At 43.1% G+C, this 61,325-nt stretch overlaps 6 protein-coding genes across 9 annotated transcripts; 2 read left to right on the top strand and 4 right to left on the bottom strand.

Annotated features, from left to right (window-relative positions):
• Positions 1 to 16,829: 16,829 nt before the first annotated feature.
• mgarpa (mitochondria localized glutamic acid rich protein a) lies at positions 16,830 to 29,990 on the bottom strand. Of its 2 annotated transcripts, XM_044015165.1 has the most exons (11): positions 29,816 to 29,990; positions 26,811 to 26,911; positions 26,610 to 26,706; positions 26,270 to 26,287; positions 23,169 to 23,447; positions 20,514 to 20,773; positions 19,911 to 19,991; positions 19,861 to 19,868; positions 19,337 to 19,682; positions 18,289 to 18,335; positions 16,830 to 17,840 (listed from the first exon to the last, which is right to left on the bottom strand). In XM_044015165.1, the coding sequence occupies exons 1-10, from the start codon at positions 29,889 to 29,891 to the stop codon at positions 18,300 to 18,302; spliced, it is 1,302 nt and encodes a 433-aa protein (XP_043871100.1). In that variant the 5' UTR covers positions 29,892 to 29,990; the 3' UTR covers positions 16,830 to 17,840; positions 18,289 to 18,299. The 2 variants fall into 2 exon arrangements, with proteins under 2 accessions (XP_043871100.1, XP_043871098.1); XM_044015163.1 differs by lacking the exon at positions 19,861 to 19,868 and having other exon boundaries at positions 19,337 to 19,775; positions 19,945 to 19,991.
• A 1,218-nt stretch (positions 29,991 to 31,208) lies between these two features.
• Positions 31,209 to 32,617, bottom strand: ndufc1 (NADH:ubiquinone oxidoreductase subunit C1). The gene is made up of 4 exons (XM_044015169.1): positions 32,495 to 32,617; positions 31,718 to 31,821; positions 31,396 to 31,468; positions 31,209 to 31,295 (listed from the first exon to the last, which is right to left on the bottom strand). The coding sequence occupies exons 1-3, from the start codon at positions 32,538 to 32,540 to the stop codon at positions 31,409 to 31,411; spliced, it is 210 nt and encodes a 69-aa protein (XP_043871104.1). The 5' UTR covers positions 32,541 to 32,617; the 3' UTR covers positions 31,209 to 31,295; positions 31,396 to 31,408.
• A 37-nt stretch (positions 32,618 to 32,654) lies between these two features.
• On the top strand, positions 32,655 to 44,342 carry naa15a (N-alpha-acetyltransferase 15, NatA auxiliary subunit a). 2 transcript variants are annotated; one of them, XM_044015166.1, is made up of 21 exons: positions 32,655 to 32,721; positions 33,136 to 33,345; positions 35,227 to 35,311; positions 35,972 to 36,076; positions 36,205 to 36,362; positions 36,559 to 36,693; positions 37,473 to 37,626; positions 37,733 to 37,852; positions 38,298 to 38,393; positions 38,891 to 38,997; positions 39,078 to 39,150; positions 39,451 to 39,620; positions 39,716 to 39,868; positions 40,766 to 40,894; positions 40,987 to 41,200; positions 41,488 to 41,681; positions 41,765 to 41,873; positions 41,962 to 42,060; positions 42,634 to 42,777; positions 43,656 to 43,753; positions 44,039 to 44,342. In XM_044015166.1, the coding sequence occupies exons 2-21, from the start codon at positions 33,292 to 33,294 to the stop codon at positions 44,246 to 44,248; spliced, it is 2,607 nt and encodes an 868-aa protein (XP_043871101.1). In that variant the 5' UTR covers positions 32,655 to 32,721; positions 33,136 to 33,291; the 3' UTR covers positions 44,249 to 44,342. The 2 variants fall into 2 exon arrangements, with proteins under 2 accessions (XP_043871101.1, XP_043871102.1); XM_044015167.1 differs by having other exon boundaries at positions 32,674 to 32,743.
• Positions 44,343 to 45,260: 918 nt separating this feature from the next.
• On the bottom strand, positions 45,261 to 50,147 carry mlsl (malate synthase-like). The gene is made up of 15 exons (XM_044015168.1): positions 50,070 to 50,147; positions 49,756 to 49,884; positions 49,464 to 49,682; positions 49,304 to 49,394; positions 49,141 to 49,217; positions 48,910 to 49,020; positions 48,700 to 48,759; positions 48,352 to 48,508; positions 47,956 to 48,154; positions 47,591 to 47,669; positions 47,158 to 47,250; positions 46,607 to 46,679; positions 46,445 to 46,512; positions 46,020 to 46,144; positions 45,261 to 45,594 (listed from the first exon to the last, which is right to left on the bottom strand). Exons 1-15 carry the CDS (start codon positions 50,073 to 50,075, stop codon positions 45,438 to 45,440), a joined length of 1,644 nt encoding a protein of 547 aa, XP_043871103.1. The 5' UTR covers positions 50,076 to 50,147; the 3' UTR covers positions 45,261 to 45,437.
• A 655-nt stretch (positions 50,148 to 50,802) lies between these two features.
• hars (histidyl-tRNA synthetase) lies at positions 50,803 to 58,386 on the top strand. Of its 2 annotated transcripts, XM_044015170.1 has the most exons (14): positions 50,803 to 50,994; positions 51,702 to 52,091; positions 52,227 to 52,316; positions 52,394 to 52,513; positions 52,611 to 52,706; positions 52,871 to 52,996; positions 53,383 to 53,490; positions 53,580 to 53,678; positions 54,297 to 54,390; positions 55,304 to 55,431; positions 55,531 to 55,803; positions 56,356 to 56,472; positions 57,071 to 57,217; positions 57,631 to 58,386. In XM_044015170.1, the coding sequence occupies exons 2-14, from the start codon at positions 51,981 to 51,983 to the stop codon at positions 57,688 to 57,690; spliced, it is 1,569 nt and encodes a 522-aa protein (XP_043871105.1). In that variant the 5' UTR covers positions 50,803 to 50,994; positions 51,702 to 51,980; the 3' UTR covers positions 57,691 to 58,386. The 2 variants fall into 2 exon arrangements, with proteins under 2 accessions (XP_043871105.1, XP_043871106.1); XM_044015171.1 differs by lacking the exon at positions 51,702 to 52,091.
• Positions 58,387 to 58,391: 5 nt separating this feature from the next.
• On the bottom strand, positions 58,392 to 60,667 carry dnd1 (DND microRNA-mediated repression inhibitor 1; the record flags this gene model as incomplete). The annotated part of the gene is made up of 4 exons (XM_044015172.1): positions 58,392 to 59,117; positions 59,471 to 59,603; positions 59,722 to 60,047; positions 60,562 to 60,667. Coding segments are annotated over 4 exons (1,092 nt in total), but the record flags the coding sequence as incomplete, so codon positions are not given.
• Between the last annotated feature and the right edge of the window lie 658 nt (positions 60,668 to 61,325).

Below are 61,325 nucleotides of genomic sequence, written 5' to 3' on the forward strand. Positions count from 1 at the left end.
AACTAGTTAGGTTAAACTAAAGGACAATCTATCACGTTGTCACTAACGAGCACGTTGGACGTCCTCGGTTCCCAGTTGTCGTCCAACACATCAAACATGTGACACAACAGTGTGTAGCATCTGTGCGCTCGGTCAACAACGCAGAGTGAAGAGCGCTCCGGTAACTAACTGCTGCTGACAGCTCGGTGAAACACAGAGCAGCAGCTTTCACCAGCCTGTTGTCAGCTCCTCAATACTGTTGCACTGCTGATGACCTCAATGACACCAAATTACACACACACACACACACACACACACACACAGAGTCCCTGTGCAAACACACACTGTACACACAGACTGTCAGGCACATGTTTCTCGGCCTAAAAACGTGTGATGTCTGGATTTGTCCATCGTGTGAGTCGACGGCCGTGTTTCTGTCCAGTGGAACGCTTCGGTATCATAGAACCAAATTAACCAGCGTTTTTCACAGTAAAATGGTATGGTAAGGTCGACAGGCTCCACCCACGACCGGCAACTACACAAAAACAGCCACAAAAAAGAGCTGCTCTATGTCGTCCATTGTTGTACCGCTACTGTTTTCAGTGGAAATGCAAACCTGAACCAGGATTTTACCGTTCCAGACTGTACCGTACTGTACCAAACCAAACTTTATGCTTCAGTACAGCATGATGCTACTGTTGTTTTCAGTGTAACTGAATCGTTAGAATCAGTTCATTAAAAGATTTGTTCACAGAACATTTGATCTACAGTTCAGTTTCTAGAATTCAGTTTGATTCTTTTGTCAGACGTCGCACTCACGACTCTTCCAGTGACGACACTCTCGGACCAATCAGTGGCCGACAAATCTGTTGACGTCACATTTTGGTATCGTCTCAGCTCGCTTGGAACCTCGCCAGAGCAGGAAGTAAAAAAAACAAAAACACCAGGTACTATCACTGATGGAAAAGCAGAAAAGAGTCGAGTCGATTCGAGCCGAGTCGTGCCGAGTCGTGCTCGATCTGTGTAATGGAAAAGTGCCGTTAAATCACAGCATGTGTTGGGGTGTGTGCGATGTGTGAGTGACAGCTTGTACCATCTGATCGGTCCATGATTGCAGGTGTGGGTGGACTCGCGGCGGATGACGCCGGCCAAGATACGACAGTCAAGGTTTCCAAACGCCTGACACTTTTCCAACTTTATGTCAAGCTGCGTAGACACACAACTGGAATGTAAGCAAATCTCACATCACAAAAGTGATTTGCAAAGAACAAACGTGCAGAACGTTAATTAAGGAAGAAACTTAACTAAACGCTAATATAAGACGACAGCGTGTGTGTGTGTGTGTGTGTGTGTGTGTGTGTAACAACACAAACAAAGAGCTGATTCCTCTCAAGTGGAGCGATCGAGCTCATTGTCTCATAAATATCAGGTGTCAGAATCTATTATGGATATTTTAAGCTTTCCAACTTTACAGCTCTGAATCAGGGCCTGTGGCATTTGGCTCCGCCTGTGAAAAAAGGTGCATGAAAATAAATTGCCTGCTGCACCTGTGATTCACCATGTCGTGCAGGTTTCCAGCAGCTGTAGCCTAAAATGCTGCGGCTTCAAAATATGAATGCACTGTCAGAAACAGACTAATAAACTGTATTTAACGGCGCTTTTACCTCGAGTTTTCTCAGCGTCGACACTTTTTCATTCACATTCACAGATTGAATTGAACAATATTCCAGTTGAGCTGTAAATCCACTCTCCACTATTTGTCCTCCTCGAGTGCAATATTTCCTACATTCATGTGCACTCGCCTTCCCTCTCCATCTGGGAACTCCTCATTCATCCTCAGCGTCTGTGACACAATGAAAACAGCGACATGCGGCGCGGTCTTACCACACACAGTAAGAGCGCCCGGCCGGTTTATTGGGAAAGGTGTTCTATTTAATTAACCGGCCACTTTTGTTCCTAAACCAATATTACAAGACTATAGAAGGGGCTCGGGTGACGGGAGGCGCACACCAGAGCTCTGTGGAGGTGGAAGGGCCTGCGGGCAGCGCTCCGTGAAAGCAGAGTTTGGTTTAGGTCAAAAGAAAACTCCTGATCTGGAAATAACAGAACATTCCAGGAGAACACAGCTGTCCCACCCAGCCTCCCAGCTGCTCTCACTCTCGTCTGTCTCTCTCTGACTGCCTGTCTGTCTCTCTTTGTCTTGGTTTTGAAGTGTTTATTTTACATCACGCGGCCTTGCGCTGTCTCTCTGTCCATATATGAAGCGACTGTATCTACTTAGGGATTGATTGACAGGAGTTTATGAAGACTCGTACCCGTACAGTAAGTCACGGTAGTTCTTAAAAATAGATGAATGAAAGCAAAGGCCTCCATTTATTGAAGCCATCAAGTGAAAATTCTTCATTTAGTGAAGCATGTTGTCACTCAGGCTTGTTGCCAGCAGTTCTGCTTTAATCACATAATTGTGGAAAAACACCCAGTGAGCACGCACACTCTGCTTCACTGCTGCTGCTGCTTCACTGCTGCTGCTGCTGCTGCTGCTGCTGCTCTGAGCTGATCACGTCTCAGCCTTTACAAAAACACATTCTGTGGCCTGATTTTATCCAGTTTATTATTATTATTATTATTATTATTGTTGTTATTTAGCCAGTTCATAACAAAAGCCTGAAACACATCTACAGCCGCGTCATTCGTGCAGCACGCGCGCCGCGGGATCACGTTAGTGCATTTGTGTCATTTGTGGCGTTTTGGTGGTAAGAGAAGACAGAACGGGTTTTTCTTCTTGTTTTCTTGTTTTCTTGTTTTCTTGTTGTCTTAAGTCTTACAGTTAATGGATTTCCTTTTAACACCTTTGCTTCGATCTTTTCTTATACTTTAATTACTTGAACTTTTTCTACCGTTTTCCCGTAGGTGGCATTTTTGGACATGAAGTTGATATGATTGAGAGGAACACCCGGCAGGTCCGGACAGGCTTTGGCATGTACATGTGTCCCATGAACTTTCTATGTACGTTATGCAAGAGCCAAAGTGATGAGATCCCAACAAAGTGAGGGATAGTCTCTCCACTTAGAGGTTTTGATAAAAGCCAAATGTGAGCCGTGATTTCACATGTCTGTGCTTCCCCGGTGCACGACTGCACAAACACAACAAACACAAAGAGCTCTTATCAGACTCTCTCTACCAACCACGGTGTAGAAATTCTCCCGCCATACACCGCCAACAAAGGGAGGTTAATTAATGATTTGATCTCAGTGATGGTCCCACATCACACGGCTGAAGATAAGTGTAGAGACGGAAGGCCCGAGGGCACAACATGTGGGTTTCCCCCTCGTTCAGCACCGTCAGACGAGGAAAAGCATCAAAGCGTCAGAGTCACGCCGTTATCTCAGCCTCTCCGAGGAGCTGCTGGAGATAAAGGAGGAAGTGGTTAAAGTGGCGATCCACCACACACACGGCTACAGCCGGCGTGCACGCGTGAACACACGCAGCGATGTGCTGATGGTCTATCTTTAGAACATTGGCTTTAGATTCCAGGCTGTGCAGATTCTTGTGCGTGCAAAGATCTTCAGCCTCATTTCCTTTTGCTCACAACAACCACCTGCTTCCGCCCGCAGAGGTGGATATCATCGTCGACGATAACAATACCTGCACAATTCTGAAAGCAATAAACACCTAAGGGGAACATAACAAGAGGAAATAAGACTTTAATTTGTCGTGTTTTTAAAGTAAGGAAAATCCAAACTTCTCAAAGTGGCCGACACAGAGCATGAACTCATGAACATATGGAAGCATCATTTCTGTGATAAAATAACCCGAGTTAGCAGCTAAACCAAGGAGAGACGTTAAAGTCATGATGCAGTGGCGATCCTGGGGAAAGCTGAAGCTCCGCCTCCAGAGCACAGGAACACACGATCAACCCGAAGCCTTTTTCAGTGCCGCTAACTTTTTGGATGCTGATGCCGAAAACAACAAATAGTTAAAACTATTTAGTTTGTGCCGTTAACTTTAATCTGTTAATTTTACAGCATTTAAAGAAAAGAAAGAAACTCTCCAGACAGCAGATTACGTGCATGGCTTGAGTTCCATTCAAACTAGATTGAGGATCCACATTAGTCTGACGCTCCATGCAGGCATATTTCATCTCACACTCCAGAAATCATCTGGTTTTTTTGTCCCTGTATTATTTGGGGACACGTGTGTGTGTGTGTGTGTGTGTGTGTGAGACCTCCAGCAAGTTTCCATGGTCATCGTTTCATTTGTAGTCTCTGACCAAAGCGAGTGCGCCACACACTGGAGCTTACAGGCGGCACATGATGGTGAGCTCGCATGAGCATGGACGGAGAACTCGCCGAAGTGTTAGCAGCATTTTTAATCACTGTTTAAACACGAGTCGTGACTCATCAGAACCAATCAGTGAATGAATGCAGGAAACAGTGTCATCCTTCTCACGCCCGTCCGTACTAATAAATGGCCCTGGACGCTAAACTGCACGTTTAATAAATCCCTCCTCCCAAAGATAAATGTATCATCTCCAAGGATTTTTAACTTCTCCAAATCTCCAAAAGATCAAGTAATCAGATTAAACGTGCTGAGCCATAATCGTTAATTGATTAAAAAGGGAAAAGCCGAGGGCATCAAAAGTATCCGGGATTAATTGCGAGGTACCTCGGCATTATGGTAAGCCGGCTGCCGAGGCTGCGTCCCTGAAGAGGGAGAATGGAATAAGAGGATTTATCCACAGACACTAATCATTCCCAACTTAGCGCATTGGCACAAAAAAGAAAGAATGTGTAAAGATCCCGGGACAGAAAGGATTGTGGGTGATCAAAAGGAGAATTAAGGGTGACTTCTTCCACTGAGCCATTGTCCGTGTGTTTCATGAAGTATCACTCTCTGTGGGAGGGATGTGGGGGCATCAAGGATTTCTTGAATAAAAGAGCATCTGCGCTTTTTTTTTCCTCCACTCACCGTTTAATCCACCACCTTGCTCTGACCATCTTTTCTTCATCTCTGCCTCCGCTACGCTGCGAGGTCGGCGTGATGCACACATTTGTGTGGATGGAGGAGATTTCTACATTTAAAATAAGCTCAGGAGACGAGGAGTGCTGGGTGGGCTTGGTGCAGATGTGTGCGCATGTTTGAAGACTTGTTTCATGTGTATGGTGGTGGTGGTGGTGGGCAGCAGCGATTCAGAGCCACCAGGATAATGACCATGACAGCCACCCAACAGTCTCGCCCCCCGCTGTCCTTTTAAGACCTTGTTTAAGGTTTGGCTTCGGCACCCGCTTTGAACCACCACAGTGGTTCCAGATCACAGCGGAACTCCCAGGATTCTTCATCCTTTGGGACGGGGGATCTGCAGGACCAAGAGGCTTCTGGTTACACACAGTCTTGTCCTTCAGACCAGTGGACAAAAAGATTCTATTCTCTCTCTCAACTCGATTAACCAGATCTCACACCTGCTTCTTGATCAGTTCATTTGTTTTTATCCATGGAATCATGTATGGTATGAGTTTTGAATATGAAGTTTCAATTAGGAATAGAAACAAAATAATCAGCCTCATTTTTGGCATCCTTCCCTCGGGGTAACAGAGTAAAATGGTATGGTCCAGTCAGGGTGGAGTCGTGGTCACACTGGTACGACACCACGTTACGCCGCCATGGGGCACGATCCACACCCTGACTGTTCTGTGAGGCTTTACCCTTCCAAACTGTGCCACACTGTCATAAACTGAACTGTACACTGATGGAAACACAGCATGAAGCTATTTTTTTGGCACTTTCCTTCTATAAAACATATTTGCTGCTGCAGTTTGGCTTCATAGAAACATAGGGAGCCTTCGGGAGACACGATCATGAATCGACAGCATTGCTTTTGTTTCGTGGAGCCTCTCTGAAGTCATTGTCTGTCGTGGAAGTGTGGATTTATTTTTCCTGTGTGATTCTTGCCTCTGTATGCATCTGTGGCTTATTGTAAAGTATTTGGATAGTGACAAACAGCTTCACCAGCCATTTTCTTCCTGTGTTTTTAAAACAAGTGTTTTAATGAATCAACTTTCTTGAGTTACTGTAGTAAAGTGGATGAACATCTAGGCCTGATGGTATTTGTTATGTTTCCATGTCTAGATTCTTGCTCTCCACACTCACACGACCAAAACAGAAAATCTGATTTTCTGTTTGAGTGCATCCATCCCATTCTCTGTGACCACTCCCACTCCATGAGAAAGTGTTAGTGGTCAACATTTCAGGTCAACTAAAGTTTCATCAACAAACTCACTCAGGATATATCTTGCACATGCTAATGTTGCACAAGTGTTGTTTTAGTGTGCTTACAAAAGCCATATGCTCAACACTGGACGTCTGACAACAATATGTAGTGAAAGCGCAGTGATCTCATACTGGCTTATCATTTCCCAGATGCTCCTTCACGACGGCCAAATATGTTAGCATAACAGTTTTTTCAAAGCAGAGCAGCTTGAGCATATTCGCCTGCAACAGGCCGTCAAATCCAGAGGAGACGTTTGGTTAAAAAGTGACGGTAACGTTAGCAGCAGTTCAACCAAATGTCCGATCACCTGTTTGAGCGAGTATGCTAGCAATGCCAAAGCTAACAAGCCATTAAGTAAATGGCCTGCTAGCTTTAGCATAGCATACTAATGGCTTCAACTTCATGTGTTAAATGAATGAATTAACCTCCGCATTTGCATTAGCGTTACAGTAGTTTTTCATGAACTTTAGCAACTAAGCGTATCTGTGAGGAGTAATCGGACTATGAATCACATTGTCCAGGTATGTTAGTCTGACTAAGACTAGCTCGATTTTAGTCAGATTTAGTCAGAAGTGTTTACATGACGTAAAGAAAACTAGAATACTTCTTGTTACATACATACACTTTTTTTTAAATGATCTTTAGCCTTTGAATGAGTTGGTCATTAGTCTGACTAAGACTTGCTCGATTTTAGTCAGACTAACATGTGTACATGACATAAAGAAAATCAAACTACTAATGGTCTTAGTTTGGCTCATGTTTGCATTGAATACAGTAGAGAAGCCTTCTAAAGACTGTTTTTCCTAAAAGTTTAACACTTTTTAAGATATTTATGGGGCATTTTGCCTGTAGTTGATAGAACAGAGGGTCCCTGGCCACGACAGAAAGCAGCAAACCCTGTTACTATTATAAAATAATTAGTAGTTGCAACTAAACAGCAGCTCATTAGCTGTATTTGATTAAACGTGAAAACAATTTAAACACATGTGTGCCACTTTGAGGCAGCAGAACAACGTAAATTCACCCACTCATCACTTACTCTGTCTTTAAAAGGGTTTTCAAGGTCAAGGGTACAGCTTCAGTCGCCAAGACCCTGCTATAGCATTGCTGTTATGCATCCGCCTTACCTTCGTCAGCTGTGACGTAAAACTAATCACTGTGTGTGCAGCGCGGGAACGCTGCCACGCACATGAGAACACAACACTGCCATACTGAAACACATGAGAGGCTTGAGTGGAACTGATTGGCTTAATCAGCAACTCATTTGTCAATGATTTGAACGTAATGGACACTAAAACAAAAGTTACATGCTGCAGCTTTTTTTTCATTTTGATTCTGGACTGAAAACAGATGCTTTCTGCAACTATAAATAAGGCCGACGTCGACCGTGTGAACGGACCAAAGCAGTCAAATTGTGGGCTTTGCAAAGAAAACACTGATCATGTTCTTTAGAGTTGAAGAAGACGCCAAACCAACGATGGTTGAACACAAACTCTCCTCATGTGACATATAATCATTGATTTTGCTAAAAAGAAATCGGTTCTATTTTCAATGGAAATCTAAAAAAGAATCAAGAATACAAAGAAAACAACAAACCTCCATCACAACAAATAACACAGACTCGCTCACCAGCATTTGTGTTGTAGTGTCTCACATAATGGTGACTCATAGTGTAATCATTTGTGAGTAGAGATGTAGGAAATCCCCCACATTGCTGCTTCTAGTCATGTAACAAATTGGCGTAATTGCCATTGTGGTTGAATAGAAATTGTGGTTAAGCAAACAACTTTTTTTTTTTTTTTATCTGTGCCAGTGCCATGCCTTTAAAACAAACACTTGTCTCTGTGGTGAGTTTTCTTCTGCAGGAAGATTTCATTCAGAGTGTCCCACACAACAAAGCTCCAGGGCACGGTGAAGAATGTTCAGTGTTAAACATGAGGATGCAATGCTTGTAATGTAATATCTCACCACCACCTACAGTATGTATAATGAGTGGAAATGGATAGAGCCCAGGTGGCTATGAACGGGAAAAGCAGCATGTGCAGACTTGCACGAGCAAATACACAAACACACCGAGACTGAGCTGTGATTCACTTACAGTCAGAGGATCAGTGTGTGTGTGATTTAGCGGCATCTAGAGGTGCAGTGGCACATAGCAATCAAATGCCCCCCCAGTATCATTGTAATCTGTGGTTTGCACAGATTTTCATTTACTTTTTTACTTAGATTTTGAGCTACTGCTATAGTGCAACATTGAGCGTAAGCCCTGACTTATTTTATTCAGCGTGTTTATTCACTCATGAGAACATGGTTTGACTATTATGTTCAATTTCTACAAATAGATCCCCCATAATTCCTTTGCACTGGACCTTTAATCTTTGCTGATTTCAACAAAGCAGCAGAGGAATTTGTTCCTGCAGGCCTCTGGCCCCACAAATCACTTCCAGCTTCAGACGGAGACATTTCCTGCCTGTTTTCAACACAAACATGTACACAACGGGATTGAGCTGCGAGGGGAGGAGCCTGGTCCAACCGGAGCGACACAGAGCAAAAAAATCTAAATCAAAATGAAGCTGATTTAGAGGCTTCGATATGAATGGAAACAGTGGCCAAACCAGAGCAGGATGCCGATGCTGTCGAGGGGTTGATGGTGGGTTTAGCCGCGGATTGCCACTGGATTATAGCTGCCACTATCAATCAAAGGCAGCTGAAGGGGGGAGTCTCCAGCACGGTAGACATAGCCAGGGTTGCATTGAGTAATATATTGCAGGTGTGGTTTAACTTGTATGAATATAGTCTTTCAAAGAGCGATGCAGTCGTATGACTGTGCTACTTTAGTCTAACCCAGCGACTGGGTCGTCGTAAACTGTCAGGAACTGGACTTTCCTGGGGTGGAGAAGGGGGACCTGCTGCATGGGCAACAGCCAGCTCTCCTTGCACCCTGGAGAGAGTAGACCTCCCGAGACTTAGCCTTAAAAGGGTACTTTTTTATTTCCCACACTGCTGTGGTGCTCACATCAATTTAATCAATCATTTAATCCAAACTAAGATATCCTGAGTATGACGTGGAGGTCTTCATTGATCCACCAAAAACATTTGGACCACAGACCTGACTTGGGACACATGCAGGTTCGGATTCATATGTTTTTGAGGTTCTAGTTGGGGTCAGGTCCCAGGTCCCAGGTCTGTATATCATTCTTTGTAATAATGGTGAGGCCGTGTCAGATGGACCTGAACATCTCACTGACGGGTGAAGATGATAGCAACGATAGAGTATGATGATGGAGGCGGCTAACAGAGGTTAGCAGAACAGTGGCTGACTTTGTAGCAAAAGACGCTAATGTTGCTAAAGTGATGGCGATGCAATGTCGGCCATTGTTGGGTAGAAAAAACATGAGCAACAGGCTAGTTTTAGCTCTTGCCTCAGGTTTCATTTGCATAATGTGTAATTCCACTTTTTCTCACCTAATGCAGCAAGCGATGCTAGCAAAGTGAAGAATGAATTGACCCAGTGCTCAACGCCGTCCAACATATTATTATCAGCTGGTAAAAGTCACATTTTTCATCTGTTACAGAAATTTTAAATCTGAAATCTCAAGTGGATTAAGTTAGCAATGCCGCTACTTCAATTAGCAAGAGAGGAATAACAGAAAACCTTTTCTTTTCCAGAGTTTTCCAGAGTTTCCTCCCAGTTTGAGTGCAACACCTTGTGAAATAATGTTATCAGATATGCAGACGACGCTGTGTCCTCTGGCCCAGTTCAGGTCAAAATGATGGATGGGTTCAGTTCAGGAAGATCATTACTCAGACTTGAGTTATTGAAGAACTCTGATTTAAGTCAAACATTGGAGCTTATATTTCCCATAATTCTACCAACTTTGTGTCAGAGCTGTTGCTTCTCCAGTGAGAGGCTTGTAAAAGTTTTTTAAGAACATAAATGAGTGAAACGTTGTGTTTCCTGCAGGTAAGAAGCAGGTTGTAACTTGCTCAGCCTGTGGTCCTGACACTTTGAAGGGTTAACCTTCACTCCTTCCAGATCCCATCTTCTGAAGAATTCCCAACCTCCTGCACTTTTCTTTTGGACGTCTATTAGATTACATTAGCCTGAGCTTTTCCTCTCAGCCAGTCACTTCCTGCCCTCAGGAGAAGTGAGGAGATAAGAGCAGACGCTCTCTCAAACAAACTTCTGTCGACACAAAATCAACAAATTTCCCTTCTGAGCATCGTCTGAAAAACAAAATCTACAACCAACAAAAGATAGCGGCTCCAAAAACAAACAGTGGTGGCGGCTCGCGGCAGCGTGTGGAGGAGCTTTGTGACCAAACAGTGCAGGGAAGTGAAGATAAACAAAGCAGAACATTTCTGGTTATCTCCCAAAAAACTCCATGAAACAAAACAATCCCCCTCCGTCGACATGCCCTTGAAAAGATTTGGAAAGATGTCCTGAGGAAACGCGGTTTCCTTCGCTCCATCAGCGCGGCCTGCTCCGGTTCACAATACAAGGAAAGAACACTGAGGAGGACACAGTGTCTGTCCTTACATCCTGTAAGAGACAAAGACGATGAGATGTGCCACTTCAAAGTCTACTGTACACACAGCTCCAGTCTATTAATAATGTCGTGCCAGTTTGTTCAGTTCACAGCTTTAGATGCTACAGATGAAGATTAACGTGTAAAACACCGACTGTGAGTTATTCAGACAAAACAATAGAGCCACGAGCTGCACTTATATAAAATACTGTAAACATGCACTTTAATGACAAACACCATCATTCTTATCCACGTGACGTCAACACCAGCGCTGCACCCACGGGTGTCCTCTGTACGTCACGTGTCGACCAAACAATTGCACAGTTATGAGATTAACGGACAGACAGACAGACATTCCTTGCATTTATAGACAGATGTACTTCTTACTCAGATTCCAAACAAACATATTGTTGCCTGTTGTTTTCCAACGTTGACGTCGTTCCACAGTTATTTGACCTTTGACCTCTGATGGGGTCACAAAGGAACGGGAATGAGCTTTTGCTGACAAGTTCCTTCACAGTCACACCTGTGGTCGGTTTAGGGTTCATAAGATAAGTGTTACAGCAGCCAACAGTCACAAAGTACAACTAAGAAGCAAAAACTACATGTAAACAAGATAAAGGGAGCGAGGCAGGAGGGAAAGACCTCCGTCATCTTCATGTAGAACATCAGAACATGCTCCATGTGTGTTCTAATCTAAAATAATCATGATGTGTGATGCGTCCACGCTCTGTGTCTGTGACGGTTCTCAGTCAAACCAGGTCATGGTCGTCTTTAAGTTCTAAAAACAAAGGTAGGTGAACTCCTTCCTCAGGTTCTTGAAGATGTTTTTGCCTCTGATCCAAAAGGCTTCTTCAGTTCAGTTCTCAGGGTTTTAAACCTTCTGGATTCAAAGAAAAACGTCTACAAGAACCCACTTTAAACTTTTACCACATTCATGTTGTCATGAGTAAAATCAACACTTTTACACATAATGAACGACTGAAACACAGGGAAGTGTGAGTCTGTGCAGAGTGAGTCTTCTGCAGCTCTTTCTCTCCTGCCTGTAGTTTGATAAAAACACCATTAGAGGGCGCCACGCACGCCGCCCTCCTGTGTGAACTGACTGGATGATGGAGAGAGTGTGTGTGTGTCTGTGCATGTGTGTGTGTGTGTGTGTGCATGTGTGTCTGTGTGTCTGTGTGTGTGCGTCTGTGTGTCTGTGCATGTGTGTGTGTGTGCGTGTGTGTGTCTGTGCATGTGTGTCTGTGTCTGTGTGTGTGTGTCTGTGTGTGTGCTGGCATGTGTGTGTGTCTGTGCATGTGTGTGTGTGTGTGTCTGTGTATGTGTGGTGTGTCTGTGCATGTGTGTGTGTGCAGGTCTGTGCATGTGTGTGGTGTGTGTCTGTGCAGTGCAGGTGTGTGTGGGTTCAGCATGCGCAGGTGTGTGTGCGTGTGTCTGTGTGTGTGTGTGTGTGTGTGCGTGTGTGTGTGTGTGTGTGTGCGCGGTGTGTGTGCGTGTGTGTGTGTGTGTGTGTGTGTGTGCGTGCAAGTGTGTGCGTGTGTGTGTGTGTGTGTGCGTGTGTGTGCCAGGCATTAAGCCCTATCTATTTACAGAGTGGTATGTTTGGCCAATACTTCCTGACTTCCTGGCTCTTGGCAAACAGACAGACAGCCACAGTCTGTGTATTGTTTCAGTCCGGTGCAGATTGTAGGTACTTGAAAGAGATTTGGGGGCTGCTCGTGTTTGATTTATGCGCCGTGTCTGTTTGATATCGATCATAAACGATAACACAGCTGAAGGAAGGAAAATGCATCTCCTGTCGAAGCTGTGCACTTTGAAGTCCAAACCTTTAAGAGAACAATGTCAAAGCTAAGGTGCCGAGGCCTTTTCTGCACGACACGCACATTCAGAATGAAAGAATCCTAGAGTAACTCTTTGTTCATCATTTATTTCAGTATAAGACGTGTTTTAAATCTTTCCAAGCTCCAGTTTCTCTAAAAGTACAAATGATTTCCTTTGATTTCGTCCATAAAAACATAAACTTGTGGAATATCTGACATAAACATTCTCTCTTCTGTTTTTGCTGAAGCTAATTTAACTGTTGATTCTGACACGTGATCAGCATTTCTGTCAATGGGCACATGTTTGCATTTACTGGCACCACACTGACCTCTGCTGGACCAACATGGAAAATTATAACTGGACATTTTAGTGAATATTTATTTGTGTATATTTAATCTGTATTTTGTGTTCACCCCCTCCCCATCCAGCGTTTGTGCGTCATGTCACTGATCACATGAACATTAACATGTTCACACTCTCCCAAACAAACAAGCTGATTATGCAACAGCCTCTGCTTCAAAATGCAAAAACACACAAACTTTTACAGAAAACACAAGATGGCCGCCTCAATAAACACCTGACACCTTGTATTCGTGCAAACGTCTACAAAACCAAACTATTCTTCTTTTTAAGTCATTCCACACGTACATACACACAGGTAGCAAATTCAAATTCTGCCAAAGCAAATGTTTCACATTGTGCAGTTAAATTTATGATGTGTTGTGTTATGAGTCCGTTCTGGAGGCTTGCTCGATTCCACTGGAGTGGAAGTGAGCATGTGCGTGTGTGTGTGTGTGTGTGCGGGTGTGTGTGTGCGTTGCGAGTGTGTGTGTGTGTAAATTTCCATATAGGGACTTGATTTTTAAACTGAATGGAGAGGATATCTGAGGAGTGTTAAAGTTACGAGCCGTCTCATGCTGCTTATGAAGAAGCTGTTGCCGAGGACGGACTTGTGTTTACATTTGAAATGATGAGTAAATGATGAATTTCAGGGGCGGAGAAAGTTTTTTTCTTTACTTTTTCTCCCAAAAAAGGCCACAGAGTCTTCCTGTCGTTCCTGTGGACTTCTGTTTTTTCATCAGCCGCTCGACACAGACACGGTTGAGACAACTTGTGTTTTATGGAGCAGGAGACGGAGCCAGAGAAGCTTCTGTAGAAGCTGCACAGCGTCACATTCTTCTGTGCACCGCACTGTTCAGCTCGGCTCTCTAGTCGCAGTTATCACTCTCAGAAATCCCACCAAAAATCTGAGGAATTTCTCCAAGGGGTCTGTGTGTGTGTGTGTGTGTGTGTGTGTGTGTGTGCGTGTGTGTGTGTGCATGTGCGTGTGCACGCTTCATCACACCCTCTAACCTCACTGTGCCTCAACCTCCTTGTTCTCCAGAGCAGCTGAAGCTTTGACTTTGGCTCATTTGGTTCATGGTAGACATCCAATTACAGGAAATGTGTATTAAACTCCAACATGTAGCAAGGAAATGTCTAAAACCTCTATTTTAACCTTCTCTGAAACCTCTGAGACCTTCTCTGAGACCTTCTCTGAGACCTTCTGAGACCTTCTCTGAGACCTTGTCTGAGACCTCTCTGAGACCTTGTCTGAGACCTTCTTTGAGACCTTCTCTGAAACCTTCTCTGAGACCTTGTCTGAGACCTTCTCTGAGACCTTCTCTGAAACCTCTGAGACCTTCTCTGAGACCTTGTCTGAGACCTTCTCTGAAACCTTCTCTGAAACCTTCTGTGAGACCTTCTCACACTGGGTTTCACTCCTGACACTTTATTATATCCTGTTTCCCTAATTAAATTTCTCACTTCTGGTTCTCGTTCCTTTGAGCACTTGATCACAGACTGTGTGATTGGGAAATGAAGGCTGCATTCATTTGACTGTAGGGATTAAGTGTCAGGACAGTTGTTGGGATCGACTGTGTTTGCTTTCACAAAGCTTGTTCTGTGAGTTTGTGATGAAGTGCTGCAGAGCGTCGCTGCGTGCCAGTTTTAATAAAAGATCGTTGATCGCTGATGTGTTCTTGGGCTGAGCCTGCAGTAATAACCTCGTACTGTTTGTGTTCCTGATTACTTTGGTTTGGGTCCAACGAGGCCAGATGACAGACTTATGAAGAATCACATGTCAGGATCAGCCTGTCGGTTATATATCGCTACCTGAAGATCAAATCTGCAGTTGTAAAAACCACAAAGCCACTTTAAATTCCTTTCTGCTTTCAGCTATCTCACCTTCATGTTCTTCTCCTTCTGTGCAGACGTTTGGAAGTTTGGAAACATTAGGCCTTTCAGACTCTTCTGGAAACCTGCAGGTGCTATGTGCTGCGTTGTTGGGTGGTTGGCGGTGGGTGGCACGACAGGCCAGAACACACACACACACACACACACACACACACAATATAAATAGTTTTGTGGGCAGGAAGAACTCTATTATTATTACCCTACTATTTTATGACAATAAATATACAATAAATGTATATTCAACTCAGATTTGAACTATAGAGCACATTTAAAAACAACCAAGCTTCACCAAAGCGTCGTCCACTGAATGACGTCGATAAAGTTCAGTGAATTAGAAAACAGTGTGCAATAAAAGCACATGAAAACAAACAAACAAACAAACAAACAAACAAACAGGAGTCCAAGGTGATGAAATATGGAATACATGGAATAGCCCGTTCACAGTGTTTAGCCTTTGACCTTTACTCAAAGTCTAAATGAAAAACCTTTCTTTAGCACAGAATGTTCTTGTTTATCACATTTAAAAGTGACAGCAAAGATGTTGGGGAAATGACATAATCTACCACTGATCTGTGGTAAACTCCTGGTAAACTGCTGTGTAACGGTCACAACTTCTCACGTGTTGTTGAGTCAAAGTATTTAAAAACAGGTAGTGATAATTGTGCATAAGTCACAAAATGAGACCGCGTTAGACCATTTTTGCAAACTTTGGAATATGATGCATTTCCAAATTTCACAAATTCAATCGGATTTGACAGTTTTTTTGTACTTTTTTGCTCCGGTGTGTTTATAGTTGTTGAAAAATGGAAAGCGTCCTTGATTGTCTGCAGAGTAATACTTTTATACAACATATAACATACACACCGTGTTGATATGTGTGTTATTTGACAGTGATGAAAACCCGTGAAACAGTCAGTGAATGAATTTCCTGATGTTTTTCAGCCTCGAGACAAAAGTGAGACGAGGACGAGGCTCCTGTTGACTGATGTGTGCCTCACATTCCTCCACAGAGGTTCATTTCAGGCTTCCATCAGCTGGCCGTCCTTACTCACTCGTGAATACTTATTATACATAATAATCATTGTTCAGCATTGTTAGGCCTTTATTTATCTAAAGGAAAACTCAAATAACATGGTAATAACATGTGGAAGTGGGGAGAAAAGAGTACATTTCATGTCATTTTCCTGCTGTTTAAGCTCAGTAAAAGCAAACATGTATCAACACTTGGATTGAAAATAACAAAATAAGTATGGATTCATGTAAAAACCTATTTAAACGCCACTGTGTGTCTTATGTCAGAGGAAAAACAAGAAAACCCTTGAAAATACTTGTACCTGAAGGCAAAGACGTGTGTGTGTGTGTGTGTGTGTGTATGAGGAGGCCCTGTAACATGCCTGGGATTATTTGCTGTGTCTGAGGTGTTGAGCTGTTGTCAGGGGCCCACAGATCACAGATCACAGATCACAGTGAGGGCCTTTTCCTCCTCCACTAAAAATCCAAACATTCTTCTGTCTCCTGCTTGCAAACTGAACGACAGATCTATGACTTCAAACAACAAATAATACAATTCAATATATAGATATATATGTATGTATATATACATATATATATATACGTATATATATATATATATATATATATATATGAGTTATTGAGGCTTGGTTTCCTTTAAATCCTTTTTCACAGATTTCTTAAAGCCTAAATTGCTGCTGTGTTTGTTTAAAAAATAACTAACTCTGAACTGTTAATGCTCTTTTAGACATTTGCATCCAAGCACCAAACTGTCTTCTTTTAAATCTGTGTCAAAAACCACAAATAAAAGAATTGCTGTTACAGCTACAGTCATAGAATGTGTTGAGGAGAATCCTCTGCACTCATAAACTGATGGTCTGCTCTGATTCTTCCTGTAGGGGGCAGTAGCATGTTCAGTCCAGTCCAAAGTTATTAAGAAAACAGAGTTCAGTCTCTGTGGAAAAATGACAAGGAACCATTGGTAAATATTTAATAATTCCCTTTATTCTGTGAAACAACAAAACCAGTGCTCACAGCTGATCACAGAACCCTGTCAGACAACATTACATCAGGGACAGATCGTGTGCCACCACCTAAAACCAATTTCCCAGTTTTTTTGTGTACATTTACACTCAACCCTGTTTCACACACTCAAGCCAGACAAGAGATGTCAATCATTTCACACTGGACACTTTCCTTCACACATGCACAGTTATATCAGCAGCACGGACGCTAACACTCGCTGTGGGCAACAAGAAAATGACAGAAAAATAAAAGACGTTCATCTTTCCCACCGAATAGAGGAACATTCAGAGTATCATCCTCAATATCTATCAAAAAAGTATAGTTCAGGTTTTTGAAGACGACCCATCAAATATTTTCAAATATGTTATTTTAATACTGAATCACGCGCCCATCACGTGTCCCTCTCAGTGGAAGTAATCAAACTTTGGTTTGGACACATTTTTTTATTTATCTTTGACTTCTTTGACTAGATTTTTTTTACAAAAACAAAAACAAAGATACTTAAACAACCTGAACTGTCCCAGTCTGAGGTGTCACTGAAACAAGTGAGGGATAAAAGTGAGGTAACAAGTGATTGAGAGGAGTTTGCAGCTGTTTCACTTTGACAGCAGAGGGCAGCAGAGGGCAGCGCTGAGGTCAGACATTGTAGACTTGTAAGATTGCTGGTGACGCCTCACTTTCAGAGGTAACACTGGATTAATGAGGGCAAGTGGAGGCAGTGAACTCTTCACAGTGACAAACATGGCTCAGGTAAACGGACTGGAGGTCACAGAGGTCACAGAGACAGTGGTCAGTGTGGAGTGTCATAGTAACGGAAGACAGTTTCACAGAGTAGATATTGATCTAAATACTGTGTCACGTGTGTGTGCTTTACACTGAAACTGTACAGTCAATGCATGGAATTGTGGGTAAAAGGACGACAGGAACGTGTTGGAGAAGGCACGTCTTCATCATTCAGGAGACAATCACTGTGGTGGAGACAGACATGAGTCAGCAGTGTTTCCCAGATATCATGACATGAATCAAGTATAATAGGGCTGGTCAACATGGCTTATAAATAATATCAATATTCTGAGGCTAAGCTGCGCACACGTCGTTTCTCTGAGATGTTTCTCAAAGTAAATCCACTACTGTTAAAATTCACTTACCTAGTTTTTTCATGATAAATGAATTAAATTGTACATAAATATGATCAACTTCTTCAATAACAACTATACTTACTTAATGTGTTGTAATTTTTCAGCATATTTCTGGATTTATTTGTCGATGTTGTCATTTGAAAGTTTTGGAACATTTTACTGGACCAAACAAACTAATCTACTAACGGAGAGAAAATAATCAACAGATGAATTGATGGTAAAACACCAACACAAACACAGTGTTGTACCACAGCAGAAACAGTCAAAGGCTCAGTACCTTCACTGGAACTACTGCATTTGCATCTTTAGAAGACGTCGCGTTCCCTGAGTAACAAGATTTAAAAATTAGTTTTGACAAGTTTTAACTCAACAAAAAAGAAAACAGCACAACTAAGTCTGGGAAATGTAAGAGCAGCGTCATTTGTGGTCCTGTTGTTAATCATTTCATATTTATGGTGTGACCTTATGTGAAAAAATAAAAATAAAAACTTACAATGCATAATAAGAATAGCAGCAAAGATCATTGCCTCCTCTCTCTGACATTTCTAGCATTTCAAGCTCACGATGCCTCTGCAGAGACTTGAATATTAAGAAAGTCCATCTCTGTTCACTCTACTTCCCACTGGGGGGCAGTACAGGAGCACTGACAGCAACATCCATTCTGTGCAACAATCCAGTATTTTATAGTTTTGTTTTATTTTCAGTCTCATATTTATAATTCTGTCTTTTCAGAAGTGATTCATACAACTTATTGCACTACACAATAAAGTCACTTTCTATTCTATAACACAGCAGAGCTGTGTAAAGTCTGAAATATCTGCAAATCAAAAAAACTGGACTTATTATTACAGATTTAATGAATTATATCTGACACATTGCTATAAAAGAGGATCTGTATATTGACTGTAAACAACCTCACATCTATTTTTCGTCCCCAATCATCTGAGTGTCACCATCAGTCCAGATGAGGATGGGATGATAAACAATATGATATAAAAATAACTACTGAATTTCCATTATAAGGTTCTAAAGATTTATTTTGAATCGCCACAAGGGGGGGCCTGCATCTTTTCAGGCTTCCCAGGACCTGTTCATTAAAAACACTGGATGCATCACATCTGCTAACCCTAACCCTTTCTAAGCACAGATTTATAATTATTGTGATATAATGACAAATATTTTGGTCAAGACATCATGAAGTTAAAGTTTTTTGAGTCACATTGTGGGACCTTTATATGTCTACTGAGATTAGTTTATCACTCCAACAGGGAGGAAAAATGTTATCAATATTAGCAGAATTACAGTTAACGTAATATAAATGGTACCTCAGAAGTAGGAGCCTCTTCATCATCTGGAGCTGGGATGATTCTACCAGTCATGGGCCCCACCCCTAGCACCCTGGGCCTCTTTTCTGCTTTAGGTGCTCCTTCCAGAACAACAACTATGTACTCTTTCTTGGGATCTTCAGCCAGAGACGCCACTGGAGCTGGAGCTGCATCAATATCTTCTTCAGTGGCTGTAGTAGTGACTGGCTCTTCAGCTAGTGCCTCCTCAAAAACTTGTGCGGGTGCTTCCTCTACAACTGGTGCAGGGGCCTCCTCAACAACTGGGGCCTCCTCCACAACTGGTGCAAGGGCCACCTCAACAACGGGTGCAGGGGCCTCCTCAACAACGGGTGCCAGCTCAATAACTGGGGTGGCCTCCACTGGTGCAGGGGCCTCCTCAACAACTGGGGCAACCTCAACAACTGGTGCAGGGGCTTCCTCAGCTTGCAGGTGCCTCCTCAACAACTGGCAGTGCCTCCACAACTGGGGCAACCTCAACAACTGGTGCAGGGGCTTCCTCCACGGCTTGCGCAGAAGCCTCCTCCACAGCTGTCTCAGGTGCCTCCTCCACAACTGGGGCAACCTCAACAACTGGCGCAGGGGCCTCTTCAACAGCTTGCGCAGGTGCCTCCTCAACAACTGGCGCAGGTGCCTCCTCCACAACTGGGGCAACTCCACAACTGGTGCAGGGGCTTCCTCAACAGCTTGTGCAGGGCCTCCACAACTGGGGCAACCTCAACTGGTGGAGGGCTTCCTCCACAGCCAGAGGCCCCTCCACAGCTGTCTCATGTGCCTCCTCCACAACTGGGGCAACCTCAACAACTGGTGCAGGGGCTTCCTCAACAGCTTGAGCAGGTGCCTCCTCCCACAACTGGGGCAACCTGGCAGGGGCCTCCTAACTGGGGCAACCTCAACAACTGCAGGGTTTCCTCAACAGCTTGGGGGCAACCTCAACAACTGGGCGAGGGCTTCAACAGCTGGTCAGCTGGCGAGGTGCCTCCACAACTGGCAGGGCTTCCTCAACAGCTTGCAGGGCTCCTCCTGCAGGGGCTCCCTCCACAGCTAGGGCCTCCTCCAGAGGGCCTCCTCCACAACTGGCAGCCTCCTCCCACAACTGGTTCCTCCTCCACAACTGGCAGATTCCTCCTCCATAACTGAGGTGCCTCCTGGCCTCCTCCTCCACAACTGGCGCAGGTTCCTCCTCCACAACTGGCGCAGGTGCCTCCTCCACAACTGGCGCAGGTTCCTCCACAGACGTAACTTCAACTGGTGCCTCTTCTGTTGGTGCAGATGCTTCTTCTGTTGTTGTAACCTCTACCGGTACAGGAGCCTCTTCTTGTTTAGTAACATCTTCAACTAGAGAAGTTACTTCAATGGGCTGTGCTTCTGCTTCGGCCATCTTCAGTTCTGATACACTAGCGGCAGCTACCGGAAACACTGCAACAACAAAAAAATCCAGCCATCCAAACATCACTGATGCTCAAGTTATACTTTCTCACATTTAGCTCACAACTGAGGGAGATAGCAAAGAGAAATTGTTGGGCATTTGTAAAACCAGTCTATTTACAGGGTGAGAAAATCTATTTGGGATATTGTGACTACATGCAGGTGTAGAGTCAACCCCAAGAAGACAGTGAGGAGAAAGTGTTACGAGGAAGGCGGTGATAGCCACCAAGACCCAACAGTGCAACAAATTTGAGTGTTGTACAAATACTAAGGAAAGTTACCAATCTCCCCAGAGAAAAAGTGAACAAATGAAAGCAAAATTCAAATGTTTTGATACGTGTGTTACAGCATGAACCGCTTTGGACTTCTTACAGTAATTAAGTTCCTCAGTCTAACAAATACCGACCGGTGTCAAGTTTTTGTCACTGTTGTCTTATTCATCGGTGTGCTGGCTTCTGATTTTACTCTAGGTTCAAGCTGACGGGTGGGAATTGTGGTAAATCAACTAGCTTGGCTCCCAACTTGATTCTCATTGTGTGTTAGTCCAACTTTAAGAAATTAAATTTTGTACCATTTCAGTCCAGTTTTGTTATTGGTATATTTAGTATATCATACTAAATATACACACCAAGGAAATTGCATTTCTACTCGACTCCCTCGTGCTTTTAGCAGAAGAAAAACTATTTAACAGTCTTTCATGAAACTTTTAAGAAGGGGCCAGGGAAGAACCCATTACGGTTTGGTGCAGATCTACTTAAGCGATGGTTATGGATCAAGCAGTTGGCTAATCAAAAGAAATTGACTGAACTTCGAACCGTCTCAAACTCAATGAGCATCTAGTCTCGTCTGGAATTTCATAATAAAGATTTAAACAAAAAGTAAAACATAAATGACAAAAGTAACTCATAACATTAATTGGCAGACCGCATGAAATAGATTTAGGGGCCGCAAGTTTGACATGTCTGATTTCGGGTCAGGAGCAGTTCCTACTTGGTCACTGTGATAAAAACATGATGCTGCCATTAACATGGGAACAAGTGTTGTGTTGCAATAGTGTCATATTTCTAGTTTATTTCAGTTTCTATATCAGTTTGAAAATCATAACGACAAAATATTGTCCATTTCCGAGCCTTGGTGGGGGTATGCTATCCACTGAGTGCCGAGTTCTTTAAGTTCATTTCCTGACATTGATTAAACCTCTAAAAACTCATTTCTGCGACTGAAGATTTACTTTGCTCGTGTTTCTCCCAGTGTAGGTGAGATTTGTCACTGGTTTCAGACTGAAGCAGGTATTGTAGTTGACAGTGTGTTACTCGATTAAGACTGAGGCCTTAGTATTTGCAGATCTATGAATATGTAAGTTAGGCTTTAAAGAAGCACCTCCCCCCACAAGTGACAAGATTTGTTCCATTTGAGACCATCAGAGGTTCGGTGTGAGAAAACTTCCAGGAAAAGCTAGAAATGTCCTCCCTCAACAGCACCGTTAACTTTTAAAGTAGAAAGACCAAGTGAGACAAATTAAAGACGGCAGTAAACCTTTCCAGTTTGATCAAAGCTTTATTGTATGGTTGGGTGTATTAATTACTGTTAACCCTTTACAGTGCTCATTATTCTCCAGTTATAAGCAAAATAAAAGTATGATCGCTATGATTTAAATAACGTGGTGAACTGATGAGTAAAGTTTAGCTGTGACCTTGTGATTTTTACATTTTACAGTTACGAAAAAAAGAAAAACACTACAGCACTTACAGTTTGTATACAACCTCAGGGCTCTCAGGTGTTAGCATGTTAGCATGATAGAACAGGTGTGGACCTGTCAGTGTTTGAAGTGATGACGTCACATTTAAAGGGCATTTTCCTGCTTGTTATTTAGGGTTAAGTGTGAGCTGAGAGAAGGCGTTTAGTCCTGTTTACAATATCAGGGCCAGTCTGCATGAATTTGTGATCACATTTATTTCACCCATAACTGCAAATGAGCCTGTTGACACTGTTGAAGATGGGACATGTTAGGAGGGTTTTTACAGACGCCATGCAATGACCTACACACCACATCAACTTCTCCTTTCCCTGAAGAAACTATCTGCCCTTTATACGCCACACTCCAATAAATACAAGAAAATAGACAAACTCTTTAGGACAAAATAGAATTATCAGTAAGAGGTGAATGTGGGCACCTGAGGAGAAGCAGCTAACCTCTAGTGGTTCTGGAGACAGTGAGTGGAAATTACCCGTTTTGTTCACAGTGTCGCAAGAGGAACAGATCTTACATATTTAGTGGTTTTCGATAGGTAAGTGTCTGATCGTGTGCGTCTCTCCCTGTGGTGAATGTGCAGAGCATCAAGACTTTAGGAGGCAGCTGCCTCCTCCTCAGATGAGGAAGTCGTACCGTTGCTTTCAGGCTCCTCGGCAGTGATGGAGGCAGGTTCTGCGACGGCCTCGGCAGCCTCCTCAATATTTTCTGCCACTTGGGCCACTTCTTCCGCGACTTGCTCCACCTCCTGTGCAGCCTCAGCGACTTCCTCCGCTGCCTCCACGACCACTTCAGCGGCCTCCGCTACTGCCTCAGCAACAGCCTCCACCACAGTGTCTGCCTCAGCATCAGCAGGTGCAGCAGCCTCCTCTTCCTCAGCCTCAGCTGCCTCCTCCTCCTCCTCCTCCTCTGCAGCTGAAATGCAAAGAACAGAGGAGTGTTAGTACGGCCCTGCTGCCGACAAGCTGACGCAGTCAGTGTGCGACAGACGCGGTTTAACATGCTGCAGGTACAAAAGTAAAGAAAAAAGATAAGCAAAATGTTACCATGTAAATTAGACCTTGATTGATAGATTATTATGGCTCCTGTTACTAAGCTTTTTTTTAATGCTTACAAAGTATCTTGAAACTTGGTATAAATTATCTGGACTTCAAACCAAAAACATTGATGTCCATTTTATCTTAAAGCTGCGGCCAGTGAAATCCTTCATTTAAAGCAGAACTATACAGGATATTTAGCCTAATTTAACAGCTGTGGTGTCACTGTGGGAGGCCGGGGCCGTCGCCAATGCCCCTACGGTCTGTGAGTGGGGCCGCTGTCCGCGAGTCCTCAGAATCAGTCGGTCTTGCAAAGTCTTGGCTCCGTTGAAAACAAATGAACAAGGCCAGGAGAGGGGAAGGGAGGGGGAGCTTCAGTGAGGATGGATGAACGGTGCTGGCGTCATAAAAATATGGATTCTGAAACTGTAGGGGGAGCTCAATGAGAAAAAGGCAAAAAAGAAAAAGGGCAGCCAGATGCCTGAGCAAAGTTCTGCTTGAAAACAGGAGTTGAATATTTTGGACAGTCATGACTGATATAGACTCAGCCAGGGTTTCAGTGTGCATTTGTTCAGGAGGAGCCAGAACTCTTCAGTCCATGTGTTAGTGAGGTGATGTAAAGAGGGCGGAGGGGAAATACCAACAGCAACACACAGGAGGTTACATCACTGACTGCAGCTTTAATCATTCACAGGAAATAACATTCTGCAAACAGCTTTTCATCTTTCTGAGGTTTGATGTTGATTTTTAGTCATTGCATGTTCCATTTGCTATAATATACTATCACTAAGGGTTTTTTGAAGTGGGGTGTATGAGGTATGCATAATCTGTACGTTACATACAGCTGACAAACGGCAGAAGTAAAGGGCTGAGCTGTCGCATCACCACAACAAAGTGCATGCAAACTGAAAGACAATGACAGGAGGGAGGCAGGGGACGGAGGAGGAGGAGGAGGAGGAGTGTAGGGGGAGGGGCTTGAAGGTGAATCTTGGGTCTTACCATCCAGTTAATAAGTTATCTGACGTCAGACAGTGAGACAACTGTGCGAGGTCATGCATCTTTAACCGACACGTCCATCAACATTTGTTCCACATTCAAAGAAAAATCTATCCTCACGACACAGAGAGAGGCCACACCTCTTCAGCTCAGGTCTAATTCACATCACTTTCAGTTCAGTAATCACTGCGATACCAACAAGTACAATATCCACAACACAAAAGATAAACACGGACTGCAAACACCAACTGAACTGCAATAAATAGACTTTGTTCCTTATGGTATGTTCTACTAAGAATGTACAGTTGCAAGAAAAAGTATGTGAACCCTTTGGAATGATGATATATTTCCATGTTTATATTGAACACACAATGTAAACATTCACAGACTCGGGGTTCAAACGATAAAAACATGGAAGCATATCATTGTTTGTGAGGTATCAGTTTAAGAAGACTGTGTTTGAAGATCAGATCACATTTCATGACCGATGTGTGTAGAAATCCAGATCATTCAAAGGGTTCACATATAAACTGTAGTTTGTCTAACATGACACATGCTAACACCATGGTTCTACTCTACTTTACTCTAATTACATAGGATGCTAATGTGTTGGCATGTTTTTCAAAATATTAACCACAGTGGTGTCAAAAATGATATATATACATATATATATAAAAACAAAAGACAAAGTGCTTTGTGGTAACTTTCCAGTCCATTTCTTTCTTCACAGATTTATATGCAATTTAGCAGCAGCAGGAGAACAAGTGAAGAGTCAATGTCCAGGAGAAAACTTTGTTTCTTAGCAGTACAGGAGGAGAGGAAAAGGAGAGAGGGATTCTGGAGATGAAAATCCTTTGCGGCCACAGAGGACCTTAGCTTTAGTATTACACTGAAAAGAGTAAAGACAGAGGAGAGTTAGAGGAGGAGGAAGAAAACAAACGACACATTTCCAGTCAATCTGAAGTCAAACACAGAGGCCGAGAATGTTAATGCATGGAAATGAATGTTAAGCTGTTAATGAAAATCACTGGATGTCAAATAGTGAGAGGAAACAAAGTTAAAGCCAAATTCAAGAGAAGTTTAGATTGAGACAAAAGAACAAAATGGACGACAGATTCAGTAAATATGTATATAAAAACTAAACATCTTACATCTTATTATCGCACGGGCATTATCGGGAGTTATTAGTTAAGAAGCTCTTCTAAAACCATTTCATTTACGGCAGGGAAACCCCAGCATCAAACATTAAATAAACCACAGAGAAGCTACGTAAGTAACATAAATCCAGTACAGACCAGGCAGATTCTGAAAACTGAATCTTCTGAACACGCCAGCTACGCGTGATCCAGTCCACTCATTATACACTGCGTTCCATTTACATCGGAACTGGGAGTTACCCACGTTTACCACATTCTAGGAGAGCAGTTAGAAAAAAGCATGGACTTAAACATATCTGGGGCTAGTTATTGTTAGCTAAACTTAGAGCACATTACATTTTGCTTGAAAGTGTAGTTCTGTATGTAAACGTTCTCTCCTGGAAATCTGAAATAAGACAGGGACGAGTATGATGGTGAGGTCTGAGTGTTATGAGAGGAACAATGGAGGCCATGCTGTCCTTTACATCAATAACATGTGAGTGAGCATTCACAGTGTGGTCAGGCAGTGGTGCTGATGGATAAAAGCAGAGGAACTGGTGGAACTTACCCTCTTCATCGCCTGCACCTGCAAGCAAACACACAACAGTGTCAGAGAAGCCACGCAGTTTTATTCACATCGTTTAAAAACACACCAGGTCAGTTGATGGGTGATGGGTCACAACTCTGCAAATCCTTGATTTGATTTTCAGTTTGAAAGTTGACGATTCCATTCTCCCTCGCCACTTTTAGACACGTCTGGTTAAGTCTAGGAACACTGGTTTTATGTCATGTTAACGGCCTCTAAATGGCGTCCGTTTAAAAATACCCCACACTGTGAACAAATTTCCCTCGAGAAAGATTCTCTTTATTCTCATACACTGTCGGCAGCTTGGTTGAAAATGACTTACTCTTAGGTGGCCATGGCTTTGGTGTCCACTCCTTGGGTCTGGCATTCATTTGTGCGATGCGGTCGTTGTACCGGTCAGAATTTGTCATGGCGTACGCCTGTGGAGAGAGGACAACTTCTCAATCACACCATTTGTCTCATGACTTTGAAAGATTTCAGATGGAATTTCACGAGTTACAGTCTGTTATCAAACAGAACTCACACATGCTAAAGCGCCGACAAAGGCTCCACTGCACGCTACAGTGTAGCCTATGGCTTGCTTGGTACTACCAGTCTGTGAGGACATCGGCCGCCGTGGCACAACTGGAAGAGATTAGAAACAAGTCACGTGTGAGATGCTTTCATTCTTCGGTAACATATCTGTATATTCTCCAGGACTTCTGTACATATATTCTGTTCAGAATACTACGTCTGTATATCATCTACTTCATGTTATTATATCCCCACGACGTCTATTCTGCTCCCACCTTATCTATAACATTTAATTACACTGCTGTACATAACTGTATATACTGCACATGCTGCTCTTTGCACTTGTGATTGGCTGCTAAACTGCATTTCGTTACCCCGAAATTAGGATTAGAGTTGAATCTAATCCTAAAGCTTGGATTAGTAGGTGTAAACAGCACTTTAACTAAAAGCAACGTATATATCTCACCCCCTCGATCTTCTGACCCAGACAATGGCTTCTCTTTGATTCTGGACATAAATTACAGACCATAACTATTAAGATGGTCAGAAGATCAGACTGAAGTAGTAAATTGAGTTTGATAAAAATGCAGGACCAAGACCACGGAGCTTGGTGAAAAAGGGCTGACAGTTCATTCACACCCCTCCAATGATGACCCTGGACCTCATCACTTACAAAAAAGTAGGATCATTAGCTGCAGACTAGGCTGCGATCAACCATTATTTTCATAATCATTTCATCTTTTGATTATTTTCTCAATTGAAGGTTTTACCAAACCTGGAAATGATGTTCTCAAATGTTTTGTTTTGTCCACAAACTAAAAATGATTATTCAGTTTTAATGGTTTATTTGTTATATGGAGCAAACAAACCAGAACATATTGACATTTATGAAGCAGAAACGCACTCAAACCGATTTATCGATGATCAAAATAGTTGAATAATTCAGTCATCGGTTAAGAATCAGATAATCGAATAATCCTTGCAGCTCTACGGCACACGCCCACCAAGCTCCAACTGTCCCAGTGTTAAAGTCATACTCCACACCCGTAAACTGAAAGGTACAGCTGGTTTTGGCCAGTTATTCCAACCAACAGCCATATTTAACACATGTTGAAAGGAGCTTTGATACTGTAGTAAGGTTTAATCAATCAATTTTGGTCGATACTAGCAAACACAATGATCGCCAGATAGGACTAATGCCTTAAACCAGTGGTTCTCAAACTTTTTAGTTCACTCACTCTTCTTCTACAGCTTTGGGGGGTCCCGGGGACATGGAGTGAAAACATTGAGCTTTTGAAGTATTTAGATAATCGGTTTGAAGGTTTTTTCATTATTAAAACCTAAAGATTTCTGAGTGTTTTAGCTTCTTAAAGTGTGAATATTTATATCTGGTTTCTTTGCTTCATAAAACAAATCATATTCATTTGTGGACAATCCAAGAACTTTGAGAAATATTTCAACTGATAATATTTTTCTACACTTTTTGAAATTATATGGACCAAACGTTGACTCGATTAATCGAGAAAATACTCGACAGATTAATTGATTATGAAAGTTATAATAATTTTTTCATTTTCTCCTGTCTGCTGAGCTCTGAGCTCATACCCTGGTATATACAGTAGAACAGTGAACCACTAATGGTACATGTGCCACAGTTTGAGAACCATGGACTTAAACAGTAAACAGTAGGCTGAATAAGATGCTATCTCCTTGACTTGCTCTCCAACTAGTGTTTTTTTAGTAGGAGGTTTCTGCAGTTAGACACAGGGGAAACACACACACACACACATTGAGGACGTTACACTTGCGTGCAGGTCTCTGACACGGTTTCCATCACTGATATTTATAAATGCTAATCAGCTCAGCGTCAAAGCACAAGTTGAGAGGATAAAGAGCAGGTGCACATTTAGACTGTTCGATGTGGACTCAGGTCAGGAAGTCACAGGATTAGCCCCATGATACCCTCCTCTGGTTAAGTGGAACCACTGGAGGAGGAGGAGGAGAAGGAGGAGGAGGAGGGCATTGGCCTCTAGGTGATTCTACTGTCCACCATGTTTTTCCTCAACACAGGATGGATTTGGATCATGAGAGGATTAAAGTGTGATCTAATCTCTTCAGAGGTTCACAGCTGAGCCTGACAGGAAGACAATGAGCAGGCGAAGGTCGTGTGAGGAACACACACATCAGTGTGTTTAGCTTAGCATGAATGCAACTAAACTGAGTGGGAAACGTCTGTTTTTATCCAGCAAACAAATATGACCTTGAAAACTCAACGTCCAGTCGCTGTCTCCTCATAAAAACCGCTTCTCTAATGTGACCTTTCATATTTGTCAGTCAACATTCCTCCGCACCATTTTCTAACCGTTATGCAACGTCACGTCAGCGCTGTTGGCTAACAGCTGCGACCACCGGCCAGCACGTGGCGCAAGCGCGCGCGCACACACACACACACACACACGCCTCTTCTGTACCGCTCTCACAGACGAACACCACGTGACTGTCACCAGGCTACCGACACACTAATGAAGGTCACATACATACACGCTATACATGAGTGTTTAAGGCAACAAGGACACGAGTGAGTGTCCTTGACCTTCATCACCCGTGTCTCCGGACTACACAGGTGTTCACAGGGCATTAATGCAGTGTAGTGAACAGCTGCCCCAGGGTAAAACACGTTTTACTGGTTTGCTGTGTTGCAGCGTTAAACACACACAACAATAACCTGCGTATATTTAAATAAAGACACAACACTGACGCATTTCTGTCGAAAAGCCACAAATGAAGCCCGTGTAACACACACACACACACACACACACACACGAGCGGTTCAGTGTGTTCCAACCACGCGGGACAAAATGTACTTTTCCTTGGCTAACAGTTCAGAGGGGGGCGGGCGCGCTGAGCAGAGAGAGGACGCTGTGTTCAAGTACACGTTATGGCAACATTAATGTATTCATTCATTCATCACCACTGTGAAGCTGTGAATGCCGTGAGCCGGCTCCTAACACTCACCATCCCGGGGCAACCTGTGGGCTACTCTCCGTGCCAAAGGTCCGCACTTCTGCCAGGCCGCTCTGCACGAATACATCGCTGTGCTGCACGTGAAGCAGACGCTGATACAGAAGCTGGCGAAGACGTTCTCGCAGCTCTGTACTTGGCTCACACGCGCGCACACGCGGAATCTGACGTCACAGCCAGGGGGCGGTGAATGGGACGAACTTGCCCTCTGTTGCGCAACACATGCAAGTCATGTGACGTCGCTGTGACGTCGCTGTGCCTTTGTGTGGAGGGTATTTCATGCCTTTGGTCAATATGGATTTAACATGTTTGACGGGTGTCTAACACCAGTTCCTCACAGGCTGTATGTGGAAGAAGAATCAATACCAAGTCATACTTAGAAGGAGGTGATTAATCATTGTTGTGACAGGTCATCATCCCACAATTATGAGACTGCATCTTAAAAAGTTAGATACTATTTAAAAATGATGACTTGTGTCTCATAAATTACTAAATGCTATGTCATGTTTATGTTAAACTAATTCATAAGTATCTCATAATTTTGAGATTGTACATAGTATCTTGTAATTCTGAGATACTAAGCCATAACTTTATGTTGAGATAGTATTTATTTCATTATGACTTAGCATCTCAAAAGTATGAGATACTACCTCAAAATCATGACTTAGTGTCTCATACTTTTGAGACACTAGTTCAAAATCATGACTTAATATTTCATAATTATGACTTGAGTGTGTCCTTTTTTCAAAGTGGTGGAAACTGACTTTCATACTGGTTGTGCACCTGTTGCCCTGAATGAAATATTTACGTTATATTTGCTGACTCATTACAAAAACACCCTGAAGAACATGTTCATTAGGAGTGTAGCAATGAACAGATACACACTGGTTACTGATAAGTCAGTAGAAGATACAAATATGGCCCAAACCAGTTTAACAAAGTTGCTGCAATGTTGTAAATTCCCCACTGCATTTTCAAACTCTTGCTATGCTCACAAGACTGACTACCTGACCTCACTTTTCAAACACAAACGATTGAGCTTCAGCACTTTAAAAGGTCCAGTGTGTAAACATTAGTGACATCTAGAGGCGAGGATGTAATCATTCTTTAACAATTCTCCCCACGTTCCCTCAGTCAAAGTTGGTTCTTCCTCTCCTTCCTTGGTTAATAGATCAGGTTTATGTGGTTTCAGCCATTCTTCCTCATTTGCATACTAAGCTTTATGTTGTCACTGCTGGAGAAACATGTAGGTGCAAGATGGCGTCATTCATTTCAAATTCAAATATTTGATCCATTACATACATACATTAAATACAGATCTGACACGTCTGTGGTAATATACCAGCAACTGTGAGTTTATGTGGAGAGAATGATGACGACTCACGACTTATTTCACATCACATGTTTAATTTACACAGAACACAATTGTGAGGAATTAGAGAAACGGGTGCATCAGTTAAGACCCGTCAACCTCCTGCAAAAGACAAAAAATAATAACAACATTTTATGTATTAATGCATTATAGTTATAAGATTATAAGTAAATCATTTTAGTTTCATGAGAATGACACTCACCGGTGGTGTGGGGTTACTCCAGGCCATTTCTAAGTTTATACTCATGTACATCTGCGCTGTGCTGCTTGAATAGCTGCAGGTGGAAGATGTGATATTCATAAGAAACTGGGGGTTATACGTCTACGTTCTAATGTCATAATAATAGCAATGGATGCAGCACATGTTCAAAAATCAAGATCGGACACTGTTGTGTGTTCAACCTGTATCTGCATCTTACAATTCAGACGAAAAAAAAGCTTTTAATTTTAATTAATTGGACAAAATAAAAGTAAAATCATACATGTAAATACAATTATCTGCATTGAATCATGTGAGCATTTACCAGGCCCCAAATGAAAGCTGACGTTCCAAAGGCAAGTCCAACTCGCAGCCAGTTGGGGTTAGTGAAGTCTGTCTTTGAACTCGTGAAAGCAGACCTTGATCCAACTGAGAGAGAGGGGAAAAGTCGAGGAAGCATGAAGAACCAGACAGTTAACATGTATAAACTAGTAAACAGTAACAGTGTAAACAGTAAAGGAAAATAAAACACAGGAAATAGGAAAACAACTGCAGCTACAAAGATTCCAAATGCGCAATATGACAGTTCATAAATTGTACATTAATATAAATAACTATTATTTTCAAAGCTTGCTTCCAGAGTGTAATTAATCCTGTTTAATCTGACTGCAGCCTTGTACCCCGCCAGGGGAGGTCACTCTTTGGTGTTAGGCTGGTGAGTTTTGATGTACAGGCCAGGGTTTACTCACGTCCCTTTATTTACCCTGTATCCCCTAAAGTCGCTTGAAACACCTCTAAACCGCTATGAGCAACGAGTTAGTGCAGCAACTTTGACGTAAATACGTTACAGAGAGGGATTACATTGGTGAAATATGGCGCACAACCCTAAACCAAATACACAATATCAGGATACATGAACAAACAACACACAAAAACCGTACGAGGAGAAATATCGCATGTGTGACGGATTACACACTGCTCCGGGAATGCTAAGCTAAGGTCAGGCTTAACAATAACAACGTCGTCCACGCTGTTTTCGTCAGCATGATGAAACGCACACCCTTAAGAAGTTTTCAGTAAGAAGCATTTGTGTCATATTTACCTCTGCTATTGAGCGCAGCTCTGAATAAAAGGCGGTTGAAAGTCATTTTAGCTCAGGAACAACTCCTGTGTCCGACTTTCGCTCCTGTCGCTCCGCGGTCGATTACTTTTCCTGACAGGGGTACTACATCCTCCACAGATCGCAGATAAGTCGAACGACTCCTCAGTTTTGTCTTTTTAATGACAGTCGTAATAGAAAATGCTTGTGTAAATAAACCACATTTTCAAGTGAGTATATCTGCGTAACACGGTTAGTATCAGTCATATTACATTATGAAACCTGTGAATTAGCTTTGTGCTAAAGTAGTTGATAACAAATGAGCCACGTTTTATTCATTCATTCATTGTTTGCACATGTATACAAAGGTATATAAGGCACCAATCATTCATTGTGACGAACTGTTCGGCTGTAACTCGGTTCTTGAAATTACTCTAGTTAAGTTGACACGGACCACATATCCACGCAAACGTGTTTTAATAAGAAGGGAAACAAGATGGTGTATGTTTTATTAATGCGACACAAGCAGTTGGAGCGTGCTGACATATTAACTGAAGGGGGATTTGATGATGTGTATGATGTGTAGACCTGTGTTTAAACACCATGCACTCGCTTCGCGTGTTTCTTTTCCCTGACACACGCAGACTCAGAAAACTGACTTCGGCCATTTTGCTCGGAAGGGGGGCCTCTGCTTCAACACGTGAGACAGGAGCCCGAAGAGCCTGAAACACACTGACATCTCTGACTCCGAGAGGATATTATCCATGTTCCACCCGACAGAGGCATAGGAAGCCAGCACGATGCCCTCTATCAGCCTGCCGCCGAAAGAGAACGCTCTCTTCAAGAGAATTTTGGTAGGCTGACTGCCTGACACTACCTATTAGCTAGCAAGCTAACGCTAGTTTGCCAAGTAGCCGCCAGTTGTGACCCGTAGCTAGGGAGTTGCTAAATATCCAGTGCACCAAACGCACTGCAGTTATCACGTCTCTGTTGTTAAGTGTAATTATCACGGTGCTGTGTGGGAAAAGCTGCCATAGAAGGCTGCGAGGCCGTGACATGAGTCCGAGCTGTGCACGCGGAGCTGTGCAGCGTGAGTGACACATGACAGCTACACACAAGTTAGCCGGACACCTGTAATAGTTCTGTGTTTACGCGTTTAACGCAGGAGTCTTTGGTTTTTTTTGACGACAGCGACCGTTGATGTTACTCATAAATGACTTGTTCTTATTATTGTGACGTGTGTGTGAGCCGACGTCTGACTCCAGCTGCTGCTCGTCCAACCAAACTTCATTCACTCATTTTCAAATGTTAGGGTGAACATAAGAAGTGAGTTATAGTCGCTGTTAAAGGTTTAAATATCGAACGTGTAGTGTTTTTATGAATAGTAAACACTGCTGACCATTGTTTTTCAAACCTCAAAATGATTATTCAGATGATCTGTGATATGAAGCCCCCCCACTCTCACATTCACTTTAAGAAGCTGCAAAATGTAAGAAGATGTAGTTATTATTAGTTATATCAAACTCATACATTTATTTTATGGTTAATTTAGTAATTGATTAATCAATCAGTCGTTGCAGTCAGTAGTAAGGCTGAAATGATGAATCGATTACTAAATTGATGGTCAACTATTTTGACAATCGATTAATCGGTTTGGGTGTTTTTAGGGAAAGTTTTCTGATTTTTCAGCTTTCTAAATGTGAACTTTTCTCTGGTGTCTTTGCTCCATATAACAAAGAAATCATTAAACAGAGTAGTTTTTGGACAAAACAAGACATTTGAGAACATCGTCCCATCTTTTTATGCTTATATTCACTCAGTTTGCAGTGTTTACTGATAACTATAATTAAGGAAATGTTTAAATTGTTAAAAGCTTCCAATACTTCGACACAAGTTCTGAATAGAAAATATGTGAAGAATGTGACACTCCTAGTCGTAGATGGCAGGAGTGCACTTTTTTCCCTGGTCAATTATGGAAAATGTCTACTTGTTTTTCAGTTATTGCAATTGCAATTTGATTTGCAGGTTTTAAACAGACACTGCATAGGATATGAGACACTTGAAGGAGCACAGTGGATACATGGACACATGGATCCCATTAAGATACTAACATATGAAGTTATATTGTGAAGTGCAGCATTTATGATTTGCTAATTGCGTTGTGTGCATTCTGCAGACAGACTGTTCTGCAGAATGTAATGAAGTATTTTTAATTTATTTAATGTTTTGCTCATGTTCCTGTCCATGGCATTCACATATTATTACTGTGTCAAAACCTGTTTCCCCAGTGAAATGTGTTTCCAGTCTTAGTCTGAGCTGAACCACTGAGGGAGGTGTCAGGAAACACACCTCGGTGGAGTAACAGAATTTAGCACCCCTCACTGCTGTCACTGTGGTATTCTAACATTAGTATGAGTTGGCAGTAAACTCCTTGTGTCTGCTCTAAACCAGGCTTCTCCATCTGACTGCCTGTCTGACATCACCAGCCCTCATCATCATGATTCATGTCCTGCTGCTCTCTTCAGTCAGTGTCGCTGTTCCAGCCTCTCATTGACTGTCCTGTCAAGGAGGCAGCCTTTGCTCCTGCCTGTAGCTGGAATGACCAGTTACCACTATATTTGCATGCAGCACACTTTCAGTGTCCCTTTCCTTCAGTCTGAACCGACCTCAGCAAAGAACAGCAGGCTCCTGGCCTCAAGTACCCTGTTAAAAATCTGCGCTGTCTGTCTTTGCAGAGGTGTTATGAGCACAAGCAGTACAGGAATGGACTGAAGTTCTGCAAACAGATCCTGGGCAACCCAAAGTTTGCTGAGCATGGAGGTAAGGAGCTGCATGACACGGTGTGAAACATCACATGTCATTGACTAAAATGCACAGCAATATTCTCAGATTAGATTAAACAATTGTCTGGATTAATAGCACCTGTTTGTATCTAACATGATTTAACTAAGACATTATGTCGTTTGTCATAACTAAGTACCCATTTGTTTTAGATGAAGCCACCGCTCCACCTTTCACATTCATAATGTTTCAGTCCAGGTGACTGAGGCTTTTTGTGGAAGTGGAAAACAAAAAGAGGAACGTTTAATAGCTACTATCATTGATTTGTGTAGTGTAGCTTTGTACAAGCAACAGTTTCTGTCGTCATGAACTATTGTAAATGCAAGTAAATCCAAGATAAAAATGAAGCGTAACTTGCACAGATATCCTGGGCATAACCTGAACAATGAATGTGAGGGTATGACATACTGTTGTATGTTGTCATAAAAGAGAAGCTGGGGTGTTCTAGGACATAGCAGGTCATTTGAAATCAAACGGGCTTTGCCAATCAAAAAAGAAAAAAAGAACCCAATTTGAACCAATTTAGAATCTTTGAGGATAAGAATAATTTGTTTTGGCACCTCTAGTAACCATGGCATTCTTAATGAACTTTGATTTTCTTTCATGTTACGTTATCTCCCTGTCTGCTCTGTGTTCCAGAGACGCTGGCCATGAAGGGTTTAACCCTCAACTGTCTGGGTAAGAAGGAAGAGGCCTACGACCTGGTGAGACGAGGCCTGCGCAATGACCTCAAGAGTCACGTCTGTATCCTTTCATCAGTCCTTCAGTACTCCCTGCGTTTCCTGTTAGACACGTGCAGTTTGTCTCTGTCTGCTGCAAAGAAAGGTAGAATCTCAGATGTTTATTTTTCCTGAACTCACTCACCCTCTCAGGCTGGCATGTTTATGGTCTGCTGCAGCGCTCGGACAAAAAGTACGACGAGGCCATCAAGTGTTACCGCAACGCTCTGAAGTGGGACAAGGACAACCTGCAGATTCTGCGAGACCTGTCCCTGCTGCAGATCCAGATGAGAGACCTGGAGGGATACAGGGTGAGAACAGCCTCAGACAGATGTAGATGGAAGGCCTCAGGACAAGATGCTTACTCCTTCTACTGCATCAGATGAAAAGTTAGATGGTGAAGACAGACAGTGGGAGTGGCTGACAGATTGGTACAACTGGAAGATGGTCTTAACAGCCAACTCAAATAAGCACTAACAGTTGGTCGCCACGCTTGTCTCTTTTCAGGAGACTCGCTACCAGCTGCTGCAGCTCCGTCCAGCCCAGCGGGCTTCGTGGATCGGATATGCCGTGGCCTATCACCTGTTGGAGGACTTTGAGATGGCTGCGAAGATTGTTGAGGAATTCCGCAAAACGCAACAGGTAGGTCAGCCGGTCGACGGCTCTGCCAAACTGTCGGGATTTCTGCAAACGTTTCTCAAGGCAAATCACACTCAAGTTAAAATAATTGAACTCGATCTAAAAATATGGATTATGAGAATTCACGAAAACGGATTATGAGAATTTTTTCAGCCTGGACATTGTAACAGAGAAGATTGTTCTTTGCAAATACAGTCCTGTCAAAGTGGCCCTGAAACATGACATACAAGTTTGAGACCTGAGCTGTGTGACAACACGGTGCCAACAATCCCTCACTACTGAGACTGTGTAGCATTTTACTGACACAAGTCGTGATACTGTTAGTGATGATGTCAATGTGACTGTGATTCATGTCCATGTTTCGTTTCACTGTCCATTTATTTATTGTCTCTTATATAAGTAGCAGTGAAGTTTATTTTTGAAAAAGGAGGTTGTGCTTTAATAATAGGCTTTTATGTTGAGTGCTACGCTCCAAAAATAGTGGTTGCATTATGAAATAACGAATGGTACTGGACCAAGTGCTCTCATTAGACTTAGGCTGTTGATTGGCTCGTGTCAGGCCGTTTAACTCTCTGATGTGAGCCATTGATTTAATGAATTCAGTGGTAAACATTGTTGAAGAGTCTTCTGCCTCCTAATGGACTAAAGTGGAATGACATGTCTAATCTGTCACGAGCAAGAACCTCTTAGTTCCTTGAAAAGAGTTCCTTGGACGTGAAGTTTCACATAGTTTTGGTCAATACACGTATAGTCACCAACTTCACGCTCTCTCTGTCTGGCAGACATCTCCAGACAAGGTGGACTACGAGTACAGTGAGCTGTTGCTGTATCAGAACCAGGTCCTGAGGGAGGCCAGTCTGCACAAGGAGGCCCTCGATCACCTCAACAACTATGAAAAACAGATCTGTGACAAACTCGCTGTGGAGGAGACTAGAGGTGAGCTGAGTGACTGCATTCTCACCTGCTGCAGTTTGTGAAGATGACTGTGATTGGTTTGTGTTGATAGTGAACAACTTGTCACTGTGTGTGTGTGTGTGTGTAGGAGAGTTGCTGCTAAGGCTGGAGAGACCACAGGAAGCTTCAGAGGTCTACAAGAAACTCCAGGAGAGGAATCCTGAGAACTGGGCCTACTACCAGGGCCTGGAGAAAGCCTTAATGCCAGGTGAACAATATTCTCAGGCTCCACCTAACTTTTTTTATTTTCTATTAAGGTTTCAGTTCTTTGTCATTTGTTCGTATTGATGAGCTTATGGTGATGAGTTGGTATCAAACTGCTGTGACAAAGAATTTCACTGAGGTTGATATTTCAGAGGAGTTGCCATTATTATTGACATTTAATATTCAACTGTGTTCATTTTATAACAAGAACAAATGGACCCATCATGATGTAAAGAGATAAATGAAACAATTAACCCAGGAACACATTAGATTATGTCCATTGTGCTGTAATCTCCATGGATTTTCTTTGCTTAATTGTTTTGATAAAATCATTTGACTCTCAGACTTGGTGTCCACTATGATGCCAACCTCTGTTGCTCTATGTCCACATGTCCCACTGTGTCTTATCATTGTCTTGGTTTGTGGATCTCTCTTGTGCATTTCTTCAGAGAGTATAGAGGAGCGTCACAAGATTTACGAGGAGTCCCTGGTGAAGTTTCCTAAAGGCCTTGTTTCACGAAGGCTGCCTCTTAGTTTCCTCACAGGTAAACACAGAACAACCAGCGACACCTGGTGCATAGAAGTCTTTATAAAAAAGTTGTTATATTGTAGTTTTTAATGTTGTATTTTCTACTGCTGCTAAAGAAAGTGTATAATTCACTCAAATACCATCTGGAGTCAAATGTCAGAGTTCATATGAGTGCTTAAAATCCTTGAAAAAGCTTGACTTTTAATCATGACTGTATTTCTTTAAAAATAGCTTATTGACTGAACAGTTTACTTTAGTTTAGTTGTTTTATAGAAATTCCATTGCTGTGAATGTGATGGAAAGAGAGAAATATGAGTATAATTTACTATAGCTGCAATGTGCTGGAAAAGCCTCAAAAATAACTTTAAAAGTGCTTGAATTTGACCTTGGTAAAGGTTGATGAACCACATATCGAAACTTTGCATTTTGAATCTCATGATAAGCCCTAATGTCTAACACATCGTCATAGATTCTAAATCTCACTGTTTTAACTCTGTGTGTTGCATCGGACAGGGGAGAAGTTCCGTGAGTGTCTGGACAGCTACTTAAGGATGAACTTCAGTAAAGGCTGTCCACCCGTCTTCACCACCCTCAAATCCCTCTACACTGATAAAACCAAGGTATGTGGGCTTTAAATGTCACGTTTACATCCATATTTGACCGGTCAGAATCTTAAACGTGTTTTCTTCTCATGTCACAGGTCACTGTCATCGAGGTGTTAGTCGTTGGCTATGAAACGTGTTTAAAAAGCTGTCGAATGTTTAGTGAAAACGGTGAGTGATTTATTTATTTGTCATTATTTAAATCACACATTTGAGCCGTGTCTTCGTCGAGGTGAACACTTTGGTTTGGTACAAGATGCATTATTTTGTGTTTCCATTAGAAATAGCACCAAAATAACCAAGATCCTACAGGGGTATCACAGTAAAATGGCCAGCTCCACCCACAACAGTCAGCTGATTGGGCTAAAAGGAAAACGCCTGACCGTTCCAAACTGTACTGTACTGTACCATGATGAAAACACAGCGTTATGTAACTGCAGCTGGTGTGTGTGTGTGTGTGTGTGTGTGCAGATAATGGGAAGGAGGAGCCTCCCACCACCCTGTTGTGGGTACAGTATTTCCTGGCACAGCATTTTGACTTCATCGGCCAGTCCGTCCTCTCTCTGGAGTACATCAACACCGCCATCGACAGCACGCCCACACTCATCGAGCTCTTCCTCATCAAGGCCAAGATCTACAAGGTGTCGTACAAATGCACACGTGTGTGTTTTATTTACTGTGTCTCTACTCTGTGAAACCTTCCCCGTCCCTCACACCTGTACCCTCCATCCGGCAGCATGCAGGTAACATAAAGGAGGCGGTTCGATGGATGGACGAGGCTCAGGCCCTGGACACCGCCGACCGCTTTGTCAACTCCAAGTGTGCCAAGTACATGCTGAAGGCTGGCCTCGTCAAAGAAGCCGAGGAGATGTGCTCCAAGTTCACTCGGGTGAGAGAAGCAATGTCCTTTTTTGTGTGATTCGGTGTCTCGCCCAGTGAATACAGCACAGTAAATGATAAATACAGCTGTTACCCAGTTAATAATCCTCAACATTTGTTGTTGAATTATTGTAATTGTAAGTTTTTAATTTCAAAAAAAGGCAGGAAACAAATATACAAAACATACAAGCATATAAAAAATCCCATCAACCTTTCATTACATGTTTGAAAGCACTATATTAACTAATTCAATAGAAGCATAGTTAGAGCTATTTTCTGCAATGTGTTTCTTAGACTCCTTGTGTTATATTCTCTTTACATCCAGATAAAGTTGTTGGGACAATAAATGATAATCGGTGTCTGTAGCCTTCACAATACTGATAAAAACATCACCAGGGTGGATGTCATGTGATTTATGTGCCGCTAACCTTTTGTTAACGATTAACTGACCTGCTCAACTACCTGTCAGACCAGGTGGACACCTAAATTCATTCAGACAAGGAAGTGAGGATCTGGGTTTAGGATCAGAATGTGTCAGTGGTCCACTGTGTAGGAAACGGGTAAAAACATACTTATTATTATTTTTAACAGTCATTTTCATAACTGATTCATCTGTCGATTTTCTTGATTAGTCGCGTGGTCAGAAAAATGTTGATCGCTTGTTTCCCAAACCTTGAAATGATGATGTTCTCAAATGTCTTGTTTTGTCCACAAAACAAAATGATTCAGTTTCAATGATGTCTTTGTTATTTGGACCAAAGAAACCAGGAAATATTCACATTTAAGAAGCTAAAAACACTCAAAATAGTGTAATCGATTATCAGAATAGTTGGTGATGAATTAACTAATGGATTATTAGTCGAACAGGTCATTAGTCTCTCCTGTCCCTCGTGTGTGTGTGTTGTAGGAGGGGACCTCTGCTGTCGAGAACATGAACGAGATGCAGTGCATGTGGTTCCAGACCGAGTGTGCCCTGGCCTACAAGGCCATGAACAAGTTTGGAGAGGCCCTGAAGAAGTGCCATGAGATTGAGAGAGTGAGCAGCTACATACAGACCAGACTCCAGATAAACATCTTTATCTCATCTCAAAAATGATATTCATGTCATCTTCTTTCCCTCCTCATCAGCACTTTGTGGAGATCACAGACGACCAGTTTGACTTCCACACTTACTGTATGAGGAAGATGACGCTGCGATCCTACGTGGACCTGCTGAAGCTGGAGGACATCCTGCGGCAGCACCCGTTCTTCTTCAAAGCCGCTCGAACCGCCATCCAGATCTACTTAGGTCTGCACGACAAGCCTCTGACTGACGACAACAAGGAAAACCAGGCAAACGCTGGTCAGTGTGTGTGTGTATGTGTGTGTATTCCCTCCATTCTGATGTGAACACTGACCTTGGCAGGACCAGTAGTCCTCATGGGGGCCAAAGTCCAGTCCTAATGATGAAGAATCATGTGTTCATGTAATTCTTCTGATATTCTTCTCATGCTGTTGCTGACTTGTATTTACATTCAAATGTGCATAGTGAAGCATGAGGATTTTTGGATCGTGTATCTTTTACCAGTGCTGAGTATTCTGTCGCCTCATCCCAAGTAACCACCCTTTCTTACTTTCTTCTCCTTGTAGAGAACCTGACGGACAAGGAGATGAAAAAGCTGCGCAATAAGCAGCGCAGAGCCCAGAAGAAGGCGCAGCTGGAAGAGGAGAAGAAGAACGCTGAGAAGGAGAAGCAGCTGAAGAACCAGAAGAAGAAGAAGGAGGATGATGACGAGGAGATAGGAGGCCCAAAAGAAGAGCTAATACCAGACAAACTGGCCAAGGTGGGCTCACCTGTTGGAGCATGTTGATGTAATGATGTGTGATACAGTGATCCTGACAGTGCATGGTTTACTTGTTTCACCAGCCGGAACATCCTCTGGAGGAGGCAGTGAAGTTCCTCATCCCTCTGAAGAACTTGGTGCGCAATAAGCTTGAGACTCACCTCCTGGCCTTCGAGATCTACTTCAGGAAAGGTCAGACGGTTAGAGTGAGCAAAAAGAAACCGTGATTTCACTCATAGTTGTTGGAACTAATGTCATATTTAACTCTTTCCTCCTGCAGAGAAGTATCTGCTGATGCTGCAGTCCATAAAGAGAGCTGTAACCATAGAGCCTTCCAACCCGTGGCTGCACCAGTGTCTAGTGCGCTTCTTCAGAGGAGGTGAATATCACACTGTTGATGTTTTATTTGCTGTGTCTACGAGGGACACGTAACAAAGTTGCATGAAGGACAGTGTGACTTTGAATCTAACAATGTGACCTTTACCTGGCTCTCATAAATACCAGGAATGTGCTGTAAATATTAGGGATGCACCGATATGACTATTTCCACCGATACCCGATATTAATATTGCTGCTATGCCGATAAGCGATATCTACCGATATCGATATATGTTTTTAAAAAAAATTCTGAGATGGTAAAAGTTTGTACAGAATGAAAATCATGCAAGCTGAATTTATGAATGTCTTCCTTTATTTTCAAAACATGTTTTACCTCCAAATAACAAGGTCACATAAGACACAAGTAACCAACTACAAGTAAAGGTTTTTAGAAACCTAGATAATAATAGTAGAACAGAAGCTGTGTCTACATGTGATCACCGTCTTTTAAAAACTGAACTTCTGAACTCATCGCTTATTCATTTTGATGCGAAGTCTGTGGTTTTCTGTAACATCTTTTGTTTTTGTTGTCGTGTGTGTGTGTGTGCGCGTGCGTGTGTGCGCGTGCGTGCAGTGAGTGAAGGTCCAGACTTGGCTGAGCCAGTGAAGACCGTGTTGAAGCAGGAGATCATCAGACTGTTTGGCGAGAGCAACCCTCAGAGCTTCAACAAGAGCTACCTGAGCCAACACTCCAACTCAATCCCACACCGATTGGCTGGTACACACAAACACACACACACACACACACTAATAAAGGCTGAGAGGAATTACTTGCACCAATTATTATTCTCGGTGCTTGTTCTGGAGATATCTACCAGGGATGACAAGCACTCTAATTATTCATTTGATTACAAAAATTGCATGTGACGTTTCGTAATTTAGTTTAAAAAATGCCAAAAAGAGGTGGCAGTGTGTGTGTTTGCTGACGTGATGAAACTGAACAGGTTTCTTGAATGCTTTCCCAGGGTCCTTGAATGCATCGAATTAGTTGCTCCTCTTCTCTAAAGTTAAGTTAATTTTTATAAATCCCCCTTAGGGAAAGTATTCCTCTGCACTTTGACCCATCCTAGAATTAGGAGCAGTGTGCTGCCACACTGAGTAGCGCCCGGGGAGCATTGGGGGTTGGGTACCTTGCTCAGGGGTACCCCAGCCCTTTTTTGGCCAGGTGGGGATTTGAACCGGCGACCTTCTGATTACAAGTCAAGTTCCCTTTTCCACTTGGCCACGGGCTGCCCTCTCAACATACTGTGACTACTGCATTATTTTCACTAGCTCTCATGCACTGGAGTTTAGAATATTTGATCTTTGAATAGGATTAAAAATGAAAATTACAGCATGATTTGTTGTTTTTTTATGTTAAGTTATTGTTTATTAAACTTCTGAAGCTCTTTATTTAGCACTTTAGTGAAGGTTTCAGGATTTGCAAATGAAAAAGACTTTTGTGTCCTCTGCAAATAAAATCGTGGAAGGCTTTTTCCATAATATGAATGTATATTATAAACAATTAAGGTCCAAGGAGATATTTAGTCCCATTGAAGGATGCAACCTTTTATCCAGATTAAGTGTGTGTGTGTGTGTGTCTCTTTTGTCGCTCAGCTGCTAAGATGATGTTCTACCTGGAACCCTCCTCTGATAAGATGGCCTGTGAGATCGCTACAGCCCTGGATGAGTCACTGTCTGGTAGAAGCATCCAGGTAACTTCTCTGCCACACATCACACAGCAGGCGCCTGTGTTTCCATCATGGTGCACTTCTCTTTAGAACAGTACGGTTCTTTTTGGAACAGTACGGTAAAATCCTGGACTTTTAACTTTTCACTGTCCCTTTGTTTTCTTCAGTGCGACAGATATCGTGATGCATCGCTTTATGATTTTCACAGAATGTTTGTCGTGATATTATTGGTATCGTGGACCATGTGTAGTGTGTTGTTCCCTGTGATTCCCATATTAACCGTGTGTGTGTGTGTTTGTGTGTGTGTAGGTGTGCACTGAGGTGCTGGAGGCTCTGAGTGCAGGGCAGTTGGGCGAGGGTCAGCAGAAGGCTGCCGAGGCCTACAGAGCCGCCTGCCATAAGATCTTCCCCTACTGCCTGGCCTTCATGCCTCCCGGTTACCAAGACAACAGCATCGCACTCAGCGCCAACGGCGACCTTTCGGCGGGAGAACATGACGACCTGGCCAACGAAATGTGACCTCAGTCAAAAAACAAAAACAGAGGAGAACAAGGAGGTGAAGTGAACACGCTGCCAGACGCCTTAGTCCGCCAACACACCCGTTCCTCATTCCCCCCACATCCTGGGCCTTGGCTTCTGAGAGAGAGAGAGAGAGAGACCCCGCCACCACTGCACTGATCTGGACAGACTAAAGCACCGCAGGACAAGACAGGAAAGGGAGCCGGCACACGGAGGAAGGCGATGCCCGCGTGACTTAAGCAGACGATCCACAGCTGCTCCTGTAACTGAGAACACAGGAGTGTGATGTGGACACTGCGGTGGACTGTGGGACACTGTGGCTGGACACTGGCCGGCGGCTCCGATGGCCTCTGTAAACACAGGCCAGGTTTTAAATAACTCCTGTGTTTTCACACCATGTCTTTTTCCTGTAGGTGCATCTGTTTCTCACGTTTTTAAAAAAAAAAAAAAAAGTAATTTATATATTACAAACTGACAAAAGGATTAATAAAAAGCAACGTTTGCAAAACGATAGTGTAACATTTCAGTGATGGTGTCAGATATCAGAGATCAGTCCGATCCCTGCGTACACAATCTGTAAAACACAGACAAACCTTCAGGGAACACATTCTGTACCGATAACACGAAAGGAATTATTACAGTGAGAATAATTTTTAAAATCCTGTAATCTACATCTGCCCCAAAAACTGCTGAACAAACCAGATTAGACCCACTCACTGCAGTCACTGGTAGAGGAACTGTAATAATACTTCTGCGATAAATGACGTTCATATACTATACTGAATGAACCACTTCATTAACGTTTAACAGCGAGGATGATTCATAGATATGTGGTTGAGACGCGCTGCATCATGTCAATTGACCTCAATAACATCTGAATGGACACATGAATTGTGACGGTGTGTCTGTTCACAGTGAAAAACTGCTGCGTAATAAACAACGGTTCCTGACTGACTGATAAAGTGCGGTAACAGAAAAACACTAAAGACAAAAACTGAGTCACCAACGGTCAGACAATTTTATAACTTTATATAATAGTACACAATTATGTATGGAACAATCCATCAGAAGACAAGCCTTCAAGTTACAAACACATCCGTGTCTGAAATAACTCTAACCAAGCATGACGTTAAACAGCTGACTTTTTACTGCGTAATTCTGTCGACTTCTACAACTCTGAGTGACGAGGTCACAGGTTGGACCGGTGCTGGTGCTTGTCCACAGTTCGCTGGGAGCTGAGGAAAGTGTGGTTCTGGCTCAGGTAGGTGGTGATGAACTCTGGGAAGTCTCTCTTCTGGACCACCTCCAGGAATATGTCTGCTGCTGTGTGCAGCCTCTGTTTATCCCTGAGGAAGAAAAGACACACCAGACCTCAACACCTGAGCCCGAGCAAGAAAAATCAAAATGTCTTCATTCCAAAACGGTAAGTTGCGACTGGAATTTCCAATTCCAGGTGACTTCAGGCGAGGAAAAGGAGCTTAGGTATCAGCAGAGGGAGATCTGGACTTGATGTCTCTCCTCTCTCCCCCTTTTCTCCAAAACCTTTTAAATACCAGAACTCTGGGACTCGCAGGCAGAATGACGGAAGACGCACAACTGTTACCATCTCCTTGTCTCAGTTCTCAGATCTGACCTGACTCCAGAAACTCCATCCTTGGTCGTCTCACCTGATACTCAAATCTCTCAACGATGCACTTTTGCACGTGTCGCGGGTGTTGAAAGCTGAGATTTTGATCGAGAGAGCGCGATGGAACTTTCATGTACAGCTTACCTCACAGAATGACAGAGGACACTGAGCTCCACCATGACCTCCTCTGTGAGGTCAGTCACCAGCCGCCTGCTCACCACCCTGCTGTCGTCCTGCAGCGGAGCCTGGTGACGGATCCATTGCCACACCTGACACACACACATAAAATCACCTGATACAGACCATAATGCATGGGAGTTTGTGGTAAGTGGGTTTGGATCTCCAAATCTTTTCCACATTGAAAAACAAACCCACTAAAGCCTAGTTCACTCTTTTCACACAATTTTTAATCTAATAATCCGGACACATTTGTAGCTAATTGCCACCAATCATGTGCACTTGCCTGTTGCTTAGTGTGAAATATTCAAAGATACATGTTGAAGAAGAAGAAGAAGAAGAAGAAGAAGGTTACGATCCTGAGGCAGACTCAGACGTTCTCCCAAACCTACATGTGATCTGGAAATCTCTGCCGTGGCTGAATCTTCAACGTTGCCTTTGTAGAAGAAGAGGCCGTGACCTGAGACAGAGGACAGTTACAGAGTCAGTCAGACTGTGCACAGTGGTGTGGACACTTTGTCACGCCACACACACACACACACACACGTTCTTACCGGAGAGCCAAGCGTTAACGAAGAGGACACCGACTGCAATGTTGTACTTCAAACTGTGAAGATTGACTCCTCCCTAAAGCAACATAGACCACATTAGAGTATACTTCATGCATATCCTGTCATTTAAATAAGATAATAAGTCAGTATTCTTGGTAACACACTTTCTGAAACTCTTAATAAGGAGCATGTCGTCCCAGAATGCACCTGTCTCTGATGCATCACCATTAGTGACTTAGATTACAGGTAACTTCAGATTACTAATTTACTAACTACAGGTTAGTAACTAATTACAGGTAAGTGAGGTGTCATCCTCACCAGGAGGTCGAAGATGGTGTGGAGCAGTAAGTAGGACACCAAATGAAAGAAGAGTTGGAAACAGTTTATGGTGTTAACCTAACCTAGTCCTAACCAGGTGAGTATAGGTTACTGACTGTGCCTAAATCCAACCACATTTACTACCAACATGTTCATATGCTGTGGGAATGTCATTTTCACAAGACAACACCATCATCCATCAGTCGTTTGTGTCTTAGTGGGACTGCTTCACTGACCGGAGGCATGGTCACCAGGTCTTCAGCTGTCACAGAAACATCGCGACGAAGCTGGCAAAGCTGATTATCACCTTCTGTGTGAAGTTCAAAGAGCTGCAGAAGAAGTTAGAAAACACGCAAGCAAGGATTAAGAGCATCGTTTAGTCTCTTTTGTCACGTTGTAGACGTGAATCTGCTCTCAGTATCCCATCGTCCCTCCATCGTCTACCACTTTATCATCGACATGAGCAGCCCCACGACCCTGATGTGGAGGATGAAGCGCTAGACGATGGATGGATCCCTTCACTCAGTATGAAGTTGAAGCACCTTTGTCGGGATTAGAGACTCAAGTCTGGCCCAAACACGAGCTACAGACAAACATTACTCTCTGTATTTATATTAAGTATATATATTTATATTTATATATATATGCAGATCATTATCCACTACTTACTTTCTGCATGGGCTCAATCAAGCCCAGGTCAAAAACCAGAAAACCATCAACACCTGCTCTGATCTCCAGCAACTTCAGTCTAAAGAGGAGGAGACAGGGTCAGAGGTCAATGAACTGTGTTTTAACTGAAGGATAAAGACATAAACAATCCTGCAGCTGTGTGAGGACATTATCGCTCATCCTCACGTTCTGTCACCCCTTAAAAGGATTTAGGGTTAAGGGTTAACTTCAGAGATCTGAGGCCCTGAAAGATGCCCACTTGCAGTACCTTCAAGGCCCATTGGGGGTGGCCTACACTTTGGGAAGCACTGGGTTAAGGTTAAGGCTTAGGCATTAAGTTGTGATGGTTGTGTGTGTGTCCCTGCCTGCTGACAGTAGCCACCGCTGTCCTGTAGGAGTCGCTGTGCGGCTCGTGAGGCAGCAGCAGGGCAGCCATGCCTGCTGTGGCCAGTGCTCCGCGCTGATGACACGTCTGAACCAGCAGGTTCATGTAGCTGTGCAGGAAGTGTTTCTCCATGTTGATGTATCTGGTGCGGTCGGGCAGCAGGAAGGTCCGTCTGTGTCCTGGAGGAGAACACACACACAGTCAATGTCCAGTTAACAATGAGCAGCAGTGATTGTGTATCTTGGTTAGGGTAACCCCGGTAACGGTTTACAAGCCAACTTCCCATTCGGCTTGGCCATGGGCTTCCTGAAGACTCACCTTTTTATTATGACTTAATATATAAAAGTAAATAATGATATGATAGTGTGCATCTCACCAAACTTGTTAACGAAGGAGGCGGAATAATCCCACATGCCACAGTTGAGTCCTGCTGAGTGGTCTCGCAGCTCATAGAGAATCTCGTCCATCTCAAAGGCTGCGACGACACTTTCTATGAGAACTGTTGCCTTAATGCTGCCCAGGGGAAGACCGAGCTACACACACACACACACACACACACACACACGGATAAGTGATATCATGAATACAACGTGCAAAATAAAAACACACAAAAACTGTCACAGAACAAGGTTTTCCAGGTAAATGATTTCTGTATTTTTCTTGGTGTAAAATAAAAACAGTGTATAATTGATAAAAAGAAGTGATGTGTGCATAAACAGTGAACCTTCTGTTGGGTCCACACAAAGATCTTGTTCCACAGTCTGGCCTCCAGGTGGCTCTCTACCTGAAAAATAAGAGACATGTGACACAATCTGTGTGTCTACTTGTATTTATATCTTTGGGAGGTCCAAAAATGTACCAACCTATCTTTGTGGGGACATTTTGACCTTGTGGGGGACACTGTCTGTGTGTGTGTGTGTGTGTGTGTGTGTACCTTGGACAGGTAGAGAAAGGGTCCACTCTTGTTTTCATACAACATTTTTCCACAGTGAAACATGACGAGGCCAAAGTCAAAGAGAGGACCAGGAGCTTGTTTACCCTCGACCTGAAACACACACACACACACACACACACGTTTTACTGAATCTGTAAACCCTGAATCTGAAAACTCTTCATTTGACAGGTGGATAGATAGATAGATAGAAAGAAGGACATGTGACATTACCATCAGGTTGTTCTCCACCATGTTCCATGCACGAGGACGTACCATCAGCACTGGAGTCTGAGAAATGTGTGGAACATCTGAAGCAGAGGAACAGGGAAGCTCCGGTGAAAACATGCACCACAGAAGATTTATCTCACATCAACTTCAACAATGAAGCACTTACTGGGAAAGTGGCCGTGCACCGCCTTCATCACGTTGTAAATGCCTCTGATCTGGTTGTGAAATGTGGGACAGTTCCCATCATCAAAGTCCACCTGCACAAACCGGACACAGGACTGTGGTTAAATACTGACCAACATGAGGATCACCTCTGCCATTGGTACCTGTATGCCTTGTGCTGGTGACTTGAGAGCTTGTATGAAACGCTGAGTATCACAGGGAGCCAGATCCCCAATGTCCACATGTCTCTTCTGGAGTCGTGGAGGTACAGGGAGCACCCTCCATGTCCGGTCTGCCCTGACATGTGTGGTCTCCTCCAGGAAGCGTGGCAGGTCACCTGAGAGGTCAAAGTGCGCCTTTCTGGAAACTCGTAAACACAGGACCTGAAGAGGAAGGAGGAGAGCAGATGATTCAACCTGAACTAAACAGGACCTCTGTCTTCTTTAGCTGTCTCACCTGATCCACCTCCTCATCAAAAGTGGAGATCAGCTCATGAAGGAAGAGGAGAGAGTCAGGGGTGAAAAGTGTCTCATACTCAGCTTCGAGACCCAAAGGAGGGGGAGACACCTCAATGCTGACTGAACCCTGAGGACAAAAAAGGTTTTATATTGTTATTATTATTACATTATTAAGGAGAGTATGAGAAAATGGCAAAGGTTAAAGGAAGCTTAAACTCCACGATGCACCACACTGTCAAATATGACATATATCGTCTGTGTTCTTCACAATGTCCATTTAACTAGAAAACAGGGTAATACGGAGATACTCACAGACATGCTGATGGTGATTTCTGTTCACACAACCAACATGGACTTTGGTTCATGTCTCAGTTTGGCCTCTGTGTAAACACGAATATGTTTGGATGAGAAAATGAGGTCAAAGTTCAAAATGTGCAGTACATTATGCACATGAATATTTAAAAATATGTCACAATAGCTCACAGACACTTTACATTTTTGTTTTGGCAGTTTTATTGAATAACATAACTCATACATTATCTCTGCTGAGGTAACTACAGTCTCCTCCAGTGTTGTTTTTCATTTGACTTGAAATGTAATGACATTTTTGCAGCTAATCTTCATATTTGTATTAGGTTTACACAATATGTGACTTTTTCACATAGGAAAAAATTCTGCATGTAACATAGTTTCCAAGCTAGGAGAGCGTGATGGTAAAATGTTGACAACACTATGGGTTGTTTAGAAATGAAAATATGTCAAGTCATTAAAAATAGTGTTGGTGTTGGGAATAAAGTGCCATACAGAATTATTATCATTATTATTAGATTCCCATTCTACAGTGTTTATGTCAATACAATTCAAATCTATAGATTTTCTTTTTCTGGAAGGCTTTTTATTTTAACAATTCTAATTTACAAAACTTAATTTGGGAACGTTTATTTGCATCTGAAACGGTAAAATTGCCAAAATGTCATATATTTAATTTAGCTAATTTTATATCAAAACTAAAATAAGAACGGAAGTCATACGCATTTCCGTTTCCGTTTCACGCCGGCCCGGCGGCGTCTTGACAGCTCTACCTAAGTCAGCGGTGTTGTGTTGATGGAGGAGTGAATTTAGCCGGAGACACACGAGTTTAAAAACCATGGAGGACAAAGACCAGATACAAGACGCCATTAAAGTCCAAGGTGAAGTTGTCCGGAAGCTAAAGTCGGAGAAGGCGAACAAAGAGCAGGTCAGTGTTCACAGTTAATGCTGATGCAACATGTCAACATGCGGAGAGCACAGGGACAAGCTAGCTAGCTAGCACCTTAGCCCCGCTACATGCAACTTCACTCATACCGCTAACTTGCTATGCTAACAGAGAAACCGCGATAAACAGCTTCATGTACACTGATCTTCTGTTAGTCAAGGACCAACACTTTTATAAAAGTGCTCCCTTAAACGTGACAATGTCGTGGTGTCATCGTTGTTAATGTCAGATTAACATTCTTTTTTTTATATATATATGTTCTAGAGCATAATCTGATTATGACAAGTGTCTTTAGTACTAGTGTATACATGTCTACATATAATACTATGACCTTTGTTAGGTTATGGTGATAAGAAAACTCAGCATAGTATTGACTGATTTTGACTATCGTTTTAATCGGGTTATCGTCAGAATATATATTTCAGGGTGAACAAAGACCAGTTTGACCCGAGTATTAATAGCTAGAGTTATTACACATCACAATATGTGTGTGCAAAAAAGGACTGACAATTGTGAGGGTTGTAACATTATATTATCAAATGAAAAACTGGAAACATTATTAACACTAACACATGGGGGTCTGTTGTGTTTGTGAGGGCTGTATTGGGCTGGCTTATTTGATTGACTTGGTACATCTCATGCTCTATCCTCCATGCTGTGATGATGGGTCATGCTCCGCCCTCCCCAAGTGATAGGGTTGCTTACCACTTTTCTCCTGTTCTTCCTGCTGGACTTGGCGGTGATCGCTGTGGCCTGCCTGGACTCTCCTCTTATCTATACTGTCTGCATCTGGACAATCCAACCCTCTTGGACGTTACTCCACTGCTGTACCTCCACGTGACTGACTGCTGTGGCCGGCCCTGCACAATAACATTGGTTAACGCTGTACCCATGATGCACTCCTGACATTTTTCTTGTCCAATACCTGGATGTGACTCTTTATTTATTTGTATCTGCTGTACTGTGGGATGGACATGCTGGGCATGTTTTGTACCCGTGCTTGTTCTGGTCTGATGGGATGTCGGGCTGCAACACGTGTCCGACTGCTGCATTCTTTACCTGGGATCACTGTCGAACAGGTAGGACCCTCTGCTGCTGTGTCTTTGTGTTGTGAAATAAAAAGTGTCACCTGTAGGTTTCAGGATCTTTCTCCACATGTGACTAATACACAGTGTAGCTCTTGATGCAACTCTTGATGTTTGTGTGTGTTGCAGATTGATGAGGAGGTGGCCAAACTGCTGCAACTGAAGGCTAAGATAGGAGGAGATGATGGCAAACATCAGTTTGTTCTCAAGACGGCGAAGGTAAGGCTGCTGTTGTCAAACACACAAACACAGCGTTACAACACTGCTGGATCACAGTAAATATCTTTCTCTTACAGGGAACGAGGGACTTCAACCCCAAGCAGATGGCCATCAGAGAGAAAGTCTTCAACACCATCATCAACTGCTTCAAACGCCACGGAGCAGAGACCATCGACACACCTGTCTTTGAACTAAAGGTAGACTTTTTTAACAACTTCATCAGGCACATATCAAGAGTGAAAACATAATCTAAGACAAATGTGAGTAAGTCATTATCTTTCTGTCGGTGTGTAGGAAACATTGATGGGGAAATACGGAGAAGATTCCAAGCTCATCTATGACCTTAAAGACCAAGGAGGAGAGCTGCTGTCCCTCAGATATGACCTCACTGTATCCTTCTCATACATAATACAACAAAACTGAAATATCATCTGAGAATATTTTACAGTCGATAGAAATCAGGCCGTTTTCAGGAATGAAGAAACTGGTAATCTTTGTTATAGCTGCCAGAAAATATTATCGAGTGGCGTTTTCCTTGACCAACCCTCTTTCAGGTACCCTTTGCTCGCTACCTGGCAATGAACAAAATAACCAACATTAAGCGCTACCACATTGCCAAGGTCTATCGCCGTGACAACCCAGCCATGACCCGCGGACGCTACCGAGAGTTTTATCAATGTGTGAGTGATCCCTGACTGTTTTCACTGCTGTCTTGACCACTTCCTTGCTTGGACTGTCACTTTTTTCCCATAAATCACGCTCGAACAGATTTTATGTAACCGTCATTAATACACACACTCACACACACAAATGTGACAGCAGATACTTGTGTGTGATGCTTCTGCAGATGAGTCCAGATTGTCACAGCACCCTCTGCTGGAACATGGAGTCATTTCTTTAAAGTCGTCTGTGCCTCTCGGCTGTATATTTTGTATGTTTTTAAGGTTTGAGTTTGAACTTTGACCCCAAAGATTCTGATTCTGGTTACTGATTTATGCGATCTGACCTGGTTTATGACACCATTTGTTTTACTTTAATATCGTGTGTGTATGTGTTTGTGTGTCAGGATTTTGACATAGCAGGTCAGTATGACGCCATGATTCCAGATGCTGAGTGTCTGAAGATCGTCCATGAAATCCTCAGTCAGCTGGACCTCGGAGACTTCCTTATCAAGGTCAGTGTCGTGGTTTCGGTTGAATAACCGCTTTTTGTCGTCGGATTGTGAGGCGCCGTCTTCTCTGTAACCGTGTCCTCCGTCTCCAGGTCAACGACAGGCGGATTCTGGACGGTATGTTCGCCGTGTGTGGCGTTCCAGACGACAAGTTCCGCACCATCTGTTCAACTGTGGATAAACTGGATAAGGTATGGAGACTTCAGTCCAAATTATGCTCTACCGTTGGTGAGAAAGTGTCATGGGACAGAAATGACATAGTTTGGACAGAATGTTACTTGAAACCTTTCTTATGTTATCCATGTTTAGAATATTCTTATGTCGTAGACACAGTGACTACAACAAAACACCTCCACCGATCTTCTGTTGCATGTGTGTGCTCATCTGGTCTGAGGCGCTCAGGACAGAGAGAGACACGTTTTACCACCTGAAGATGAGCATCAACAATCAGCTATTGTAGCTCTAATGCAGCCCTTTCATCAATTCCATCCAAAAACTGAAATAAATACAAATAAACACACCAAGGGATATGCTTGAACTGGAAATGTCATGTATCTCTTAAGGTTTTGTGGTTAAAGGTCTTAATTGATGGATAAAAATGGTGTGCACCTGCTGAGCTTTGCTGTTTCACACATAAATCTGGAACTTTCATTTTCTTGGATAATATCCTCATTTACAGAAACTCATTGAGTAGATAAGTAGAAGGTGCTCTGTGAAACTAATCAATGATGTTAGAGCCGGAATGAAAGAGACTGAGACTGTGTCCTGATGTCAACCCTCTTCTCTTCCTCACTTCACTCTTCCTCTAGATGGCCTGGGAGGATGTGAAGAAGGAGATGGTGAACGAGAAGGGACTGTCAGAGGAGGCTGCCGACCAGATCGGGGACTACGTCAGTATGCAGGGTGAGAACACACTCACACAACACAGGAGACGAGTGATTCTGACCTGTCTGTGGGACAGTCACATCAGCAGCACAGAACAGTGTAAACTACTCATGCTACTTTTTTACACTTGTATACTTCAGAGGGAAATATGTGAATAAAATTGACAAAGTGTAAGAATTCACATTTTGCACAGTTGGATCTTAAGAAGGTTCTAAGTCGTGCTTCAAAAAGCAAAAAGAAGAAATGGGAGTGAGACAAAAAAAAAGTATGCAATTTATTGCAAACAATCAATAAACTGAAATAGGCTGTTCATCAGCTGATCCACACTGTCATGACCTCCTGATGGCAAAGGCAAAAAAGCTTTCTCTCTTTGAACGCGGTCACATTGTTGAGCTGCATCAGCAAGGCCTCTCGCAGCGTGCCGTTGCTGCTGAGGCTGGACGCAGTAAGACAGTCATTTTAAACTTCTTCAAAGATCCTGAGGGTTATGGAACAAAAAAGTCAAGTGGTAGACCCAAAAAGATTCTCTGGAAGAAGTCCTTTGTCAGGCGGCATCACAACATACATTATCTTCAGGGTGTTTACTGTCTAATGCTGCAGGATCATTTTATTCAAGCTTTCTTTTCTTTGTCTTTTTTAAACACTCTGTAGATACACATTGTAGCGTCTTAGACTCCGGGTGTAAACACACAGATGATCGTGAACCACCTGAGTCTGTCTGGTTGCTGGACACGGACATCAAAACTGTTTTTTACATCATTGTATGAAGTTTGCGCCATAGTTTCAACTCGATTGAATGGTGTGAAAACACGTGACTAATGTGACATGTGCGTCTACTGGAGTCTGTGCATGTGTGTGAAACATTTCCACTGAGTGAAGAGTAAACTAATGTTTTTCTGAAAGTATAAACATGCTGCTGTTTGTGTTGTAGGTGGGAAGGACTTAGCAGAGCGCCTCCTTCAGGACCAGAAAATGTCCCAGAATAAACTGGCCTGTGCCGGCCTCTCGGACATCAAGCTGCTCTTCAGCTACCTGCAGCTCTTCCAGGTCACAGACAAGGTCAGACATGCATCACATACGCTCTCTATGTACACCAATCGTTCAAGAAACAAACGACACCTCACCTTTTCTTCTTCTTCCTCTCTCGTTCATCTCCAGGTGGTCTTTGACCTCAGTCTGGCTCGTGGGCTGGATTATTACACAGGAATCATTTACGAGGCGGTGCTGACTCAGGCGGGCGTCGCCGCGGTCACCACTGAAGCCCAGAGCGGGGCGAGTGGAGAGGAGTGTGTCAGTGTAGGCAGCGTGGCTGGAGGGGGTCGCTACGACGGCCTGGTGGGCATGTTTGACCCCAAGGGCAGGAAAGTGCCCTGTGTGGGCGTCAGCATCGGCATTGAGAGGATTTTCTCCATCATGGAGCAAAAGGCTGAGGTAATGGATTGTTTGTTAATTATTCTTTTATTTCCATCACTGCAGTGTTGAATTTAGTGGAATCTTTTCATGACCTCCTTATATACATCATGATGCACTGTCGTGCTTCTACAGAAGCCCAGAATGGACAAACGAAACACTGGCTCTATTGTTTTTATTGGAACCTAATTCATATATTTAGTGGGCAGTTTGTTTGTCTGTCTGTGTTATTTACTGTACATGTAATTAACTGTGTCAGGAAAACAGTCCACAATCCTCAGGTTGTTGGTTGTTGGTTGTTGTTATGCTTCTGTTACAGCTGTGACAGGACACATTACTTTATTCAGGTTTCCAGGTTCAAATCGATGTTCAGCATATCTCAGGAACATGTTTAGGAAATGTCCAAAATTTAAGCCCAGACATGATCTCACTGGACTCAAAGACGAACTTAGATCTCTGGAGTCTCTCTAGAGTCACTGAAGGTCACGGTAGATCTGCCTGCACACTCACTGGACCTTTAAAGTCTGGCCTGTTTGAATCATGTTCCTTGAAATCTTTGTTGTGTTGGTTCAGGCTTCAGCTGAGAGGATTCGTACCACAGAGATCCAGGTCTTGGTGGCGTCTGCTCAGAAGAACCTGCTGGAGGAGAGACTTAAACTCGTCACTGAGCTCTGGAATGCTGGCGTCAAGGTGTGTATGTTGTCTTATATCTGTTACCTCTACCCAAAACCTGGTCCTAATGAGGTGGTTAAGATTTAACTTGTGATGAGGTGAAGGTCAGAGTCTTGAGGGAATCCTTTCAGATTTGGCACAAATATTCACCTGAGGATGATATGATTTTGGGGGTCAAGGGTCAGACCCCACAGAATGCATAGTTTTGGATTAGGAAAATGACATCTGACACAAACATTCACTCTGACTTTGAGGATGAACTACATGGCACAATTCTGTTTACTTTTTGCGTTCAATTATTTTTGTCTCTTTTCTTGCTGCAACTGTTATTTTACAAAATCCATTCATTTCTTAATTGCAGCTCTAGTCTCTAACAGTTATTTCATTTAAGTCAACACAAATGTGATTAAAATATAGCGTAGACTCAAACTGTTCTTGCCCTGGTGAGCGCATTAATTTGTCCTTAAAATGTACTTTTTACACAGGATTGTTTTTAGTGCTGCGTCATAAACAGTTGTTGTTGTTGTTGTTGTTGTTCTGTACAATCTGTATGAAACTGTGTCGACTGATGTGATGGAGCAGCTGTTTCTGTGTGTGTGTGTGTGTGTGTGTCCAGGCTGAGGTCATGCACAAGAAGAATCCCAAACTGCTGAGTCAGCTGCAGCACTGCGAGGAGTCGGGGATCCCCCTGGTGGCCATACTGGGAGAACAGGAGCTGAAAGACGGCGTGGTCAAACTACGTGTTGTGGCGACGAGAGAAGAGGTACGACTTTAACGCTTCACATCTGCGCCGACACAAACATCAACACAAGTCAGGTTTCAAAACGTTTTTGTGTAGGAGAGATGGACAGAAGGTCATAAATACTATAATACTTTTAATACTGTTAGGGTTATTGACAGTTCCTCAGTCACATACAGTTGGTCTTACACTCTGTGATTTTTGTTCCTTTTTGAGTCAGTCTCTCACTTGTGCGACTATTTTTGGGATCAGTCAGAGTTTCAGTTTAATCAGATTAAGCCGTCATGATCAGCTCCCGGTCGGATGAAAATGAAACACTGGTCGAGCTCCGACAGGCCGACCTCGCCGAGTGTCCATGAGCACAGGACTGTGTCGAGTGAATGCTCTGCAGGTGCTTACAGGACTAACGTTGCCGTCTGTGTGTCTTCTGTCCACAGATGGACATTTCCAGAGCTGATCTGATCAGTGAGATCAGGAGGAGGACCTCTGAGGTGTAGCCACTCCTTTCATCGACACCCCCAACATCTGATTGGTTCACACAGGCACTTGTTTTCTTGTCTTGAATGCAGCCGTGGAAACACACGGTCATGTTCACTGCAGCTTCCACACAGTGGTTCATTTACGTTTGTAAATTGTTCCTGAAAGACATTTATTTGCTGTGTTATCTGCTCACGACCACACTGTCCACTACAAGGTAAACGTCATGCTACAGCGCTAACTTCCAACTTTAACACAAAGATACATTCTCTGTCTTTCTGTAACGACTTATTCTGTCCAAATAAATAAATACAATCATGTTACATGGAAGTTGGTCATGTTTAGTGTTTTAGACCTTTTGCCACGACTACTTTATTAGGTACACCTGTTCAGCACAGATGTGATCAGCCAATCACATGACAGCAACTCTAATCATTTATGTAGACGTGGACTTAATTATTTTTCTACCTTCACTTACAGCACATTGATCCACAATTCAACACCAGCAAATGGAGAAATGCTTATTGAACAATCGCCCACTTTAAGAATAAAAGATCTTAAATTAGCCGATAGCTGCGTTTGTAGAGTGTGCAGATAAAACACAAGCCCAGTTAAAAAGCAGCTTATGAAATTGTGAATGCAATGAAGACATAACGATTAGTTCATATGCATTTAACTCCACCTACAAATGAATTAAATAAAGTTACAGACAGAAACTTTGCTTAAATGTGTTATTTATATTTTAAATGGGAGTTGCAGCGTTACATTTAAACATGTTTTAATTAAAAATGAGGAACACGACAAAAAGCATGCGTAAAACAAAGCACACAAACACTTCTACCACTACTGGAATAAAAACATGCATAAATCAACAAACAAACGAACAAACAAACAAACAGTGCTGCAGAAGAGGAGCGAGCTCACAGCTGAGTGCTGTAGATTCTGTGCAGGACCTGCTGCGCCGCCGCCTGCTGAGCCTCCTCCAACAGGCCGCCCACGCTGGGTCCGGGCAAGATCATGACCGCGCCCGTGAAGGGCAGGGTTATCCCGGGGATGCGCACCTTGTAGGTGAAGTGGAGGAATCCATCAGGCCCAGTGTAGCTGTAGTGCAACTCATAGAGCGGCTGACTGAAGCCGGTCATCTCACACAGCTTCTGCAGCAGCGTCGCAGGGAGAGGCACGGACACGTCATGACCCTGAGACGAGGAGGAGGAGGAGGAGGAGGAAGAGGGAGGGGCAGTGGGTCCTCCCACTGCTCTGCAGGACGTTGGTAGATTGGGAGTTTGAGAGGTCAGACGAGGAGGCGGGGCTTTACGCTGGGACGGAGTCAGGAAAAGGCACGGGCGCTTCAGCGGCGACGCCTCCAGCAACAGCGGCTCATCCAGACTCGGCTTCACCGCTATCTGCCACTTCACGAAGATGTTGAGAGCAAACTGCTTCTTAAAAGCTGCAGAGAGGAAGCACAGCTGTCTGAGTTTCACAGAATGTCATATATTTGAGACGCGTAACCTGCACACGTGTGGACACATCTCTACTTTAGGTAAACGGTCTTAGTTTACATGGTTTTTCAATTACAGGTGAATCCTCTGTTCTGTGCCGCTGGTTGTAAACTCTGACCTGCAGATGGACTTCACCTCTGCTGAATCACGTGATGTAAAGGCTTCATGTGGTGAGAGAGAGAAGCCGTGACTTGAATGAACTAACATGCAGAAGAAGAATCTGAGATCTCATTTACACGTTCTTCTGATGAATGTGACGCCGTACAGCTGAGATAAATAACCTGTTTTCATCTCATCTCACCTTCCGCTAGAATCTTCTTTGCCATGGAGGCAGCGTGGTGAGATGAGAAAGCCACGATCGCCGACACTCCATTGATCCCAGGCCCCGCCTTCAGAGACACGCTGTCCACTCCCTCCACCATCGCGCGCACAACCTGGACACAAACGTCTACACGTTCATCCACATGAGCAGTGATAGCACACATTCTTTTAGTAACGGTAAAGCCCTGAGTCTGGTGCCAAAGAACAGAACTGTTGTTGTATGTTCTGTACCTTCAGCAGCTCCTCCTGCTTGGTGTCAACTGGCAGCTGGTTAATACACAGGTGTCTCTTCTCGGTGCTGTAGCGCACGTTGATGCAGGAGCCCGCCTCCAGCACGTGGCCGTTCAGCACACGGATGGCGTCGGCGGCGACGCTCGAGGAGCCATACTTGGCGTACGCGAAGCCGCGGTTCTCCCCGCTGAAGTTCATCATGAGCCTGAACTCCCACAGAGAACCCACCGAGCTGAAGAGGGGGATGAGCAGGTCCTCGTAGGCGTCGCGCGGGATATTACTGATGAAGACCTCACAGCGAGCGCCGGGGTTGGGGCCGTCCCAGCCTGACAACAGGAAGTCGTTACCACAACATTTTACATTTCACTTCAGCATAAAAACAAACCTTTAAGCTTGACAGAAATATTGATTAGATTTATAACCTGATATATGATCCATATAGAATGATGGGGGGAAAACATAGATCGTAATCAGGGTTTTGCAAAATTCTGGGAATTTTTAAAATGGGAATTAACTGGAGAGTTTCAAAATTGAAGGTCGTGAACTTAAACAGTTGCTAAATAATATATTGTAGCATAAACTTGGCTAAAACTATCAGATCTGCTGCAACTACAGTACAGAATATTTAACTCTGTTGTTCAAGAATCAAGCATTCATTGATAATTGATGTATAGGACACAGATTTACACTTTACACAAAGTTTCCAATTTAGAATATTTCCAAACTCCCTAACTAGAGTTCCCATGGAAAGTTTCTGAAAATGTTTGCCACCCAGTTCAAACCAATTAGTATGTAATGTAAAGGTGCAGCCTCCTCCTCCTCCTCCTCCTCCTCCCTCACCCTCTGGTGGTCCTCCATATTTCCTCTGACCATTGACTTGAATCAGTTTGGTGTTGGTTGTTTTCAGCCAGGTTGCCAGAGCATGCACTCGCTCCAGGTTCAGCACCTGATGGAGAGAACAACTCAGATTATCTGAATAAATTCTGTCTTAGTAGATTCATCCAGAACCAGTGAAGTGGGGGAAAAGTCATGTGTGACAGTATTACTAAATCATTAAACTAGAAAACATTCACATTTAAAGGCGCTGGTTATTTTCCGTGCACGCCAAAGTGTGCGTCGCATATTGCAGACATGGTATAGTTGTGCCTCAGGGTCCTGTAGTATCCCACTTCACCATCAGGTGGCGGTACATGTCTTCTCAGTATTCTGGTTTCTTTGGATTAGAGCTGCAACTAATGAGTTCTTTATTTTTCTTATTATAATCGATTCATCTGCCGATTAGGAGACGAAGAGCTGACCACGGGGCGTGCACCGCCACCGAGCCGACATGAGCCAGTGCGAGCTAGCACGGATGTTAGCACATCGTCAGAGCAGCCTTCTGCGAGCCGTGACGGTAGTGAGTTGACCCTAAATTTAGTGGATGGCTGAGCATGGTAAGCATGTTTTGTTCTATATGAAAATATTAAAAACATTATGTGCTAATTTCACGTTGGTTTAGCAGATTTTGGATATTGGGTACGCTTTTTTTTGTAGCTGGTTAGCCGTTTTTTTGTCTTGTTCTAAGCTATGTTTTGTTGCAACCACAGCGCGACTCAAGGATCCTC

Source organism: Solea senegalensis, unplaced genomic scaffold (genome assembly GCF_019176455.1).
Source record: "Solea senegalensis isolate Sse05_10M unplaced genomic scaffold, IFAPA_SoseM_1 scf7180000012978, whole genome shotgun sequence".
NCBI classification, from domain to species: Eukaryota; Metazoa; Chordata; class Actinopteri; order Pleuronectiformes; family Soleidae; genus Solea; species Solea senegalensis.

What these genes read in the sequence shown, in the direction of transcription:
- mgarpa (XM_044015163.1), bottom strand. Translation starts at nt 29,891, where the DNA reads ATGTATTCGTGCAGAGCGGCCTGGCAGAAGTGCGGACCTTTGGCACGG. An exon ending in TTGTCGGCGCTTTAGCATGT is followed by an intron (nt 26,707 to 26,810) that starts GTGAGTTCTGTT and finishes CTCTCTCCACAG; the next exon opens with GCGTACGCCATGACAAATTC. An exon ending in AACCTGCGCCAGTTGTGGAG is followed by an intron (nt 19,992 to 20,513) that starts GAGGAGGCCAGG and finishes CCAGTTGTGGAG; the next exon opens with GAGGCACCTGCGCCAGTTGT.
- ndufc1 (XM_044015169.1), bottom strand. Translation starts at nt 32,540, where the DNA reads ATGACTTTCAACCGCCTTTTATTCAGAGCTGCGCTCAATAGCAGAG. An exon ending in AGCTGCGCTCAATAGCAGAG is followed by an intron (nt 31,822 to 32,494) that starts GTAAATATGACA and finishes CCTCTCTCTCAG; the next exon opens with TTGGATCAAGGTCTGCTTTC. An exon ending in CAGCTTTCATTTGGGGCCTG is followed by an intron (nt 31,469 to 31,717) that starts GTAAATGCTCAC and finishes TTCCACCTGCAG; the next exon opens with CTATTCAAGCAGCACAGCGC.
- naa15a (XM_044015166.1), top strand. Translation starts at nt 33,292, where the DNA reads ATGCCCTCTATCAGCCTGCCGCCGAAAGAGAACGCTCTCTTCAAGAGA. An exon ending in GGAAAACCAGGCAAACGCTG is followed by an intron (nt 41,201 to 41,487) that starts GTCAGTGTGTGT and finishes TTCTCCTTGTAG; the next exon opens with AGAACCTGACGGACAAGGAG. An exon ending in CGAGATCTACTTCAGGAAAG is followed by an intron (nt 41,874 to 41,961) that starts GTCAGACGGTTA and finishes TTCCTCCTGCAG; the next exon opens with AGAAGTATCTGCTGATGCTG.
- mlsl (XM_044015168.1), bottom strand. An exon ending in TTGTGTGGACCCAACAGAAG is followed by an intron (nt 48,509 to 48,699) that starts GTTCACTGTTTA and finishes GTGTGTGTGTAG; the next exon opens with CTCGGTCTTCCCCTGGGCAG. An exon ending in ACCTGGTGACCATGCCTCCG is followed by an intron (nt 46,680 to 47,157) that starts GTCAGTGAAGCA and finishes ATGTTGCTTTAG; the next exon opens with GGAGGAGTCAATCTTCACAG.
- hars (XM_044015170.1), top strand. Translation starts at nt 51,981, where the DNA reads ATGGACATGCTGGGCATGTTTTGTACCCGTGCTTGTTCTGGTCTGATG. An exon ending in CCCTCAGATATGACCTCACT is followed by an intron (nt 52,707 to 52,870) that starts GTATCCTTCTCA and finishes ACCCTCTTTCAG; the next exon opens with GTACCCTTTGCTCGCTACCT. An exon ending in TCATGGAGCAAAAGGCTGAG is followed by an intron (nt 55,804 to 56,355) that starts GTAATGGATTGT and finishes GTGTTGGTTCAG; the next exon opens with GCTTCAGCTGAGAGGATTCG.